The sequence below is a fragment of the Macrosteles quadrilineatus genome, unplaced genomic scaffold (assembly GCF_028750875.1).
Source record: "Macrosteles quadrilineatus isolate MER2022 unplaced genomic scaffold, UCM_ALF_1.0 Scaffold_3__2_contigs__length_128488019, whole genome shotgun sequence".
Classification (NCBI taxonomy): Eukaryota; Metazoa; Arthropoda; class Insecta; order Hemiptera; family Cicadellidae; genus Macrosteles; species Macrosteles quadrilineatus.
In genome coordinates this window covers 1523932-1578762 of record NW_026542596.1, presented here as the reverse complement: position 1 = coordinate 1578762, position 54831 = coordinate 1523932, and the positions used below count along the sequence as shown (strand labels likewise).

The 54831-nt window shown below is 35.7% G+C and overlaps 2 protein-coding genes across 5 annotated transcripts; both read right to left on the bottom strand.

The window, feature by feature from the left end:
- Window positions 1–8749: 8749 nt before the first annotated feature.
- Window positions 8750–11417, bottom strand: LOC128988737 (mucin-21-like). Its single transcript, XM_054410335.1, has 2 exons — window positions 9649–11417; window positions 8750–8908 (listed from the first exon to the last, which is right to left on the bottom strand). Exons 1-2 carry the CDS (start codon window positions 11394–11396, stop codon window positions 8902–8904), a joined length of 1755 nt encoding a protein of 584 aa, XP_054266310.1. The 5' UTR covers window positions 11397–11417; the 3' UTR covers window positions 8750–8901.
- A 5517-nt stretch (window positions 11418–16934) lies between these two features.
- On the bottom strand, window positions 16935–54533 carry LOC128988743 (uncharacterized protein DDB_G0287317-like). Of its 4 annotated transcripts, none has more exons than XM_054410344.1 (2): window positions 54003–54533; window positions 16935–17107 (listed from the first exon to the last, which is right to left on the bottom strand). In XM_054410344.1, the coding sequence occupies exons 1-2, from the start codon at window positions 54488–54490 to the stop codon at window positions 17101–17103; spliced, it is 495 nt and encodes a 164-aa protein (XP_054266319.1). In that variant the 5' UTR covers window positions 54491–54533; the 3' UTR covers window positions 16935–17100. The 4 variants fall into 4 exon arrangements, with proteins under 4 accessions (XP_054266319.1, XP_054266317.1, XP_054266318.1 ...); XM_054410342.1 differs by lacking the exon at window positions 54003–54533 and adding an exon at window positions 30268–30900; XM_054410343.1 differs by lacking the exon at window positions 54003–54533 and adding an exon at window positions 27669–28192.
- Between the last annotated feature and the right edge of the window lie 298 nt (window positions 54534–54831).

Below are 54831 nucleotides of genomic sequence, written 5' to 3'. Positions count from 1 at the left end.
TAGAACCTCTTTAATCCGAACTAATTGGGACCAGGGGTAGTTCTGACTATTGAATAGTTCGGATTACAGAACATATTGTTGTTTTTACATGACAATAGCTTAAATGTGGCTAAAATATATCGTAATTGTTACAGGAAAAGTGAAAAATTCTGTATAAAGTTAAATACAGACTGTATTTAATACAGTAGTAAACATAGTGAATAAACAGTACTGTACATTACAATAGAAACAATTACGGTGCGTATATTAATAAATTCAGTATACAATAAAGAACTAATCTACTGCGTATAGAGTACAGCAATTAGGCGTTCGGACTACGGGGGTTCGGAGGGGTTCTACCACGATTACTAGAAAAATACCCGGTATGGATCATAAACATAAACAAAATGACGTTGTTGGTCCGAATCCTATACTAATAGCATTGAACATATGTTTTAGCAGTTCCATTTAACCAATGTTAAATAATGTTTATTTTCGGGCCAAAAACGTCATTTGTTGATGTTTATGATCCATACCGGTATTTTTGTAGTAATCGTGGGTTCTACTGTACTTGATTTGTTGCTTCATCGTGTTGAACATATAAATAAAACTACTGTAATCAGCTGTTTAAGAACAAACTTTTAACTCTGTGTCAGCTGATGAATATGAAAAATATGGACAAATATTGTAAAAGTTCAAAGCATAACTCTATGCACGTGTCTTAGTTGTTGCATTAATTGACTTTTGATACTGAATTAGATATCCCACCAACATGGACCTACTGGACCCAGCGAGCAAAAGCAAAGTCATTTAGACACGGTTGAAACTACGAAAGCAAAGTGAATGATCCCTCGGGCACTCAGAATGTAACGTTTCCTTAGTCAGATTTTGCATAATGTCCCATTCTTAAATCACCCGATTCTATGTACCGATTTTTTATTTCAAATAAACCCTAATGTGTTCAGATTTATTAAATCACTTTTTGATAACAATTTGTAGAAATTAGAAAACAGGTTTTCCACATACTGCAGTGAATACGGCTGTTTTTAAAACATGCGTTGCCGGCCCAAAGTAGTAATTTTAGTCCCATTGTAAAAAGGTGTTCAGACAAATTTATGACTTGTAGCATTGACTAAGGAAACAAAAGGAGGGTCTTTGTTTCCCTTGTCTGTGCTTGTAGACTCCGATTGTTAGTACCAAAAGTAAGTAAATATAGACTTTAGATCATTGTTGTCCAATAAATTGTAATTTGTTACTTTTAATGGGACAAATTCAAGATGAAGGACGGTTTAGGTCGTTCGTCTTTTATGTGCCATCTACAAATCCTATGACGCTAGACTCTATCCCGAACCTTTTTACACACACTGCAGATGAGCCTAGCTAGAAGATCGAGGCATTATCACATAGCTGAATCCGTTGGTGATAACGGGATTTCAACCCTGGATCTCATGGACAGAATATAGCCACTCCACCGATACACCAGGTCACCCCCACCATTTAGAACAATGGATTAACATTTATAGTATATCATCATTTAGTTTTTTTTTTGCAGTCAAAACATTTCTTGTGATTATTCGAGGTTTGGAAATGGAATGCATTTAATTATTCTACAGCATTCAAATTTTTTCGTCAACTGAGCTCAAGTTTGAACTTTTGAAGTTGTATACTTTTCTAATAGTCACTTACTGTTTTTTATGTTGGAGTGTCAACTGTCAAGGCCAGGCCACTCTACACTTGCCCGTCCCGTCGGGTTTCTGCCCCGGCGGGCAGCTGATGTTGAGGTGCCCCGTGTACTCTGGCACGTCAATGATCTGAGGCCTGGGCGACACGGAGTCTGTCCTACCCAGAGGCAGGTTGAAGAAGTGGCTCTTGTTCTGGTGTCCTATCACATTCAGCACGTACCCGTGTCCTGGAGTAGACAGCACTAGGAGAACTACTAGGAGTGTTCTGCAGCAAGTCTTGGCCATTCTCACCTTAAAATATGGTCAAGAATTATCATAAGACAATGTTTATAGGTTTGATATATTGAACTAGGCCTATCTGATAATTATGAGACAACCAAAAACAATCGAATTGTATACAAAATATTTTCTTTGTAATCCAAAAGATATACCGTATGTGCGTAAATTATCATTTAATTTGTTTATTTAATCCGGTTAAATCCGTTATAATGGCATGATATTCATTAATCCATAATGAATTAATGTAACTAATAAAAAAAAGTGTTTTGAATTTATAATACAATACAGTTAAAGAATTCTGACAATAAATATTGGTTTACAATAAATGTGTACGTGCAATAAGGTAAATTCAATCATTCCTAACAACACACTTGACTAACCTATCCACTAAATTCCAGATTACTAGGTTTAAACACTATAAACCCGAATCGAAGTCAAGGATAACTTAAATACCTGATGAAACCACTGCAGTTTTATCCTCAGAGTCGACACAAATGCACAATAATTATTGGAACATTACCCGAGTACACTAAGCGCACGTTAACGCTGAGGCTTGGAGTTCTGACTAAGATAAACAGAAGGGAGTAGAGAGATGCCCATTACCAGGTAAATAAAGCCGAGCACCACTGAGTCATTGTTTAGCGAGCAAGCAATCCCCGCCTTTAGACTTACACGTCATCAGGTGTGAAAGAGGATCCGGAAATGGTGAGGATCTTCACTCTCTCATTCCAGGAATGAGAAGTATATTCTATACGTCAGGGAAGTATATTATTTATATTAATTACAATTTGAGATGGGTTTATTTCATTGATCCACTGAAGTATAAATGTGTTGTTAAGTGTTCCTAGCGGTCAAAGTTGTAATTTGTAGGACATTGTTTTATTATCTAAAGGTTATTTTTCATAAATGTACTAGCAGTTACCCATCGTAACTGTTGCTTAGGCGTTGCTGCGCTTAACAACTATTATTTTAAATGGTAATTTGTTCTTTACGATGAATAATAAAAGTGTATACCAAAAATAAAAATAGAATATTTTACTTAATTGCCAGTGGATAAACAATGTTCTTGGTTTTTTCATTAGGTGTATTTCGGCACCACGTGAGCACGCAACATACAGCTGTCCATTTGAAAAGCGTGCATTTTCTAAATTTAAACCGACGATAGTCAGGGATTGCCCTAGTGCCTTATAATGGTGATTGCAAAAGCAAGATACAAAGGAAATTGTACTTGCTTAAATTCAGAGGGTAATTCGGATGAAATCATCAGTATTCTTGGGATTAAGACTATTTCTCCTTTAAACTTACCACTGATAATTTTTGCTTCAATCAATTTTGGTGTCATTTTTTATCGTCAGTCTGGTAACGTTGCACGGCTTCGGTGGATTTAAGTTTCGCATTAGTATTGTTAGAGTGCCTTCTTTTAATGACAGTAATGTGGTGGGTTGATGACAAATTGAGAGGCATTTGATATCTGAGTTAGCACGCACGATTATTCTTCACTTAATAATTTATGTTAGATTGTGTGGGTATACAGCAAAAGATAAATATATTAAGGCATTGCCATCCCTTTTATTGTTTATAATACTTTGATAAAGTGTTTTATGTTTACATATTTCACAGTGGAGAATTTAAACGTTGTTGAGTGCCCAGGTGTGCTGCGATTGGAGTTTAATATACAGTATTTGGACTTATTCAAAAGTAAAATAGTTTTCTGTGCTGCACTCTGTGGAAACATTGTGGCACTATTTCAAATCATGACTAATACAGAATATTGCGATTATTCAAATCTACAAAACAGTTGGTGAAAGTAAACACCTGCTTTTAAATTATATTTATTTGTAAACATTGTAGTTTAAAAAGACAGACATTGGCCCACCTAAAACCCTCTGGGGCGGAGCCCTTTTGACGGATCTGCACCAAACTTTACACAAACCACAAACCATCCTTGAAAGATGCCTAATAATGCCTGAAAGTTGCATTACAATCTGTCGAGCACGTGTATACACACATACACACACATACATACATAGTTCCTCTTTTATAGATATAGATGTTATCTGTAGGATTATTGAAAAAAATTTTGTCCAAATGTTTACATTGTATTCTCATAATTTCGATAACTGTGTTTATGGTGTTCGTAAATCTGCCCTTCAGCTGTCCTTTATCATTGGGCATTAAAAAACCTGGCTTATCAACATATGTTCTTCACCAGTAACTAAGCTATAAAATGGGTTTCACACTTCCCTAAGCTCATCGTTCACGCTTATTTCGCTTAAAATAATCCCCATTGCGTCCCCATCTCAATCATCAATTATTGAGATGGGGACGCCACCTAGGTGCGTATTTTACCCAAATATGAGTGAAGGATGAGTGGGAAATGGAGTGATATATTTGTAGCCTTTTTACTGACTTAATAAGATCATTGGTAATAATAAGAGTCTATACTTAAGTAGTTTGAATGACTTTTGGATTTTTTGTTCCTTGTTTTCACTGCCATACAGTTAGTCAAAACCATAAATATTTGGTTTAACTTAGATGCTGTTACAATCATAAGCTTGCTCTTTTATTAATCTTGTTTACTTCAGTATATAAAAAGGAAAGTGTTTATTGATCTCTTAATAAAAGTCATTGCAGATCCAAAAACTTCAAAAAATTAGTTTTTTACTAATCATGATCAAAGATTTCCGCAAACATCCCTCAATGAATATTGCACAATGTCGATATTTCGATTAATATTCCAACATCTCATAAATAAAATAAACCTAACTTAATGCACATTTTACATTTCACTAAAATAGAATTTTAAAATCAATTTTGTTTTTGGAAAGTAATAATAGTATATTTCTTTAGGCATACTAGGGCCTAAAGTGACTCTTTTTGACCAGAGGTCAAGTTTTACGATTGAGGCGAAACCGATTGAGGTCGGAAAATGAGCGAGGGTTAAAAAGTCACTTTTTGCCCGTGTGGTGAACTATATTTTCGTCATATTGCACCATTATTTTAACAAACTATGTTACAAAACGTAATTTAGGGTAACCTCTCAAAACCTTTTCTAACTTGTTTTTAATTTAATTTGCTAATGGATACAAGCAGCTGTTTAGTAAGTAATTTAATCGTTTCGTCTATTACGATTGTGTTACAGTATATTATACCATCGATATGTCAAGCAATCGACAACAATAGGCAAAAATCTTACCTAATAAATCAATCGATAAATAATTTCAATCGATACGATTGCCACAATCGAAATTTACTACTGTTAACAGTAGCAGATTTTTACCCCCTAGAGACTAAAAATTTAGTAAAAATGCTACTTTAGATCCGCAACGCATGCATTAAAAATGGCTGTTTTTGCTGTAGTATGACGAAAAATATTCAATTTATCAAGCATTATTTTTAGAATTAGGACATGGCACAGGCTCAAAACTAAAATTTTACCTCCCGAAAAATATGAATGTAAAATTTAATTCTAATTTTGATTGATTCTTGAGTGGGTCAGTTCTAAAATTAAACTGATCTGTAAAACTTAACCTAACACCTACCTTTAGTAGAGATGCAGGCTCGTGTGGGATCGGAGGTGTAATGAGCTGATAAGATTGATAACAGGTTGAGCAACAATTCGCTGATAACAGCTGGGTTTGTCACTCATATGGTATGTCATCAACCACCATGGTAAAGATGTAGTCTGTGGAATGTCAGCTGTTCTATTCGTAACTCATTACAATGGTCTTCACGGTCACTAAATAGTGGAAGAAGCTTAATCAGTTATTGTCAAACCTAAACACTGATTTGACAAGTGTTTCATCTGATTATGTTTTGAGTTCACAGTAAACTGATTTTTTCCTTTTTATTTCAGAGTATATTTTACAATGTGTACTATACTCTAGAATAATATTACTTTATTGTTTTTGTAGTGTACGCCACAGTTTACCTTTTTTATCATTGTTTCAAGTCAAACTAGTTTAAAATTGATCAAATATGAACCTCTTAGAAAGCAACGAAACTCTATCTACATAAAGCGGACAGAAATGTACTTTATTTTGCTAATCCATAAGAATGCAAAAATTGTGATGGTATGTTTGATACCTCCAACTAGAACAATATTTTCAAAGTTGATACTGAGATTGTGCATTATTATCGTACTGAGAATGCATTGATGGATTGATGATAAAAGGAATCTTACCAAAAATTTCAGTGTTGAAGCTTTATCCTTATTCGTAAGGCTGTACGTTGATTTAATAAAAAAATATATTGGCGATGGTTAAAAACAAACTGCATAACCTTAAATGTTTTTGCAGAAAAAAATACGTAATTGTCAACTAGTAGTGTTATTAGCCTATGAGTTTTAACTATAAATATGAAATTTACACTTTGTCATTTACAATTTAACGCGAGTTGCGTACACTAGGCCTACTTTACCTACGACCGTTTTTTAATTACTGTCAATCTGGATTTAATTACTAACAATCACTACTGATAACTTTTTAGAGAGGTTATGTTTTCGTGTATTAGTGATGCAACGACTTGTTGTATAATCAGCTGATTTCCTGTAATTACGTGTTTGTTAAACTTCGTTAAATATTACATTGCTAGCAGCATTCTTACCTGACATTTTTAAATCGGGTAATCTGCAACTTCCACCAACTTAATTAAGAATACGCGAGTATCAACATGAACAAGTCGGATCAACAATTAAATTGGTCAACTGATCAGCTGATCAGCTGATTAGTTGACGTTCGAAGCATTACAATTTTAATTCTTTTCTCTCAATACTTGAACCTCATTGGTCCGTTACCCGTGTTGATATGACAAAAATTATGCTGATATGAAAGTAAACAGCAGTTAAGTGAAACTTTTCAATTCTAAGAACTGAACTGAAATGGCTACTTTAAAAAACGGTCGTAGGTAAACAATCTTTCTTTATATCTACAGCCAGTCCCAAATCGTTGATTTTTGTTTCTTCTCTTGCCTTATATTCTTTCCTCTCTTTCATTTTAAGTTTTTTATTTTATTTTATTTTAGTACACAGGATAATAGTTTAAATCCTTACGAACTTGTTTTACAGATGGATGTCCCTAAAAATTACACTTACCAATGTTAAAAGGTAAAAGAAACGTCTGATTTTTGCTACACTATTGTGAAATTAACTGTTTTCGTGACATGTTAATGTTTATCACCTGTGAAAATTCATCATTACATTGTTGACTACAGAAAAATAATGTTAACTATCTGTTTTGGATTTTGCCACAGGTAAAAATATTTGTTATTAATTTGGCAACCGTTTCAATTTTCAACAACCAAAACTGTACAACCACAGTAAATATTACTTTAAAGTGAAGGCATAACCTAATAAATGCTATGAGTTGTGTAATGTTTCTAACTGTAATAAAGTAATATTCAATGTATGTTTAGTTGAGATAATAATTAGTCTTTATATTCTAGCGTTAAGTATCGTTCAAAACACGAGTGAAAGTGTCTCTCTAAACATATTCTCGACCAAAAGTGCTCGTTAAATCTCGCACCTAAACAATGATCTCGAATATGTGAATATGACTCACTTCTACTCTTGTTAGAAAATATAATATTTTAAAATCATGTGCACGCGTTATTACAGGTGATGTGTAATTATGTTGGCAATGTTATTTTAGATTCATAAATACTTAATTAGGTCTTGTGAGTGTTATAAATTACAACGTTTAGAAACATAATCCATCTATATGGTCTGTTTTGAATAGGTTTGTCTTAAAAAAATTATAAAAACTGTATTATAAGAAAGACGAAGGACTATAGGAGAAATTCTGCTAAAGAGAACTGTTTTAGGGCCACTTCGTACAATTGGAAGACTTTAATTTGTATTACTTATTGCAAATTGATAATGGTCAGCTGCAACACTTCTACGGAAAGTAAAGAAAAATGTCTAATAACACTTAAAATAGTTTTAGTTTTATTGGACGTATATTTATTAACTTTTGGTAAATTGTAAAACACGTACAATGGTGATCAATATATTATTTTTTACTTCTAATAGAGCGATAAATTCCAAAGCTATGAGATCAGTTTGCAAAACAAACTTTCGGGAAACTCCTACACCACTTATAGCTCTTATCTTATCTACGTATATGTATAAGGACTGATATTTTCGGTGAATGACTTAGTTTGTTATCGATACTATGTTCTTTAGGACCCCTTGAAAGAAATTCCAATCTTATCAAGTCTTCCCACTATAAAAACCATTGTACAGCATAGCTTATGCAGTTCAAAGCACATATTCATACTTTTAAATCACAATTTATCCTTCTATCTTATTATTTAGATAACCTACGAAATTTCAAAAATTAATATAATGAGACTAATTCGTTAATTACAAGGCAAATCGGATTTCGCTATTAACTGTCAACGCTAGGTCCCCTAGTTGCCATAGGCTATTAATTTTTTTTATGAGGTTGGCGGCCTCTTTTAACCTTGCATTTGCCCGTCCACATGGTAGTGACCAGGACCCGAACCCACGACATCGCTGCCTTGGGCCCGAAGTCTGTGACGCTACCAACTGAGCCACCGACTCACAACAGCTGTTGTCTAGTCGGCCTTAGTCACCACTCATCCTACACTCATCCCCATTCATACTTGGCTTAAATACCTACAATTGTATGGTCGCCATTTCAAAGTAAAGTATTAAAGAATAATTTGCTGAATTGAATAATAAATTGTCAGAAGAGCTTGTTCCTAATTATTGTTTCCCATTTCATTATAACTAAGAAAGAAATAATTCACAGCAGAGCGGAGTTATTAGGAAAATGAATTACAAAAAATAAGGTTGTTTTTACCATTTTATCGTTATCAATAATTTGTAAAACTAACAAATAAAAGTTAGGAAGAACCGATCGAGTCGTAATATCAAATGATGGATTAACAAAATATGCCAGCCTGACGTTGGCAGGAAATTTTGCTTGTCTCTCCGTTTTCACTTTCTGAAACCAATAGAAGATTGTTATAAATAGCTAATCATAAAAACTACTGTATATATTCTGATTTAATAGTACCACTTCAGTTTTAGGATGGGTGCCTAGGCCCAAGCCACAGCCATAGCTAAATAACGTTACCTATTGAATTGATGGTTCAGTTAAAAAAACGTAAACTTGTGAAGTTATTCCTTGTGACTTTAGTGAAAGAACTACAGTTTCAGACTCTGGCGGAGTGATAACTGTGTTTAAATTAAATGGAGATATAAAACTATATGAAAATTCTTCAGATTACCTCTCAAATATTACACATAATTCTTGATAGATTTATTTTTAAGATCTTTTATCTTTTTAAGAACTGTGCAATACGGTACAATACTTTAGTGATAAGAGCCGGGGTTTCGCCGCGTAGAGTTAGGGTAGAGCTGAGGATTGTAACAATGGCGTTGTGCTAAGACTGATAAAACTCTACTTATTCATATATATCAGTAGTGCATCCTCAACTATTACTTTATACAATTTTTAATTTAATACGTTCATTTAGAAACACCTAAACAGGTGTGTACCTTGAATTTCACCTTGAGAACAAAAGTAATGACTTAAACATGCGTTCTACAAACCATTCTAGTATTTCACATTCCGATTGATCGCTAAATAAGTTTCTTTCGGGATTTTAGGCTCTATGAGGATCGATAACTACAAACGTCCTCCACCTGACTATAATATCGTACAAATATAGCTTTACTGACCTTTCTAGTTTCCCGCATTTGTTTTTCCTTGCGTTAAACGTCTCACCAGGACCGCACTCTTTTCCACGGGCCTTAATTATGTTTCTTCCATCGTCAACAGCTACTGGAGCAGGGATTGACTTGAATTTCTCCTTCGCTGTCTTGAAATTAGGATCATGTTCTCCAAATATCCTCTCAGGTTCAGGACTAGGGTTCAAAATAGGGTTATCAGGAAAAATAATTATTCCACCGTCAGTATTTCCAGATTGTTTAGCGCCATGTTTTGAAGATGTTTGCTGGTTCCCTCCAATAATGGTTGCTGGGGATTGTCCTGCTCCAGGTTCAATATAGTATTTTGAGGTGGTTGTTGAAAATCCACTGTTGAAAGCATCAGGGTAAGATTGTTCTGGGGCATTTTGTTTAGTGCCATGTTTTGAAGATGTTTGCTGGTTCCCTCCAATAATGGTTGCTGGGGATTGTCCTGCTCCAGGTTCAATATAGTATTTTGAGGTGGTTGTTGAAAATCCACTGTTGAAAGCATCAGGGTAAGATTGTTCTGGGGCATTTTGTTTAGTGCCATGTTTTGAAGATGTATGCTGGTTCCCTCCACTAATGGTTGCTGGCGATTGTCCTGCTCCAGGTTCAATATAGTATTTTGAGGTGGTTGTTGAAAATCCACTGTTGAAAGCATCAGGGTAAGCTTGTTCTGGGGCATTTTGCGAAAGTTTTTCATCGTCGTTAAATGGTGATGACTGACCCTCAGGGTTCGCCGAACCCAAGGGACCCGTGGAGCTCGATGATTGTTGATTCGCGTATGTTCCAGATGATGAGGATTGTTGAGGATTGTAGTTCTCGTTGGCGCCGTAGGAGCTTGTTGTAGTCGATGTTGATTCGTCACCACTATACACCGACTGTTCATCATTATTTTGATATTGAGATCTAGTAGTCGTTGAAGTAACTGAGAGAAACTCATTAAGTGTGACACCTTCGAATGGTTGGTTGTTTTTCTGGTTATCACCCGTTGATTCTTTTTCACGTTCATTTTGATCTAAGTTATAGTTCCTTGGAGTGGTCGATTTAATATTATCACCACTATTAGTGAAAGAAGACTGACCCGTAGATTCTTTTTCACGTTCATTTTGATCGAAGTTATAATTCCTTGGAGTGGTCGATTTAATATTATCACCACTATTAGTGAAAGAAGACTGACCCGTAGATTCTTTTTCACGTTCATTTTGATCGAAGTTATAGTTCCTTGGAGTGGTCGACTTAATATTATCACCACTATTAGTGAAAGAAGACTGACCCGTAGATTCTTTTTCACGTTCATTTTGATCTAAGTTATAGTTCCTTGGAGTGGTCGATTTAATATTATCACCACTATTAGTGAAAGAAGACTGACCATAGTTGTAATTGCTTTCTTCATACCTGTACGTAGTTGTTTGCGGTCCTTTACTATGAAAACCATTGTAATGATCATGATTTTTATATTTCTTGTGAGAACCGACTCCTTGCTCTTCAACTGACTCACTTGAAGATGTGTCCTCGTCAGAGTGGTCACTCTTGATATTCGATACCGCATGTTCCTCAAGTTCGTGGTGGTTTTCATAAGAGGGAAGAATCGGCACAACTGTCGTCGTAGGTTCTGTTGGGTGAAGCACTTCCTTTAACTTCTTAAGCAATTTAAACCCATCACTCCCGGAAACACACAACACTACTATACAAAAACAAACAACACTGAACAATTTCATTTTTAAATAAACTAACATCAATATAGGAATTGTATTAATATGCGGTCAATAGTTTTCACTCCGGTTAACTGTCATGATCGAGACCAAATGGTTTGTTGTACTCGGATTCACTAGATATTTATCAAGGCCAAGCCAAAGATCAAGTTCCAACGACAATGGCCAGAAAAATAAGTAAGATAATCTACGAATCTGTTTTCTCTGAGAAGTTATAAGTTTATACGTCATTATAAGCGAGGGGGATTCCACCAATTTGAAGAAAGCTTATGTATGAGTTTTTTCTATATTAATTTATGTGTGTGTAAATTATGTCTTTATCTCGGCATTTATTTTCTCAATACCTTGAGGAGACATGTTGCTCATACAAAGTGAATATTTCAACCAAGTATTTACATTATCCCAGTCCGTCAGGAAACCATACGTAAATTTGTCTTTCACATGTAAAATTAAAATAATGCAATACGTTTTTGTTTTTTAAGTCATTTGTCACTACTGTAACTCAAGTTTTTATACATTGCAAATCTGAAATGTGATTCTTAATGTTGTAAATTCATTATATTTAAAATTACTTTAATTTGTATTTTCATAACTTTTATTACTTAGTCGTGTAATTTGTATTCAATTATTATTAATGAGAGTACCCCCAGATGCATGCTCACTGGCAAATTACATGCTCACTGAGTTACATGCCAACCATCACCCAACACTTGTTTTCCTTTATTTAACGTTTCAAATGCCTAGAACATACATCGGCAGTCTAAGAATGTATTTTTGCAAGATGAAAGAATACAAAAAATGCCTGGTCTACCAAAAACTCTTATATTACTCTGCCCATCGAAAGCATTTCTCCCTTGCCAGGGTGCATCAATTGGTGATTAAATACAGCCATTAGTTGGTATTGATAAATCATTGACAAAACAAGTTTGCATAAATTAATTTCCATGTTTCCTATTAGTCCAAACCAATTTTAACAAATACTGACTTTCTTTACCCCAGACTGGGGGACTGGTGGTCAATATTTAGTTTTGTTGTTTGACTCCTAAATTAATTGATCAAGGTTAACACAGATTTACATGGTACAAAACAATATTTTGTGCATATATCTATGAGAATAAAAGTCGTTTAACTGAAATCTTTGTTTTTATGGTGATCCACCCTTAGGCGACTCTCATTACCCCAGTCTCCCCTTTTACATTACCTGAGTCCCTTGTACACTTAACCACTTCTAACATTTACGACTGCCCTCTCTGGAGGCTGCATTACTCACCTATACGAAGGAGAACATGTTCTACAAGAGTTGCTGACGACGCCTTCAAAAACAAATAAGTCACAATCCACACTCTCCAGTATCATTCGTAACATCTTCAAAATCATCATTGAACATTTCCTGCGATGTGGAATGCTTTGAACTAGACAACCGATACCGACTCTAGAACTGACCTTATTATTTGCAAGACCTGGTAATGTTCAAAAGTTTTTACATGGAAGAAGTTATTGATGATACACAAAATGAATGTTCAAATGTGAACTCAACACTATAATCCCATGTTTATAGTACTATGAATTTATATATAGACGTTGGCCAACTAAAATGTTCTAAAAAGTTAGTTGCCTGTTCTTAATTTTATGAATTATACTAAAGTGAAAATCTTCAATTTTTTATTTTTTATTTATGTAATCACGTTGTGTTTAACTTCTTGAACCTCTTAAATTATTAATTTCTTAACTTGCAATAATTGTCTAATACATCTACATAGTTTGTTTTTCATTTTAAGCCCCATCAGTTTGCCATATTTTTTGCTGAGCTGTTGCAGAACACACACTTGCTATGTTGGAAGGGAAGATAGACAGGTCTTAAAATAATTCAGTGTTGCCACACACATGTATACTACATATTTTGGTTTCTACTTGCTTAAGGTTTGTAATTTTGTTTTACCGAATGTTGATAATAAATTGTACACTTTTTTCTGGTATTCAAATGTAAAACTGCATACTGATGGTTCAGAAACTGTCAAAGGTATTTTAGTCTTTCTTCATAATACAATAATTTACTGTCCCCAGAGTCCTTTTTGTGACAATAGGACCTTTTTTAGCAAAACCAAAGATTCAAAGATTCAAAGATTTATTTACCATTAAATATTTACAAAATACAATAGGCTTCGTCATGCTTATATCTAGAACAGTGCAAATCACAAATCACATGCAAGTGCAACAAACTTACATAAGAATGACAAACAATATAAATAAGACACCTGATTTGGAAAAATATAAATATGAAAAATATAAATATGAAACCTGATCTGGTCCGGATGGAAGGTACAGCAGTTAGGGGTTTAATAGGGCAGAAGAGGTGTTGAGGTTGGTGTTGTAAAATTCATTAGTGTGGTAAAAAGGATGCAGAATGAGCCAAGACTTCATGACCTGAGTGAATCTTGGAAGGGGAAGGTTTCTGACGGTGACAGGCAGCTTGTTAAAAAAACGTATACCTGAAACAGGAAAAGATTTCAAAGTTTTTTCGAGCCTAGTTCTGGGATAGAACAAATTTCTATTTGACCTTGTATTATGCTCATGAACCTCACCAACGGATGTAAATAAACCATTTCTTTCCTTTATAGCAACAACACAATGAAATATGTATAGACTATATACAGTTAGGACCCCTTTCTCTATGAAAAGAGGCCTGCCATGATCAAGCCAACCAGCACCTGAAATGACTCTAATTGCTTCCTTCTGCAGCAATAAAATTTTACTCACACTTGGACAATGTCCCCATAAGATGATTCCGTAAGTGACATGGCTTTGAAAGAAGGCAAAGAAAGCCTGTCGTACAAAGCTGTTTGGAAGCTCAGTAGCAAGCCTCCTTAACAAACATATAACTCTACTAAGCTTACTACATAGTTGATCAACATGAGCGTCCCAAGACAATTTGGGGTCAATTGTGAACCCTAACAACTTTACTGGTTCACTGATTTCAGAACTGTTGCAAAGACTAAAAACTATTTCCTGGGTCTTAGAATTATTGAGTGAGAGCTTATTATCAATAAACCATTGTGAAGCATCACTAAACAATTCTCTTGTTGAAGTTACAGCTGCCTGCCAACTGGTGTTACTAGATACAAGTGTTGTGTCATCTGCAAAGAGCAGGACACCATCCCCAACTCTGTGGTACAAGTCATTAATTGATACAATGAAAAGAAGTGGCCCCAGTATGGAGCCCTGGGGAACTCCGTGTTTTACATGAACAGGGGTAGACATTCTACCGTCCCAGCTAACAACCTGATGACGATTGTCAAGATATGATTCAATCAATCTGAGTGCACCACCCTCTAGTCCATACTTCTCTAGTTTCTCGAGCAAGATTTTGTGCTGAACGCAATCGAATGCACGGGATAAATCACATAGAATTGCCGAAGCAGATTGCTTGGTTTCAAAAGCATTGATAATTACTTGAACAAACTCTTCGACAGCCATTGAGGTTGATTTCGCTCTGCGAAAACCAAATTGGGCCGGTACTAGAAGGTGTTGCTGCTCAAAATAATTATAGAGCTGACTGAACATAATAGATTCAAAAACTTTGGCTAGTACAGGAATCAAGGATATTGGCCTATAACTAGCTACCTCATTCAAAAGTCCTTTTTTGTAAATGGGCACGGTCCTTGACATTTTAAGTACCTGAGGAAAAACTCCCTCCAAAAAACATGCATTTAATAGATACGTCAAAATTGGGGCAATTACATGTATAACCCGTTTTAACAAATTGGGGGTCAAGTCGTATATATCTTTACTGTCAGATGCTTTAAAACTATGAACAGTATTAACAATATCAAGTGAATTTACATGATTCCACTCAAAGTGAGTAGCTACAGCTGGAATATCATTTGCAATGTCACACAGGTTAAGGTTGGATCTAGGTACATTTTCCAGAATGGAATCCACCGAGTCTACAAAGTATTGATTGAAATCATCTGCTGTAGCAAAGCTGGAATCAGCAGATGGACGTCTTGACCTGTTCCTGTTGATCAGGCTCCAGGCAGCTTTGCAAGGGTTAGATGCTTCAGAGATAAACAGAGCACTCGCATTTATCTTAGCTTCCTTTAGTTTTTTGCGGTAGTCTCTCCTCAGATTACGCAACAAAGGTAATAGATGAAGTTCGGTAGCAGCGAGGTCGCTAACAAGGACAATGAAACCTCTTAGCCTAGCAAGCTCCGGAGTAAACCAGTTCTTTACTTTGGGGGAGTTACTCAATGGTTTATTATGAGGTTTCTTAGGTTTTATGTTCTTGACCTTTTTTGGGAAGTATATTTCAAAAGCTTCTTGAAATTTCTCAAAAAAAAGAGAAAAAGCATCATTTGCTGTTAGAGTCTTTACTACATCAAACCAAGACCCAACATGCGTAGTAAGATAAAGAGAAAAAAGTTCAATTGCATACTCATTGATTTCTCGGTAGGAAACACTTTTAGGAACTAGGCCTATATCTAATTCATGGTTAGACTGTCTATTCAGAAAAGCAGTAAGAAAAATATGCTTGTGATCAGCAATCTGATCATCACTGACCACAACCTCATAGTCCCACTTATTGAGGTTAGTAATAAAAGAGTCTAAAGATGCTTTACCTCTGGTAGGCAAAATCACTGAACTGTAGCAGTTAAAAGTTCTCAAAATATTCAGGAACTCGGGTGATTTATTCTTAGAACTGAGCAGGTCTATGTTGTGGTCAGTACCAATCAAAACAAACATGCCTAAAGTCAATATATAGGTTAGACACTTATCAAGTAGTTCAAAAAACCTACCCACATCACCATTTGGTGATCTGTACATGGCCAACACAATTAGGGAAAGGCCTTGAAACAACACACCTGAAAACTCAGCATGAAAGTCCTCACAGTACTCACCGAGATCAAGTGGTTTACAGAAAGGCTTAAGCCTATGGTCTATGTACACTGCGGAGCCGCCACTACAAGATTGTCTACAGAAGTAACCAGTGACCACTCCGAAGACGATTATTACGTAAACTTTAGTCATGAGAGACGAAAAGATCCTTTAGCCACACACATATTTATACCGACATAGATCAATATAAATGACACACACGTGTACCTTACAGGACACGACATTTTTACAAACAATGTGTAGTGCTATGTGTCATATGAAGGATGGTCTTAGAATAATAGTCCGTCGCTTTACAAGTATTTTTTGTGCAATGCACTCACAGGACTCATCAATTGCCAATACAAACAGTTGACTTCAGATTCCCATTTTAATGCATTATTGGTTTACAGTTACTTGTGCTTTAAAAGTAATCAATTTTATAAACTTCCAATGTTACTCCTTTAATATTATATTCTAATATACACTAACACGATTTATTTTACCATTTGTATGGTTTAAGACTGACAAAGTAGTTTTAATAATTTACTGTTACTTATTGTAAGAAAATACATAATATTTTATCTTATAAATGATTTGTTTTATAACACTATCCATAGCAGTACTTGATGTCACATATTGAGAATCAAGAACAAATTGTTAGTAGAATGTTCTAGGTGAAATCAATAGACATTCAATGTACGTAGTTTTATATTTATGTTTAATAATTATAATTAACTGTTGTCATATTTTGTTGAAAGGTGAATGGAGCTATATGTAATATTAAATGACAGTTTGGCAAGCTGTGCAGGCCTGGAGAGTTGTCAGAAGCTGGTCATGTTGACATGTCTCATCGTCTTCATTTCCTGAAACAGAGAATACTTGGTTAGAATTCACTTTCAGTACTTCAGTGACATTATAGGCTCAAGTATTTTCCAAAGTAACGGTGACATCTGGAGCAGTTGCTCACAGATTACAATGGTGTTTGCAGAAACAAAGACGACAATTGAGTAGTTTTCTCATATACCTGTAAATTTGTGTTATACAATTGTACTAAAACACACCCTAAACAGTGCAATCAAAGGACAGTATGGCAACGGTGTCATGACCAGCTCAACAGCTGAAGTGTGACGTGGACAAAACAGGACAAATAAAAATTATCCCTTTGAATTTCCTGATACAGAACTTTATTAGTATGAATCAGGTGTTTAAACATGTTTTTGTTGGTGTTTACCCGGAGGTAATGTTGAGTTATGGAAGGAAGGTATGGAAGGAAGGTAGTATAAGTTTCGTGGAAATTCGCTTATCGTTGCATTTGGCACTTGTTAGTGCTGCAGGTAAAGAGGCCAAGAAGGCAAAGAATTTGTGCATAACATCTATATTTATGTGACTTTATATGTATGGAAAGTAAATAAAAGAGACTTCTTATAACACTTAAATATATATTTACGCTTATACTTTACTCACAAGACTGTAAATATACAAACAAGGTGGTAAGTGATGATCGATTTCGATTGGACACTCTAATCATCATCAGACCCAATAGGCGAATAACGTTCAAATGTATGCTGGAGTTTAAAAATAAGTACACATTTAAGCGTATATTTTCAAAATAAATCAGGTAATCGTGGGAATATAGTGACTATAATAGTCACGTTATTGTAAACAAGGTATTGGCCACAGTATTTTAAAACACATATTCGGCTGGTTACACCATTTCACCCCTTATCTAAATATAAAAAAAAACCAAACCAAGCGGTAAAATTAAAATATGAATTTAAAAGAAATTATGGATGTGTAATAATTGTATGCAGCATGTCTATATCAAACCACAAACTATAACTGGGTTGTTTATTCTCTTCCGCGTCCCTTCATAGCGATGCACGGTTGTAACAACTAGTGCCTAAATTGCGGAACAAAATTGAATCACAGATTTTATGGACACTAAAAACTATGCAAATATAGTCCCCGTGTTGTTTGTTAAAACGTTACACCATTTTAAGGCCCCTTTTATTCACAGCGGGTACCCGCCGCGGGCAACCGCTGCATCAATGTGTCACCTGCGATCGACCGCTGTCACGTGGTTAGTGTAACAGTGCTGCCAACTCTGTTTTTTTTTTTTTTTTTTTTTTATTTTTTTATGTATTCTCCTTCAATCTAACCGCACAGGTATTTGGTTTACAGCTGAGAACTGTCATCGATTCACTTCAACGGCTGCTATTTAAGCCTAAAATCTAGCCTGAAATCCTTTGTAAAAGTTTCAAATATAGTCCAGTAAAATTAGACATTTTGGTATGCAAAAGGTCGGGTAGTTCTGATTTTTGGATATGTTGTTAGTATTGGGCCCACAACATAAAATCCAAGTTATCCACCTCGAGATGCTGCCGCTCGCCGCGGGGCGCGCCACTTGTTATCGAAATAAAAAAAATATGGCAATTCCTATTGTTTTTCACTCAATCTCGCGAACCGTTGATTTTACCGAAAATTGTATATTATTACATTAAAGAAGAATAAATTTGTGACAGTTTAAGCCCAACAGCAAGTATGTAGCGTAAATAATGGTCAAAATACAGACCATCAAAATAAATAAATTTTCCAAAGACCGATAAAAATTGTGGTTTTTTCAATATTTCCACAATATAGTTGTTTGAAGCAAACACCGTATTGATTTAGAGAGTATGCCAGTTTATTTGCTATTAATAGAAAATAAATGAAAGTATGAATAAAAATACCCCCACCTCAGCAAACCTGCAGACTAAGCTAATTCCATTTGCTTGATTTGATTTTCACAAACCTATTTAAATAACATTAGGTTTAACTGGTGCCTATGTTTGCTGCTACAGGGAGGGTAATATAGTATATAAAATAATAATAGTATGATAAAAAACGAATAAATTTACCCAATTTTATAAAAATGTGTCTATAAATAAGGAAAAAAACAATAATTAAAAATCTTCGCTATTGGAATAACTTGAGGCTTTTTAATTTACATTTTTTTATTTCCTCCGTAACCAATAACTGTAAAAAAAAAACATTTTAATGTACTTAATTATTTGTTTTTAAGCTCTACAACATTCTTTAATGATACAATTGTAAAATTGTATGTTTTGAGGGTTAAAAATGAAAAAAAAAAATATTCTTACCGGCAAAATACCTATAAAGCAATCGTTCCTATGGCCTTATCATGCCAATCATGCTTTGCGAACTCGTTTTAATAAATAAATGTACGTGTGCATGATTCAATGATTTATATAGGCCATTAAGCAAAAGCAATAGGCTAAGTCACTTACAATACAAAGTAAATGATAAATAGTCCATCTCTTGATTCACAAATAAAAGTAATGTTTGTACCAAATTCGACTAAATCGGATGATTTTTGGGAATCATCGTGCTAACGGACGATAATAACTTTTTTTGATACAGTTTAGTAAAATCTTTAGTTTTTTTTTATACAGGGTCTCCAAAAAACTTACCTAGTTTGAAAATTTATTTAATTAATTTACTAGATACAAACTACTGTTCAACGACTGATACCATAGAGAAGGCTATGCTGATACATTAAATGAAAGGTAATAAAATAAAAGTTATTTTAACTCTATCACACCTCAATAAAAACGAGTTCGCGAAGCATGATCATTGAAGTATAAGACAAACCTTAGGAAATTAATTTATGTTTTTAGAAACTTACGCAAAATTCTTAACATTAATGAAATAAAAATGTTATACTATGCATTTGTCCAATCGGTACTTCAATATGGAATTATAGTATGGGGAGGAGCTAGTAGCAATATTTTAAAGCCACTGTTTGTCATACAAAAACTAATTATTAAAATAGCTTTTTTAATTCAACAGGCGTTTCCCTACAAATTTATTATCCAAAAACACTCAATTACTTTCGGTGCGTCAACTTTTTATCAAAACTTTACTTGTATATACCTACTCCAATCAAGATTTGATAGTGACGCCAATCACACATAACTATCCCACCACAAAAGCTGTAAATGTAGGTATGCAGGTACCCCGAGTTTTCAAGTCTGCAAACCTTACCAATGCTTTTTATATTGCGAATTTTTTGTATAGGAATATACCATCAGAGATTAGAGATCTACAGGTATCTCTTTCAGTTTATAAACGTTCGGTAAGCAGTTGGCTGTCGGAGATAGGCCATCGAACAGGCCCTCATAAAGACAATGAAAAGCTCTGGTGGATTGACTCGGGGACGAGGGATAACAGACAAAATGTTGTAACTTGATGGGCGCTTGGGATGATCCGTCCTCATCAAATCCGTAGGAAGTTGATAAATATTATAAAAAATGACGTCAGTTGAACATTAACAGTGAGCAACATGTTGACGTGCGCCATTCTCGCATTGCTAGAGACAACGAAATTGATGAAAAGATTCAATAGTGGTTTCCTCAACACACACCATTTAATATAAATGATATGCTGATTATTAGCAAATTTCCCTTATAGGGAATACGCTATTACAGTAGGTCTCATGGTAAGACCTAGACCCGGGACCGATTTACTTTTTCATTTTGGTATTCCAAGAGGCCAAAAATACTGTTGGTTCAAATTGTTATAACATATATAAATATATATATACCGGGTGTCCGAAAAAGACTCCATAGTTTTAAACATACCTCACGATACTATTGTTCAAATGGATGAGTAATAATCATTTCGTGCTGTTTAGAGTTTACTTCAAAGTTTTAGTTTCATACGTTGACAACGAGTTGCGTACACCTAATTGACCTTGAACATAGTTTTGGTAATAAATTATAATACAAATAATAAAATATTAATGATAAAAATGAGTAAAAATAGCTTGCATGTCTGCAGGGCTACAAATGGTTCGCATATTGAGGTGTGATAGTGTTAAAATAACTTTTATTTGATTACCTTTCATTTAATGTATCAGCATAGCCTTCTCTATGGTATCAGTCGTTGAACAGTAGTTTGTATCTAGTAAATTAATTAAATAAATTTTCAAACTAGGTAAGTTTTTTGGAGACCCTGTATAAAAAAAAACTAAAGATTTTACTAAACTGTATCAAAAAAAGTTATTATCGTCCGTTAGCACGATGATTCCCAAAAATCATCCGATTTAGTCGAATTTGGTACAAACATTACTTTTATTTGTGAATCAAGAGATGGACTATTTATCATTTACTTTGTATTGTAAGTGACTTAGCCTATTGCTTTTGCTTAATGGCCTATATAAATCATTGAATCATGCACACGTACATTTATTTATTAAAACGAGTTCGCAAAGCATGATTGGCATGATAAGGCCATAGGAACGGTTGCTTTATAGGTATTTTGCCGGTAAGAATATTTTTTTTTTTTCATTTTTAACCCTCAAAACATACAATTTTACAATTGTATCATTAAAGAATTTTGTAGAGCTTAAAAACAAATAATTTAGTACATTAAAATGTTTTTTTTTACAGTTATTGGTTACGGAGAAAATAAAAAAATGTAAATTAAAAAGCCTCAAGTTATTCCAATAGCGAAGATTTTTAATTATTGTTTTTTTCCTTGTTTATAGACACATTTTTATAAAATTGGGTAAATTTATTTGTTTTTTATCATACTATTATTATTTTATATACTATATTACCCTCCCTGTAGAGCAAAACCTAGGCACCAGTTAAACCTAACGTTATTAAATAGGTTTGTGAAAATCAAATCAAGCAAATGGAAATTAGCTTAGTCTGCAGGTTTGCTGAGGTGGGGGTATTTTTATTCATACTTTCATTTATTTTCTATTAATAGCAAATAAACTGGCATACTCTCTAAATCAATACGGTGTTTGCTATATTGTGGAAATATTGAAAAAACCACAATTTTTATCGGTCTTTGGAAAATTTATTTATTTTGATGGTCTGTATTTTGACCATTATTTACGCTACATACTTGCTGTTGGGCTTAAACTGTCACAAATTTATTCTTCTTTAATGTAATAATATACAATATTCGGTAAAATCAACGGTTCACGAGATTTAGTGAAAAACAACAGGAATTGCCATATTTTTTATATTTCGATAACAAGTGGCGCGCCCCGTGGCGAGCGGCAGCATCTCGAGGTGGATAACTTGGATTTTATGTTGTGGGCCCAATACTAACAACATATCCAAAAATCAGAACTACCCGACCTTTTGCACAGCAACTCCATATTTTCTGACAGATTTACTGGACTAATAGTGCCAGAGTGGTGTTCAACCTAAATTTTATTCACTGTATTTATGTCCGTAACATGACATGTAACGATGAGAGGTTCAGCTATGTACACGACCTAACAACTATACATAGTAGTAGACAATGCGCATAGCCGAATGACTAGACCACTTGTAGTGAGTGACACTGGTGACTTGGGTTGGTAGCAATGAGAGAGCAACGGCGGGCTCCCGCGTTGAAAACGATTCCATATAACACAATGCATATACGAACCGCTACCCGCCGGCGGTTTCTAAGTGCAAGCGGGTGAGTTTACAAACCTCCGCGGGTACCCGCAACTTCTGAGACCGCTCCTATTTGAATAAAAGCACCCATTTACGGCAATGCATTTATAAAACCGCGGCGTTATTTACAAAAATAGCATAAAACTAAGCTAACCACTAAGAGTTATTTTGAATTCTCGGAATTGTATATTGTACAATTGTTATAAGAATATATGGTATGTGTTTCGCAACAAGTCTAACTAAAGCATATTAAATTGGTTTACATTAACTTAATTTCTTCATTAGAAAATTATTCGGCTGAAATGCCAAAGTTTTGTCGTAGGTCATATTCGTCGTTTGGCTAATTTATCATACTCAGACAATTGGCATGCAATCTACTATAACATTATAAAGGGGTTGGTTGATTTAATTGATTGAATATAAGATAATTATATTCATTTGATATATTGAACTATAAGATATGCCTACATAGAGATTATGGTTAGGTTTTAATGACAATTCAAATCAAACTCACTTTTTTAAATCTCGAAACAATAATTATTAGGCTTAATATTCTTTCAATGTTTCTTCAATTTCTGGAAAACTAAAAGATTTAGTCGTATTGCAAACGTATTTGTATTGAATGTAATTCAAGTTAATTTTACCATACGTGTTGGATAAACTATCTAATATTTCAAACTCTCTGCAAGTAAACCACTCTCATGCAAATGTGCAAGTCAGTTTTGAATAGGCCTATGTAAACAATTAATAATAAAAACAATGTACTCACAAATATATTTCACAAACCTTGCTATTTTTATGCAGATGCCACGAACTCTGTCGCGAGTTTCTCCAGGCTTACAGGTTTTGGAAGGAGCGTATATCATTCGCCTTGTATAGCCTAAGAAATCTATATTTGGTATTTTTGGACTTATTCCATAATCGTCATATATTGATTCCTGTCCTTCGTCAGCTAGATTTTGAGAATCGGGAACACCCGTTGTTCCAGAGGATGAAGATGGTTCAGGAATATGTTTTTCGTTAGTACCAAAATAACTTGGTGTACTTGGTGGTGAATCTTCAATACGAAACCCATTGACAACTGGCTCCTCTAGACCGTTTTTGTTCCAGACGCGTTCTTCTTGTTTGTAAGAAGGGAACATCGGTGCAATCGTAGCTTCTGTTAGGGGAACTATGTTCCTTACACGTCTCACTAAATTGACCCCGTTACTTCCAGGTAGACACAACACTGCATTGCAAACAAACACGAAACTGTAACACTTCATTTTAACAAAAACTGTGGTAACAAGTAACAACCAATAACGTAACTATTATTAACTGGATTGACAGTTATTGACTGCCATAACCGCGACTAAATAACTGGTTTTATTCGCAGTTAATATTTATTTTCAAAGAGGTTAAGTCAAAGATCAAGTTCCAACGATAATGCACAACCCAAGGAGAGATTTGATACATATATTCTGTTATTTATAGTTGGTTTAAATATTTATATTAGGAGAGAACTCTGCCATAGAAGAAAGGGTGGGTTACAAAATCCATGTATCGTTCAAACTGTACATTTTGTGTATAGTTTGTCACTAATAAACGAGGTGCATACGATTCTTCATAATATTAAATTAACGCGATGACAATATAAACTGTATGCAGTAACGTATAAAACCTCTGTATGCAAATTTAAACATGGGCTTGAAACTACATCAGGCTTTTAGAAAACTACCCTTATATTTTTGGCTAAATTTTGTAATATTTTTGCTTTAAAAATTTCTTTAATTGCATTTCCGATTTTATTCTAAATCTAATCATCAAAATTAGGCCAAGGGGACACTCGCCTTTTGTGTTCTTTTAGAACTAGGTCTTAGTTTTTGAATGGACATGTTTTGTTGTTTGAGTTTTATTAACAAACCACTAAAACAAATATTTCTCTTGTCATACAATCGTAAAAACTGTAAAATAACCTATTTTATCAGTGTATTGTAAATAATTTACATTCATGAATCAATATTGTAAAAATTAATACTTTTCTAAGACTTCTTTAAAGAATACTCATCCAACATACATTTTTTAAACACGATTAAAACCATACATAAATGAAGTAGTTTGCATCACTAAACTCAAAAAAGTGTGCGTTGTAAAATGACTTTAGCTACGATTCGGGGTTATCACCTGCCTAAACGTTATGGTTGAAATACTAATCTCACTTCATTCTACACTCATCTTTCACTCAGATCTTGGTTAAAATTCATACCTATGTGGTGATCTCATCCAAAAATGTAATAGGGTAATATACTTCCATTGATAAAACATACATGATACTACTTAACATTTTTGTTAGTGTAATTTCACACCATTAGGGTGTGTAACAATGGACTTTTAAATCAGTGGCAAATGGCATCTGGTTCCAGAGTACTTGAAACCGATTCAGTCGGCACACAATAAGCTAAGTAATATATAATTGCCCAGTCAAGCAGTTTTGAGGGAGGTATATGGAATCGGCACTAATCTTTGATATTTCATTATAATAACAGCTTTACTATTCAACACAGAAAGAAAATCTATAACTTTTCTCGATTTCAATGTTCAGGTATATTATTGTGGTATCAATACGCATATTATGTCCAATATAAAAAATCAAGTAAAAATTCTCACCCTTTTTTTAAAAGTTTTGTCTCGCAAGTCACCGGAACTTCTTCCTGCACTTCCCACTTCTGTCCTTTCCACTGCCCGCACCACACCCCTTGGTCGGTGCTGATATGAACGCTCTCCCTCCGTCCTCTGGCACTGATTCTACAGGAGACGCCGTCGAAGACGTTGCTGAGTTATCCATTCTCATCCACTCTCTAACGTCACTTTCACCATCAAACTCCTCGAACTTGACCGTCGAAGTTGAAGTTCGAGACGATTTGAGGACATCTTCGATCACCTCGTCGTAGACCGGTAGCTCGGTTGTGGTTGTAGTGGTTGTTCCCAGGATTATGTCCTTAACTCGCTGCAGAAGCTTGAGCCCGTCACTTCCACACAAGAGGGACACCACCAAAACCAACTGGAGACGAACGTGCATTTCTCTGTTGTAATAGTTAACACCACTCTGATAGTTGGGGTCTCGCAATCTGGCCTACTTGGACCGAGGTCACTTTTGTTTTCAGATGTAAAGTAGGGCGACTGATAAGTCTTTTTTAAGCTTTAGATGAAACTTATTTGCACACGGCGTTGTTGTGAAATGTCTAAAGGATTGTAGCGCCATATAGATCCGTTTGGTAGAATATACAGGGCGATTATTCTGTTAGAGGCTTTTCGACTTTTAACTGCAAATACCACTGCAAGCGGCCCTTACTCTCAAGAATCTGTAATAACTGTAATTATCGATAAGAAAATTCGGTTAAATCTCAATATTAAGTAATCACGGTAGTTAATATATTTTTAGTACATCTCCACCATGTCATGTTAGCAATAGTGTGCTGATACAGTTTTCAATTTGTAATATATTTATTTGTATCACGATTTGAATATCAAAATGTTAAGGATTATTTCTATGGAGGTGTCCCACAACCACCAACACACAACCAGAACCATTGCTTTATTCACCATGTAAAAACGTCATGATGTCGAAATTTGAATTTTAGATTTGTATAACGTGCGATGTAACATGTGAAGCCATGTTCAATTTCCCCGTGTACAAAGTGACAAGAAAAAGTCTGGAAACGGCTTAATATCTTTTTATCTAAATTCGTTAAAAATTCAAACCTTTCACATTAACTTACATGTATGAAAACTACTTTTTGCAAGCATTACAATTTTTTGTCCTCTACCAGGGGACGACCCATGAGGAGTAGGTACTTAATCTCAAATGCAAGCATAGGTTAGTATGCACATCATTTTAAAGGTCTGGTCAAGTGGAGTTCATTACCGAAAACTAGGTCTCAAAAGGTTCATCCGTTACAATATGGCAGCTGTCCAAAGTTCCTGTGGAATATACCTGAACAGGCCTTAGTATTGGTAAATACTAGTATTCAACATTAGCTTGAAAGCTGAAATTGTAATTTAAACTCAACTTGCTCATTGACTAATACTATTCAATATTTAAAACAAATTTAACCGGGTTTCAGCTTTTCCGGCTTATGTTACTACGAGTTTCGACCAATACTGTACTAAGGCCTGTGCAGGTATATTCCACTAGAACTTTGGACAGCTGCCATTTTGTAACGGATGAACCTTTTGAGACGCGGATTCAGGTAATGAACTCCACTTGACCAGCCCTTTAAAATGATGTGGATACCAACCTATGCTTACATTACAGAATAAGTACCTACTCCTCATGGGTCGTCCCCACCTGGTGGAGGTCAAAAAATGGCAATGCTTGCAAAAAGTAGTTTTCATACATATAATTTGATGTGAAGGATTTGAATTTTCTAACGGATTTAGTTAAAAAGATATTAAGCCGTTTCCAGACTTTTTTGTCACCCTGTATACTTAGAAATATTTTTATGATTCAATTACTCTAATAAGTTTTGAAGTTGTATTTATTTAAACTTAACATTATGCATCAGTTTGGCATTAGCATTAGAATCATTTTTGTAAAGTTATGCCAGTGGCCATGTTTTAAAAGCAACGTTCAAGCAAAATTCGGGCTTAAAGTTAACCACAAACTACGTTGAAGATTGCTTGGTGGAATCAATTTTTACATTAGTCAAATCTCTTACCACCAAATTCTTGCTATAACAGGTTTCATATTAAGAAAGCTTAGCAATTCCGATAGCATCAAAATCTCTGGGAGTCGGTGGTACTAGAAGTATGTTTCACTAAACGCGTTTGGAATTAAGTCGATATCGTTATTTTATTTAAAACATTCCAACAACACAGCAATAATCTTCAAATGTGAAGAAATGTAAAGAAAGTAAACAATGAAGAATGAAACAATGCATAGAAACAGCTACTCTGCTGTTCTATGAGATGAAGACTAAGATACCTGTCAAGCAATGTCTCTGCATTCTCCGTCACTTCTCATCTGACCACTAGGACAGTCCCGGTCTGGGGCGTCCGCCACAACCTTGTCTTCGTCCTCCGTAGTTGCCTCTGAAGACGCGGGTGTCGTGGTCGTAGTTGTGACGTCACCAGTCGAGAGTTGCGTCATCACTTGACTATCAGAAATAATTCCGGTGCTAGTCTGTGGTCTCTGAGTACTTTCGGTCAAAACACTTTCGTCACGGAAAAACTCGGAGTATTCCGGATATCCGGGAAACCTGAATTGATTTAAGAACCTCTGATTGAATTTCGGGCCATACTTCAATTCATCGGCGATCGTGAACTTCCTCGGTAGTGGAGGGTATGCCTTCGGACTCTGGAAGTGGCCGTGGCCGAAACTACCCGAGTGGTAACCGAAATGTCCTGAATGGTAACCGTAACCGGGGTAAAAGTATTGCGACACTGTGTCGTAAACTTGTAAAAGGAGCACTAACAGTAGAACTTTATACTTCATGGCAACCGCGAGAATGTTACTTGCCGATTGGCGACGAAAGTAGAGTTTGATAATCAATAATTAGAACGGACAAGCCTTGGTCAACTTTCTGACGAGGTCGACCTGTCACAGAATACGGTAAAAGGGAATTAGTAGACCAGAAGTGGGAGAACATAAGTGCGGACATTAAACACAGATGTACGTTAATCAGTCTTATATGTAATAAAACATAACTTGAAGGCCCTAAAACCTTTGTAGGTTGTTTGTTGTTTAGTGAGTCGGTGGCTCAGTCGGTAGCGTAGCGGATTTCGGGCCCAAGGCAGCGATGTCGTGGGTTCGGATCCTGGTCACTGCCACTAAAATTTATCAGTACAGTTTACCTTTGTACTGCACCGGCTCACTCCTTGCTTTGCTGTAAACGATCCACCCACGGGCGCTAGTCTATGTGGACGGGCAAATGCAAGGTTAAAAGAGGCCGCCAACCTCTTAAAAAAATTTGCAATAAATGGTGTTACAGAATATAATACTCTTACGAATATACTGAAAAGATAAAATAGATATGTTGCATAAATGTGACCCTAACAAGCTATATAATAATTAGTTTGTTTCAATTACTCACTATTGTCATAGATGAAGTCTATTGTACTTTAAAAACTTAAATAAAATTACAATTTACGTAGGTACACCATTATAACATGCATTTTGGATTCATGTGAGGACTCCCATTATTTCCATATAAAAATGCTATTTCATTATTCATTCGCTGCTTTTATAGTTTCGCATACAACTCTTTTACTAAAGGAACATTCAACTGGTCTTAGTGAGTTGCACTACTATTCAAGGGATCACAATCTATTTTACTCCCAAACTTATTTCACATTAAAAGGCGCTGAAAAAAACATTACCTAAGAAAGACGAACCAAACTCTTCAATTTCAGTGAATATGTTAGGGGTTGGACCCGTTACCTCTCGCAAATAAAGTTAGAGGCGCTTACCATTAAACAAGCAAGACCACACGTATTGATATGTTGAAGTAGGAACTAGGGTACCCTTGCATACTCCATTGTTGCTAATTTGCCCTTTCGGACAGTCCAGGACAAGACATGAGCTAAGCCGTAAGATATCGGAGATTACTTCATCGAGTCCAGATTCAACAAATGTAGGTGCATCAGTTGAAGTTGGTTCCTTTTTTGTTATGTTTGTCGCTTGTCCAATGAACAGACACCACTTTCAACACCAAAGCCGTCATTTTACCCTGCCTTCATCAAAAACCAGTTCCTCGACGTTCCTCCCCCCACTGTACTTGACCTTGCGTAGGTAAATTACATTTGTTTTACGAGAATGAGATATTCATTATTCTCCTAGATTGGTTAATTGATTAGCATGTATGTTATAAATATGTTCAAGCATCACTGGACTGAAACGTAGAATTGAAGGTCTTTGTTTAAGAGTTTGCTGAACTCAGTAAGTAATTGTCCTATACACTGCATCTGTTTATCCATGTATTAATCTCTTATGTTACTTAACTCTATCTATCTAACTGAAAAACTGCATGCAATCACTCAAAATGTATTTTTGTTTTAAGGGCTGTCCCCACATAAAAAAGAAAAGGGGAAAGATAAACATTTTATCTAGTTTTAAACATTCCAATATTAATATGGCAATACAGTTTAGTCAATCGGATTCGGCGGAACAAGTAACAGCAACGAAGTAACTAAAAATTAGGGAGTTAATTGGCGAATGGCAAATATAAAAGGTCACTTCGATTAAACCAATACCGATTCTGAATTTAATTGCCATTTGTCATTAGGCCATAAATTGAATATCTTATTATTAAAGTTTGACATTAGATAGAAACAAAACCAGATGTGGTATTTTACACTTAGCTAACACTGAAAATAAAGACGGAATCGTTGAAACACTAATAAAATAAAGAGTTTTAGGTATTATAATTGATTAAGAGGATCATTGATATAATTAAAACAAAATTGTCTTATGTAAAAATCTGGTTTCAATCGCCATATTGGTTTAACCAGAAAATACAAACATTCAATAAGTAATGCAACAATAAGAACTGTATGGCTACTAAACGTATAATAGTAAGCAATACCTGTATATAAATCAATCCCTAGATTCTTCTGTTTTTCTATTCGTCTTTTTTTGGTGGGTACGAATCCTCTTTAGCGGGATCTAACGTTGCAAAAATCTCCTCCAATAGTTGATCAACTTCAGCATCACTGATAGTCGTAGCCTCTATTGAAGTAGGTTTTGTGACTGCTTGAGTTTGTTTGATTTTTTCTAAAGAATCATTTGCCTCTTGTTTATCCCAAGTTGGTTGGTAATCCTTTTCTCCGATCGCTTCTTCTTTCTCGCCAGTTTGTTCAGTCTCCTCCTGTGGCATTTCTTGGACTTTATCCGGCTTTGGCTTCACAAAATCCACTTCTGAATTCTCTTTGTTTCCTAGTAATGTCTGAATTCGCTTTTTGGTTTCATTCTTGATTTTCTCTCTGGTCTCCGCGAGGCCGGAGATGATTCCGCCCACGACTTGTTGTGCGGTTTGTTGGCCTTGAGTGAAGATTGTCAGAGGTCCCTTCGGTGGATTGTCTGCCTGGGGAGACGACGTTGGGAGCAAACCAGCGAAGAAACCTTGTGGTATCGCTTGTACGATGCACGCACACCACAATAACACAACACTCAACGCCAAACACTTCATTTCGTCCCGCACTCTCCACACTTCTGTGCGGACGTTGAGGAAAGAACCAGTTTGGAGATTTTCCTCCCTCCACTGACCTTGACAAGGTCATACGATATGTTTGTTGCACGACATTGATTATCCTCTACAAATTCCACTTTGATTAGCTTATAGAAGGAGACATGATTTTTTCGCTTCCTGGTCTTTGAATAAATAAATCGTTTATATTTTCCGTATGTGTTTTGGCTGGTCGTTTTGTCAATCTTCTTCATTAGGAAAAAGTGGATTCGTCGCGGTGAGATGTTTTCCATAATAAACACGTTACAGTTTGGATAAAGCCTCTTTGTTATTTTATTGTATATGTAAGTAGAAGTTTGTTGTTGTTTCGAAATGATCAAGGGGAATCAAGGGAATGAAGATTTGACTTTACCTAATGTAATAACGTGTCTATAATAGAAACAGAAAATAAATTGTGTATAAGCATATCTACGGATACATAGGGAAGACATGTGTCTTCAACCAAATGTTTTGGTGATAAAACCCAAAACTACCTGCGGTGAATAGTCTACCCAGGATCGGCTGGGACGGTGACGTCGTCCTGTAATCCAGCTACAAGGAGGTCACGAATTGTGGATATTTAAAGGCATACACTGTGGATGCGATACTCTCTGGTTATCGTGGATTAACGTCCGCACTACAACTATCCGCAGTACCATCCTGATAATTATAAAACATTTTTAATCACAAGGAAAAATGTGGTTCAGATACCACTATAAACTGTAGGTCCCTTAGTTACCATTGGCTGTATGGGCTGTTAATTAACAGCCGTGTCTAAGGAACATGTCGGCCTTAGTCACTAACAAGACTACAAGATCACGGCACTCATCCTACACACATCTCCATCCATACTTGGCTTAAAGTACCTACATTGGTATGGTCACCATTTCATAAGAAAGTATTAAATTATTAAGTTTGTTGTCATTATTTAACACATATTTATTAATTTCATTTGCTTCGTCTTTGTTTATCTCCATTAAAAAAACCTTGATAGTTGATAAAATAAAGACAACGAAATATATACAGAAAATCAAAACAAATGGATGAAATTACAATAACATGTTTTATTTAGAGCGTGGGGTAAAAAATTGAGAGACTGTACATTATATACTTAGAAACATGGGAATTGTTTTGTATAGCTCATTTAAAACAGTTTTTATTGGAAAAATACAAAAAAGATTGCTGTAACAACATTTTATATCAAACTATCTTAACTATTTCCACGTGCTCTCCATGGTTTGCCCACCACGTTTGTAGTCTGATTTTTACCTCAGACCATGTTTTTCTTAGCATTGCTGGAACGAGTTATACTTTCAATACAAAATAACCTCTCTAACTCTTATTTTTTTTAACACCCACACTCTGTCCTTGACATAGCCTCAGAAAAATTTCTAAATTTGTAATGTCTCGAGAACGTAGAGGCCAAAGAACTGGACCATCCTGTCCAATCCAACGACTAGGAAACTATAGTTTGGCCGCTTAGAAAACGACCTGCGCGCTAATGCTAAACCAATGCTGGAGGAGGTCGCTTTCTAAGCGGCCGAACTATAGCTTACTACTTACTTAACTTATGGCCAGTTTAATGTTTGATTATTAAAAATGCCATAGGTACACAGCTAATGTAGAAAGGCCGATTGTTGGCCAGCTGACAATACCACAGCACAAGGCATTGGGATGAAAACACAACTTACACTCACAGTTCATGTAATTTTTACAGCCTTGATATAACATCTTTCATTAATACCTACTAACATCCTTATAATACGTGAAGGTGATTTCTACGAAACACTACTCCTCCGTTAATAATGGACCAATTCACCAATTCCTGTAATAAAAGTCCTCGGACTTTGCCCATCAGGCTATCAAAATCCCAGTGTATTTCTTTATTATGAAGAAAATATTTTGTGTACTCAAACAGACGAATAATTTGTATTAATTACAGCTGTTTATAGTAAACACATGATACACACAAGAGCGTTAGTTTTCAGAGTGAGTTCGTTTTCAGTTTCGATAACTGGATTGATTACATTTTCTTTCAGTTTACTCTTTTAAGTCATCATCATGACTGTTATTCGTTTTGAAATAACGCCTGCAATAGTTTGCAATTGCTCGAATTCGAGAAACAGGTGCACTAGTTTTTATAATTATTGTTTTGAAGTTACTGTGTAAAACTGTTTTGAATTTTCTATTTTATGAAACAATTCCCATGTTTCTAAGTTGCTTCGTTATATGGTAATTTAATCTTAAAATTGGTCCAATAATTTATGACTACCCTGTATTTTTTGTCGAGTTTTCAACCACTGGACGAAATCTAGTCTGTGTTATTATCTACATCTATACTTATTTAATACGCAAGCAAGTTTTTTGTGACAATTACTCCTCCAAAACTACTGAACTGATTGACATGTTTTTGGTGTCATTGGAAAGAGCGTAACGTGAAGTTGTGCAGGAAACTTTCTTTTTAGGGAAATAATGAGAGAGTGAAGCCATGGAGCCCTTTAAAGTTTCGTATTTCTCCATAAGATTTGGAAACAAAAATTGTTATGAAACTCCAGCTGTTGTCACAAATCAAAAGTGAGAAGAAGAGCATATGATAATTGTAAACAGTCAATAAGTTTGCTAATTTAACAGTTTGCGCTGACTTGGTTGAAATTCGTTTTAACATAACGCCTGTAATACTTAGCAATTGCTCGAATTCGAGCAACAGGGACACTAGTATTTTAATATTACTGCACTTATTAATAAATTTGGGGCAATTAGGTGTCATGTATACACTCAATGCCTGTGTATACTCAATGGGGCTTATTTATTTCATAGATTAAAAACATGAAATCTATCCATGTAAAATCAATTTTCTGTCTGTAAAAACTGCGTATTTAGACTTAAATCAAACACTTTCTAAAAAGATGCATGGTACTGCATGGACTGTAAAGTTAGTTAAAATCTCATCTATTAATTTACCAAAGATCATAATAAATTGCAATACCTGGTAAAAGGAAGTTAAAATCTCTCCCTGCATTTTCCCTCAGAATCTCTTTGATATCCCTCTTCACACTTTAAAGTGGGTGCGGTGAAAATTGACGTTATAGAACCTTGGACATTACAATCATCAGAGTTGCAGTCTGTTGAGGAATCAGTTGTTGGATCTGGTTCCGAAGAGCCTTCATCATCTTGACAATCAACCACACACAGCAGCAAAAGAGGCAACAGAACACTGACGCAAATGACTCCCTTCATAGCGAACACTGATGAGAGAACTACCGTAAGGCCGGAAGGTGCAAATAACCCAACAACAGGATGTAATGTAATTGTTGATGGCCTGATATCACATAAGGATAACATCCCAAAAAATTAATTTACTCATATCTAAAATATGACATTGTAGAATTAATTTCCGTATTTGTATTTGTATCTGTATCTGTTAATCTTCAAGAGTTGTATAGCTATCTCAATTATGTTATGATTGGATTGGTTGTGATCAACACAAACTAAATTATTCATGTCTTCTGGAATAATTTACATCGTGCTGTGCCTCGTGGTCGTCTAATTTTCTAGGTCTAATTTTTTGTGGAAACAAATGTAGTTTAAATTGGTTTTATTTACATTTATTTACATTTACTTTATTTTTTCAATGGCTGCACATGTAAAGCCGAAAATAACTTTTTCCATTTAATTTCAAATAACAACACTGCACCTACCTGCTGACGAAATGAGAGTAATCAGATGTGTCTAGTTCAACGATCACTTAATGTGATCGATGGTCTAGTTACACTGTAGTTATCTGGAAAACTTATAGGGGAACATCGATACCTTCTGCCTTCTCGCCCTAGACTTAAAATCATAGATTAGTTTGTTCTTCTAAGCCAGTCTCTAGCCAGTAGAAATGTTTCTAACATTCAATTTTTTTATTATTTTAAATTGAATTCCCGTATCACCTATCTTGATGGATTCAATTAGTTCAAAGTATACCAAATAAACTTTAGGCGAGTATGACGTTGCTATACATGTATTTATAATGTTGATGGCAATAAATGGATTTGATTTGAAGAATGCATTAAAATACCCCCACTGCAGCACACCTGACAAATAAGCGAATTTCAATTTGCCTAAATTGATTTTAAATGAATCTATAAACTTAAAATTTATTTTTAACGAGGACCTAGGTTAGCTGCTACAAGGAAACTAATAAAGTGTGTGTTTTTTGTTTTTTTTTTTATATATCAATAGCTTAGTATAAAATGAACAAATCCGCTAAGTTTGATCAAAATATATCTATAAACAAGCCAACTACAACATTTTTACAATATTCTCCTAAGAATTCCCTATAATATTCTCCTATAATAATGACATTGGTGGGAATTGTAAATGGACATGGAATTTTTTTTTAATTTTCTCCTTAACCACACTTGTACAAAAACACTTTGATATACTAAATTATTTGTTTTTTAAGCTCTTTAAAAGGTCTGGAGAAAATTTTATAAATTTTGTTTTTAAGGGTCAAAATTGGAAAAACCCCATTCCTATGGTCCGATCATGCTGGTTCGCGAACTCATTCAAGTTTATCCCGCGTTACACCTTCAAACGAAATTTTATCAAAATTGGACGAAAATTATTTAAGTTATCGTCTGGATGGACACAAACACATATACATATTCATATATAAAAATTTGAACGAATGGTGTTTTTGGCCTCTGGGGACATCAACATGAAAAAGTAAATCGGTCGCAGGCCTAGGTCTTACCGTGAGACATACGGTAATAGCTTCTTTCCTATAGGGAAATTTGCTAAAACTACAATTCATAACATAATTTAATACCTATTATACCATATTTATTATATAATATTATATATTTAATCCTATTAACCTATTATATTTAACCTATTATATTATATCTTGATTATATATTTAATATAAGTCGGACTTTAAAAGTGAGAAAATGTGCGGTTCATACACGCGACTCAGGTTGTTCTTTTGTAATGTGAAGTACCTCTACAGACCATCAACGCATAGATTAAAACAGTCATTTCGTCTCCAGTACACCAAAGATATATTATATAACTGTATAAACATTTGGATACACAAAAATAGGCCATTACTTTACGAACGCTATTTATTCTTGTAACTTACACTTTGCAAACCGTTGAGAACTCCTAGACTTCTCTGGAAAATCAGGAAATACGTTCGTCAAAATCCTTTCGGCCTGTTGACCTCTCTACACTCCCTGTCGGTGAAGTCGTACTCAAACCCCGGAGGACATTGTATCGGAGGAGAGTTAGCTACAAACCTCTGGGAGAAAGATCTTTTCGGCCTGTTGACCTCTCTACACTCCCTTTCGGTGAAGTCGTACTCAAACCCCGGAGGACATTGTATCGGAGGAGAGTTAGCTACAAACCTCTTGGAGTCCCGAGCAGGAGCGCTGTTTGGGACACTCAAATTCTCTTCATAGTCCTGAGCAAAAACGCACACAGCTACGAGGAGCACAAGTGAAACAAAAACTGACTTCATCGTACAAGTCGATGTGAAAGTCAAAGACAGAATGAGAGCTTCATTGTTGACTTTTTATTTAAAGCGTTCAACAAGAATGCTCAACGATTATAAATTTTGATTTAGATATTTTGTTACAATTCTTTTGGAACGAACACAAAGCGGTAATTTACTTATTGTAAATAATTGTATGAACAGACAATGCTTTGTCAAACTAAATTAGGCGTTTTACTACAAACCGAGGCACACAGTAGGAGTTTTATTGTCCGTGAAATCATTCTTAAGCAGTCAATTAAGTTTTTCTTAAAGAAGAATGACATGGAATAAATTATAACTTGGTGCTCACTAAATTCTCGAGCGCAAAAATTATTTGCTTTATGATTTAAAACGAACTCATACTTTATCGTGCGTATCAAATGGTTGTTTTCATTTTAAATCGGAAACAAAACTAATAATATCTTAACGGGGATTAAAAACACTCCAAAAGTGCAAAACATGATATACCTAGATTTAGGCCTAAGTAGTTTTTAGCGAATTATTTTAAACATAAAGAAGCTGTAAAGAAACGAGGTTTGACGGTACCTACTTTTAATCAACGGGCTGAAGGATTAGTTAAAAGACGTTACCGTTAGCAGATGTCGTGGTCACATCATATTTCATTTAAATTCCACACTGAAAATAGTAGTTAAATAGTATTTTTTATAAAATAAACTGGTTGTCATATTGCTCAACTTTTTTTTAGAAACCCGTTTTATTAAAGACTAAATCCTTTAAATTTTGTATTTAAAGAAAAATATTTGTGTTTTGCCAAAGCTGTAATAAAATAAGTATATGCCTACCTATCTTACTTTACAAAACAGTTAAACAAAATTTTAAATTTTTCCTTAAAGCATTTGGGAATAAGCCAAACACAGTTAACTAATATACTTATTGAATTACAAAAACAAATATTTTAATAACTGTATGAAATAACCATAAAAAATATTATGAGAAAAATTAAGGTGATGCGATACTTCTATTACGACAAAAAAGCTACTCAATACTCACTGACTACAAAGTTCATATGTTACGTAAAAAAGAAAGGGGTGTATTTATTATTATGTTTACTAAATTCTCCATTATAATTACACTTTATAAAGCATGTATTAGTAAGTGTTATTGTAGGTTACGTCTAGGAGGCACTGACGACGCCCAATGTAGACTCTTGCCATTTAAAAAAAATTCGTTACTTGTATTTATTTGCACCCACATTTATAGTAATTTATATTTCACTATTGTATATATAGATAATACTAACCATACAATACTGTATTGTGTACGTGCTATAAACTGTTAAAATTGGCCAAATACAGACAAACCGATTTACACACGACTTACTAAACTAAATTAATCAGAAAATTTCATAGATATGCAATGGCTACTATGAGAGGTTTTCCAAGTGCCATTCAATTACCATTTTGTCATAAATCTTTGGATACACAACTGCAAGGATTCCTAACTATTAATTTATGGAGAGTAGGGTCGTCATTACATAAGAAAGTATTAAAGTAATGAAGATAAGAGATTATGATTAAAATGTACTACCCTCAGCCCATAGACATATAGAATAAATATAGACTGTCAAAGGAAGGTTCCGGAGCCCACCGCTAGGAGTGCCGTGTAGTTACGGCGCACACCGCTGCAGGCGAGGAGCAGGAGCCATATGCAAATGCAACCAGCAGACGCTGCAGCGGTGTTCGCCGTAACTACACGGCAAACCTAGCGGTGGATACCAGGACTTATGCTAATCACAGCACAGCTGACGGTCTATATTTATTCTATTTGTCTATGCCTCAACTTTCTGTAACCATAGACTAAAAAGTAACTTTAATACCGTAAATTCGCGTGGACAATTCACTTCCTAGAACGCTAAACTCCAGCCCGGAACCGTTTCACATTACTTAAGGCTAGACCTAGGCTTAGAGGGTCGTGGCATTATCACATAGATGAAAACACAGAGAGTTTTGCAGAATACGAACCAGAGATCTCGGTGACGGAAGTATTGTGCTCCACAACTATACCAACTTGTTCACTCTCCCAGGGACTACATTGATAAGATGACAAGTAAACAAGACTACAATTTTGGATGAAAAGCTGGTTTCCCGTCTCGAACTACCAATGCATGGTTTATAATACCAAAACATAACCACTAGCCTATTATTTTATGTGACTAAGATCAAGCATGTTTATATCCGCATGTATTAAGCCAAAGGGGAAGATTTATCAAATTAAAATGTGTTTTGGATAGATAACATTTTCACCAAATAAAACTCTCAGAGTATACTAATGATCCTCAGATACCCTTATTCTCTAATACAAGCAAATTCTGTTTGTCTGTCTGTCTCTAATATATCTCTGGAAATCCAGCGAAAAGATTGTTATTACATTTTGGAATTAGGGACTTGTAGCCTTAAAAACGTGATTGTTGTAGACAGCCACTACCTCAAGAAAATTCGTGTTTTTCAATGCAACTCATTTGAAAATAATAAAAAAAATTTCATTTGCCTTACGTGTTGCCAAGTAATTATGTTGGTTGAACAAAATAACAAGTAAAGAGTAAAAAAAACACTTTTAACATGTGTTTATAACAAGCCATCCCCAGTATACTATCAAATTATAAAAGCAAGGCCCCACTAGAAAAACAGGCCATGCTGCAACGCGGGCAGTGTAACACTACGTCACAGTGGTGGATAGTTGTACTAAACTCTCACTGTTAAAATCTGACAAACAGCCAGCTTATTTACCTAAAACATATGGGATATGACAGTGAATCTATCAACAACTATCCACTATTGTGACGTCACGGATCCTGCAGCATGGCCTGTTTTTCCAGTGGGGCCTTAATAAAATACAGAACAAAGTGATAAACAATAGTTGTATGTAACTATTGAGCAAAGATGACATGGAAGGTAACTGGATTTAAGGGGAAATAGAGCAAGTGTTGATGAGTGTTTCGCGTTGGTGACGTTTGAGTGCACTGGCGTCAACTCAACGTTTGGTTAGATTTTACAATCATTGTTATGTGACACTCTTTTTACATAATGTTTACAGCTGTATTCAGTTGAAAAAGCATAGATAAAAAGGAATATGTTTTATCTATGATAAAATTATCATAAAGTTAGTTGTAAAACATTAATCTTTATAGTAAACAATATACGCTTGAATTGGACTCTTGTGGCTTCAGCTAAACCATCATGCAAGAGTATTTTAGAAAGTATGCTCATGTTGAAGTTTTCCCTTTATATTGCTTTTATAATAGAAATAAACTATACCGAGCTATGGCTCGGTCCCCCGGTACTATTAAATACCTAGTATGTATAGTTTTCAAATAGTTGTTTAATTAAGAGCCAGTTAAAATTAAAAATGTGTATTAATATGTACCTGTAATGTTCTACACCGCCTTTCTACACTCGCCATTACTACGTCGTTGGAATCCCTTCTTGCATGCTCGCGTAGGAAATACTGGCAGTTTATAACTAGCTCCTGACAGATAGGAAGGGTCGTGACCAGTTATGAGATCAGACGATACTGTATATTCTGATGCGCATATTAATAAAAGAGCGAACAAAACTGAAACTATGTTCATCTTGATCTGAGGATGACGACCGACTGAGTCTGCTAGCACTCACTCTGTGATGCAGATTGTAAAAACTGGACGCCAAGGTAGGCAGGGGGCAGTGTTTCCACTTGACGGAAAATAATATTCCACGCAGGGTCATGAAATATCCCACATTATCCCACATTCAGTCACGATTTATCCCACAAAATATCCCCCACTTTTTCGCTATTTTTCTTAGCTATTGCAACCGCGTTCGTATCGACAAATAATCTTATAAACTAAATTAATAACTTTCTTGAAAAGCGTAACAAAACAATTCACTCAAAAAGTAATTTGATTTGAGATAGAAATAAATTGAGATTTCCCATCACCTCTCTAAGGGAAATTCCTTACTTGTATGTAATGAATAAATAAATGGAAGACGAAGATTGTTTTCAAAACCTATGGTTACAATAAGTGAGGACAGCGTATAGTATTTTAAAAAGTAAGGGAACACTATATTTATGATTCCTTTAAAAATACCTTTTAACGTTTAATGAAAAATAAACATCAACTGATGAAGATGAACAGATAAACAGAACAGCGAAGCCGAAACCGGCTGCTACTGCTAGTTTGTTGTTTGAATCTTTGTTTCTTTTAGTTTCAAGATCAAGCTGCCAACTGACCAAACTCATCTTCTCGTTAGTGCAGTTATGCAGTATGCTCCGTCTGAGATCAGGTAAAGAGGTAATACTTATAACCTAATAGCCATTGACTATACACAGAATATGGTACTCAAACCATTCTCAAACTTAACTGACAAAGAGCAAGGGAAAAAAATCATAAGCGAAAGATACGCACAATGCACACGAACGTATATTTTATTAAAAAAATAGAACATTATGTCAAATTCAGGAAACATCCCACATTATCCCACAATCCCACATTATCCCACAAGCAGCCAAATTATCCCATATTTGGGATAAAATCCCACAAGTGGAAACACTGGCAGGGGGCTAAAGATGAAGTTGTGCCTGTGTGTGTTTGTGTGCGTGTGTGTATGGAGCTACAATTGTGGTCAAGTTTTAATGAAACTTTGTTGTTGGATTTTTAATTATGTTTACCTATAATATCCATAAAATGTTAGGAAAATCTTATTTAAATTGAAAAGGTATATTAATATTTTTAATTTGTAGTATTTGCTTTATATCACAATTTTCAACTATATTGATCAAAAGCTAAATGTTTTTACATCAATAATTACTTCTCGCAATAGAACGGTACCGGGCACATGCGGTTTTAGGGACAGTCAAATACATTGTGATGTTGCTCGGGGCCCAGTCTCCAGCGAGAATTGAATGTGATTGGATTGATATGAAACTGTTACACCAGGGCGCGTATGTTAAGATTAAGTTCGACGACCTCTTTGGAGTGATTCCATGTTCCTTTTAGCCTTCGCCTGAAGATGACCACTTTGTCGGGTTGAAACCGGTCGCCACCCAACGCTGACATTGATCACTTGACCGATTAAAGGTATTTTAACCTCTAGTAATAATTAAAATTGTGATCAGGAGGCAAAAAAACAACAAAAAATGAAATAAGTATCTTAAGCTGCGTCTAGGGGCACTCTCATTTTGTTATTAGTAACGAATAAAGTTATCTTGCTTGGATAAATTACTGTTCCTGTTATTTCCTATACTTCTACATTTGCGGCTAGTCTCAAATTTGAATCCATCCTCGCACTTCAGAACAGGCGCTACCACTACATGGTCATATAAGATTAAGCCGAGACCTAACGAAGTGAAGTTAATCTATGGGGCCAAACAGGGGTAAAGTGACGTTCCCGACATTGTTGTGACGTCATCGAAGTCTATAGATTCTGCCGCGGAAGATCAAACAAAACTACAACTAAGTTCATCTTGGACTGAGGATGATGGCTTGTGGGAAGTGGTAGTCTCCTGTATGGTTAGTACCTGTATGATCCAAGAATACAATTGGCTGACGATGTGGTTATCTTCAAGTTATTATTGGCTTATAGTCTCCTTGCTTATTAGCACTTCTTTGTATTATAAGAAGGACGTTTCGGTTGTTTTGCTTCAATCATAATTTATGACAACCGCAATCAGTTTCAATAACACAAAATATAGCATGGGTAACAATGTTTTAGTTTAGACCTTTCGAAATTCACGAATTCTCACTCATATGTCAATGGTTAGCAAGCACTTCATTTGGAAAATGTTCATAACTCTGTTTAAAATATGTCACGTGAACATAGCTATTTTTAAGCACACGATGAGCATCAACAAACGAGAAAACCTTACTTGTTATCGTATCCAGGTATGAAACGCTCATTAATTCGATTATCAATTGGTATAGTAAATGCTCATGAACAAGAGAGTTTATAATTGGCGTGACGTGATTTATTATAGAAAGGTTATAATTTTATGAATAAATAAAAGATGAGATTTAAACCATATATTAATCCTCATTATATTCTTAACACTGACATTATGTGTCAAACATGTTAAAAGTCGAAGAGTAAGTGGGGATATATATTATACATATATTATATTTATATACATTATATATATCAAAATTAACAGGAAATATGGACCCAACATGTCTAAACTTCATAACTCATAAGTGTGGAGATAGGAATTTTTTCAATGTTCATTATCTAATTATGACGATGTATTCAGATTTTTTAAGAATATGTAAATGAAACCAAATAAATATTGTGACAGATTAATGAGTTGCATTTCAGAGGCCTTCATTATTTTACGTACGATCATTTCCGGAGGGAAGAAGGGCCAAGAATATCTTGTCACCTACCATTCCTCCAGCGTATCTTTCAATTTGTTCCAAAATCTGATTTTGTCTCTAAATTTTCAAAAACCATAATAAATACAACGACTCTTTTCTACAGACCGGGATATTACTTCTTTGTGGAAAATATTTCGCACTCATTCAAAAAGCTTTTTCAGAAAATGTTTATATATTTAAAAAGGTTTAAAATATTGTAAACCTCTCTGTACATAGTTAAAATTATCTAATTTGTAATATGTTTGGCGAAATAAATGATATTTTCATTTGATTTGATTGGATATTCCTTAACTGTTTAGTTCGTTATTGAAAATATTGCTGTTCCCTGAGACATTGTAGAAACTTTCAGATCAAAGATCAATAGAGATTACTTATTCTTTATACATTATGTTCAGTTTATTGCTAAGTATATTAAAAAAGATCAAATCTGTAATAAGATTGTGCTTATAACTGTTATTTACTGAGAATTGTGTTGTGTTATTTTTATGGGTCCAAGGCATAATTAATTTAACATTCGGTAAACCCTATATAGATTCGCAAGAATATTTTCGTTTAAATTGGCTAAAGTAAGTTGAATATATAAGTTAAGTTAAGAATATATAAGAGTATATCACTCATTCTTGTCCCAAAAGAGATAGGGATTTTTTTAATGCTAACAACAAATTACAAACGTTATCTTAAACTACAATAAATATCTTCAGTAATCCGGAAGAATTTAACTGCAGGTATCTGCAGGTGCATCTGTCAGCATTAGTAACAATGTATATAGAATAATGTAGAAGGGGTTAAATTGTCTAATTTATTTGTGTAAAGAAGAGTACCATTAGCCAGAAGTTTTCTTGAAGATAGATTTTTATACATTATTTCGCAAACTTGGAAACACGTGTAAAACGTTTAGTGTAATCATTGTATAATTCATTCCAATAAAGGACTTCGTTGTTCTTGAAGTCATCAGGACTGAAGTCACGGTGAAGTAGACGTAGTGTCCGTGGCTGAGCTCCTGGAGAGGTAGGTGAGGTTTCCATGGCCACAGTTTCAAGCGAAATAGTGGAAGTATCCGTAGGTGAACGTCCAGGGAAAATATATGAAATTTCAGGGGACATATGTGAAGAGTCCGGGGATGAAGTTCCGGGGAAAGTAGGTTAAGTATCCAAATATGATGTAAGAGAGGAGGTTGGTGTTTTAGGGGCAGTAGGTGATGTCACCGGTTGTGAAGTACTGACATAAGTGGGTGTAGTATCCGAGGACGTAGCACTAGAAGAAATAGTTGACGAACCTGCGGCTGAAGTACTAGGATATGTGGTTGAAGTTTCTGGGTGTGAAGTATCCAGAGAAGTGATTGTAGTACTTAGGGACATAGCACGAGAAGAATTAGATAAAGTTTCTAAAGGTCAAGTCCTAGGAGAAGTAGTTGGAGTTTCGGGAGGTAAAGTTTCCAGAGAAATGGGTGTAGTATCCGCGGGAAAAGTATCAGAAGAAGAAGCTGTTGATGACTCTGGGTATGAAGTACCAGGAGAAGTAGTTGAAATTTCAGGAAGTGAAGTACCCAGAGAAATATGTGTAGTATCCGGGGACGCAGCACCAGAAGAAGTAGTTGAAATTTCTGGAGGTAAAGAACTGGAGAGTTTCGTTGACGATTCATTGACATCCAAATTTATCAAGTTCCTTTACTTAACGACACTTTGTTAAACCTATCATCAACTAAATGAGCTCCACCCGAAATGCGAGGAATCACTGGTTCCCTAAATTATTCAGCATTTTTAATTAACATCTTGCCCGGAGGTTTAACCATCGGGGTTGTTACATTCAAATCCAGAATTAATTCCGCTTTGCAAAAGCATACAAAGATCGACAGAAGGAAAAAGATAACCATCATGCTGCCGAGACCAAGAAACACAGAGTAGTATTAAGATTGGAGCAGGAAATCGATGGAGTTTCAAAGGCAAACCATCTTGATCTGCCGCCAAGAACTATCCTCAGTACTATCCTGATAATAAGACAAATTCGTTAATACCGTGGCAAAAATGTGGTTCAGATTTTTTACCTTAAACTGTAGTAGTTGTCATTAGCTGTATGAGCTATTAATTAACAGCTGTGTCTAAGAAATATGTCGGCCTTAGTCACTAACATGACTACAAGATCTGCCACTCATCCTACCCTTATCTCCATTCATGCTTGGCTTAAAATACCTACTTTGTATGGTCGCCATTTCAATGAAAAGTAAGTAATAAACAACAGGCGCTACAGCTCAAGGTGATATAAGAAACAGTTTAGAGCTAACAAAATGAAGTATTTTGGTGTCAAACAAAGAAAATGTATCTTCAGTCAACAACCCTATTGTGACGTCGTTGATATCACGAGATTCTGACAAGCGATAAGAAGAGCGAACAAAAGGGAAACTAAGTTTACCTTGGACTGATGATGACGGCTGGCACGAATTTGTACTAAAATGATAGTGCAATAATTTGACTTCAATGAAGGTAAGCGGCTGACAGTGACGTCACACTCGTGGATAAATCAAAGTATTTCATTGGTTTTGGTAACCAAAAGATGTTGCATAACATACCTTATACAAAAAATGGCTGTTAAATTTAAAACTAAAAAGTTTTTGTAAGTAATCCATTTGGCATTCACGATATTGTGACATGGCTACCTCCTTTTACACCCAGTATGAGCACCAACAAATGACAGTAAAGAGTGTTATCACATTCAGCATAAGTTGGCATAGTTTATTGTCATGAACCGACGAGTTTATAATTGGCGTAAAGTGATTTGTGAGGGGTTATAGTTTTTTAAATGAATAAACTACGATGTTCAAACTAGTTGATAATCTTAGTATAGTCCTTGTAAAAGTCCAAATACCAGCATTAACCCTGAAGTCGGTTTGATTATTACTCCAGTCATTATAGGGTTTTAGGTGGAGATAATTCCCTAAACGGGTAAACGTTACATATGTGTAGTACTAGTACCCAGTTTCAATATATCAAAATCAACATTCGTGCATGCTGTGCCACTGCCGCCATCTTGGATAATGGTGGCCGAGTTTCACTTTTATGAACATATTTCACAAACTGTTGGAAATACAGAGATTTTGTTCAAATAAAAGTAAAAGAACACAAATTGATACATCTTTTTTGTTATGACAATATTTTGCCCTATCTCTAACGGTTATTAAAAAAAAAAAAAACTTTACTTAATATTAAATTAAAATTTCTCACACAAGTCTTATAGAGAATAAGTAAACTGTTGTAGTTGGCTTGTTTATGTGCACTAGAGTAAGTGTGAAGGTTATATTATTTTGTAACCTAGGTTCCCTGGGTTGTATTATGAAAACAAGTAATTGTGGTTTAAGTAATATGCATTTGTTTGTATTATGAAACCATTGGTATTATGAGTTCATATCTTACAAATGACTCCAATTTAACGACCTTATGTTTGGTTTTTAGTATAACATAACATAAATAATGTTTGCCAGTTTTCCTACCACTGCTTGGGACTGATCACATATGGATCATTCCCGCTCACTCAATCAGCTGATTTCACAGATGTCGTTTCTACACCAATCACAGCCGTGGATTCGTTACGTTAGTTAATAACTGGTAAGCGAATAACATAAGATTAAAAAAGCAAATCTAAAATTTATATCTAAAATTTAAATCTGTGTGTTATTATTAGTGTTAGTTAATGTGGTAAGAAAATCTTGTGTGTATTACGAGCGCAAACAGTCATTGCCGCTCTTGAAATACCATTTTTTCTACAGTTCTCGAGTGCCAATAACGCACTTTGTGCTCTTAAAACACAAGCCATTCCCTAGTCTGTTTAACCTATACTTACAAAAATAAATTAAATAATCTTTTATGTCTGCCATCAACTATCACAAGATGACTTATTAAGTGGTGGAACTATGATTCACTAAAATTATTAGCACTTTTTATTAGGGACTCATTTCAACCATGTACTATTATTTACTATTCTATTACTAATATATACTATCTACTATAATATGGACTATGTCAAAACAAAATTATAAGAGCAGATTTTATAGATGGATTGTCTACTTAGTACATTAGGACAATGGTCTCAATATCTAACCGTAAGAGCAGCCACTCTGTTTTTTGCAAGATCCACTTTCATACGTAAAATATACGTTAATATTAGCTATTTTATTTTATATTAGTTTGGGGCAAGCTAAAAACATAGCTCGCGAGTTATAAGTACCACTTATTTATGTAAACAAAATGTCATTCCCTTCTGCACTACATTAATTATCTTATCAAACTTAATGTTTAAGGTCATCAACATGACAGTGTCTGTAGACGAATCACTTATTCAAAGTTCATATTGACCAAAAGTTAATAACTATTTGGAAGTCTGGACAAAAGTTGTTGCTTCATTTTGGGTTAACACATAGTATGAAGTGAAGAAATAAACCATTAAAATCTGTTTTATTCTCATTGAACATTGAATAGTGATCGTACTGAATCTACCCCTTTTTTAATGCTAAGCATCCTTTTTCGAACATCTTATCTACACATTCTAGTATAATATCCCACTTAACTTCCTCGTTAACACACTTATCTTTGTTGTATACTCGTATATAGGTCTTGCCTACTAAGTCCGTTCTAACTTTTCTCGATCCGTTTCCGCTAGGGACGAAGCTGTTCAATGCGCCAGTAAAGGTGTAGAAACCCTCATCCACATCTTCATCTTCGGGATCAACAGCACGAACCATCACAACCACTAACACAGTGAACGAAACACAAAGCAAAACTGACCTCATTGTGTTTGTATAATTAAACTATACTCGATGTTCGTTTTAATTTATACCCTTCTTATCATTATTTAAAAGGCTGTATTATGATTTACTACCAATTTACGAAATTGAACAATTAGTTATAGTTCGGTAAATAATAAATCTTTGTTGTACATAACAGTATTTAAAATTTTACTATGTGATAACTCTTCATTAATTTTATATACAGAACTACGATTATTCACTGTCAGCTGAAAAGTTTCCAGATATGTGAAATTAATTGCGTTTTCCTATGTCAATTTGTTTTGGTTGAGTGAGTTTTTTTTGTTTTTTTTGTTGAGTGGAAGTTATTTCACAATACGCAAACAAACATAGATAATCAAAACTTTTGCTTCCTACTATATTAATGTGACCTGGTAATATATTAAATTAAATTACAGTTTTAATTTGAACATATTAAATGTATATAGATCGAAATTGTGGACGTCTTCGGGGTGTAGTGTGAGGAACTAGAAGTAACCTACATAAATAATCATGTACAGTACTGTATAGTGACCGGGTTTATGTTCTAGTTTTAGTAATACATCTTGTTGGCGATCCCAAAACAAACTCAATTTAATATATATAAACAAGTGATTATTTTACCTTTATCTGTCCAGCGATTCATTTATCACCTCATAGGTGGATGACGATGCCTCTATATAATTGTCAAGAATAACAAATTTCTCTTATATTGAGGTAGCTAAAGCATTAAACAAGCACACAACCATCATAAGAGTACGTTTATAAACACGAATGTAAATTAAAAATTCGACAAATACTGCGGCTACACGTATGCATGCTTGCTTGAAATATCCAGACTGCAGTTTGGTTGGAGGGTTGACTACTGGGTAGAATTAGAGTGAAATACCATTATTTGGTTGTTAAAGGATTCTAGTCCATAGACCTACCATCAAATATATCTGTAAAGTTTAAAAATAACTGTAAGGTAAAATAGATACTGAATGGTAATATTTTGAGTTTGCGATTTTTCACCGTTCATAGTTAGCTGTGTATACACATCACTGCCAAGTGTTGGTACGTTACAAACTACTGCGTATCGTTGTTGTTAACTAACCATATGATGACTCTTGGACACAAGTGTTTAATGAATACTATTACACCAATTGAGGAAATGCGCCGCTCTTTACTACTGAACGATAAAATCTTTGCTTGCACAACTGTCTTGCTAAGCCGTGTCTGACAAATGTTTTGCAATACTTGCATACTGTGACACTGTCGTGCCTACCTACTTAAATGTTAGTAGTAGTATGACAGTAGCTGAGTGAATGTCAATTTCTCTGACTGTTATGAAGTGTCAGGTCATCAGTATCAGTATCTACCGTCTCTTCAGAAGTTGGTTGAATGTAATGGTTTCGATTAGTCATAGAAGTGGTCAAACTTCCTCCGTTGACAATCAACACAGCAAATAACACAAACACTCCCACGTACAGCACAAACCTTGATGGCGTACACCCTATACAGTATAACCCACGTACAGCACAAACCTTGATGGCGTACACCCTATACAGTATAACCCACGTACAGCACAAACGTTGATGGCGTACACCCTATGTTACACCCACTTTTGGCGAATTGTGGATATTTATAGGGATGCACTGTGGATGCGATGCTCCCTGGTGTGGATTAACGTCCGCACTAGTGAGTACTACGACTATCCGCAGTATTATCCTGATAATTAGACCAATTCGTAAATTACAAGGAAAAATGTGGTTCGGATTCCACTATAAACTGTAGGTCCCTTAGTTGCCATTAGCTGTATAGGCTATTAATTAACAGCTGTGTCTAAGGAACATGTCGGCCTTAGTCACTAACAAGACTACAAGATCGCGCCACTCATCCTACACTCATCCTTCACTCATATTTGGGTTAAAATACGCACATAGTGGCGTCCCCATCTTAAATAATTGAATTGAATTGAATATACAGTATAACCCACGTACAGCACAAACCTTGATGGCGTACACCCTATACAGTATGACCCACGTACAGCACAAACCTTGATGGCGTACACCCTATACAGTATAACCCACGTACAGCACAAACCTTGATGGCGTACTCCCTATACAGTATAACCCACGTATAGCACAAACCATGATGGCGTACACCCTATACAGTATAACCCACGTACAGCACAAACCTTGATGGCGTACACCCTATACAGTATGACCCACGTACAGCACAAACCTTGATGGCGTACACCCTATACAGTATAACCCACGTACAGCACAAACCTTGATGGCGTACACCCTATACAGTATAACCCACGTACAGCACAAACCTTGATGGTGTACACCCTATACAGTGTAGCCCACGTACAGCACAAACCTTGATGGTGTACACCCTATACAGTATAGCCCACGTACAGCACAAACCTTGATGGCGTACACCCTATACAGTATAACCCACGTACAGCACAAACCTTGATGGTGTACACCCTATACAGTGTAGCCCACGTACAGCACAAACCTTGATGGTGTACACCCTATACAGTATAGCCCACGTACAGCACAAACCTTGATGGCGTACACCCTATACAGTATACACATCATGCCGACTAGAGACATGAAACGCTCCCACGTACAGCACAAACCTTGATGGCGTACACCCTATACAGTATACACTTCATGCCGAATAGAGATATGAAACGTGACCAGGTACAGCACAAACCTTGATGGCGTACACCCTATACAGTATACACATCATGCCGACTAGAGATATGAAACGTGACCAGGTACAGCACACACCTTGATGGCGTACACCCTATACAGTATACACATCCTGCCAAATAGAGATATGAAACGCTCCCACGTACAGCACAAACCTTGATGGCGTACACCCTTTACAGTATACACATCATGCCGACTAGAGACATGAAACGCTCCCACGTACAGCACAAACCTTGATGGCGTACACCCTATACAGTATACACTTCATGCCAACTAGAGATATGAAACGTGACCAGGTACAGCACAAACCTTGATGGCGTACACCCTATACAGTATACACATCATGCCGACTAGAGATATGAAACGTGACCAGGTACAGCACACACCTTGATGGCGTACACCCTATACAGTATACACATCCTGCCAAATAGAGATATGAAACGCTCCCACGTACAGCACAAACCTTGATGGCGTACACCCTATACAGTATACACATCATGCCGACTAGAGACATGAAACGCTCCCACGTACATCACAAACCTTGATGGCGTACACCCTATACAGTATACACTTCATGCCGACTAGAGATATGAAACGTGACCAGGTACAGCACAAACCTTGATGGCGTACACCCTATACAGTATACACATCATGCCGACTAGAGATATGAAACGTGATTAGGTACAGCACAAACCTTGATGGCGTACACCCTATACAGTATACACATCATGCCGACTAGAGATATGAAACGTGATTAGGTACATCACAAACCTTGATGGCGTACACCCTATACAGTATACACATCATGCCGACTAGAGACATGAAACGCTCCCACGTACATCACAAACCTTGATGGCGTACACCCTATACAGTATACACTTCATGCCGACTAGAGATATGAAACGTGATTAGGTACAGCACAAACCTTGATGGCGTACACCCTATACAGTATACACATCATGCCGACTAGAGATATGAAACGTGACCAGGTACAGCACACACCTTGATGGCGTACACCCTATACAGTATACACATCATGCCGACTAGAGATATGAAACGTGACCAGGTACAGCACACACCTTGATGGCGTACACCCTATACAGTATACACATCATGCCGACTAGAGATATGAAACGCTCCCACGTACAGCACAAACCTTGATGGCGTACACCCTATACAGTATACACATCATGCCGACTAGAGATATGAAACGTGACCAGGTAAGATCATGGATTAAATGTCGGTTTACCGAGTATTTATGAAAAATATCTTACAAATCTCCTCGTGTTCAGGCTGTTACAAGCGACACTTATTTATTTACAGTTTAAAATTTAAATAATTTCCTCTTTCATCCAGCCGGATTACTTGGCTCACTTGCCAATGCACGAAGAACTAGCACGTCGCATACGAATCTTATAAGCTACATTCATTTCAAACACTGAGATTTTTTACTTCATATTTCAAAGTCCAAGTGTATATGATTGTGGCGACTAGCGCCACGTCTGGGGGAAGTGCCTGCTCGCTGGGAGCATATATACTTCCGGTCTGCTGTGGGTCCAAGCCCTGGTAGCTCAGCTACCTGTAGACGTCAACGTCGTTCCTGGGGGTTATTCGTTGATCTGGGGGCGGAGCTGCGGAACATCCTCAGCGACCAGGTCCCTGATATGTTCCCACGGAGAAACATCCGCCATCTCTTCAAGTCTCGCTCGAAGGCCGTCGACGAAGTCTCGGAGAGTTGTCACTGCTGTGGAGTCCCTGATGACGGAGTTCCTCACGTACCAGGGTGAATCTGTCGCCTGCCGAAGAGCCTTGCTCTGGACGACGAGCAGCCTCCGTAAATTCCAGAGTAAAATTAGGTTGTTCAAATCTATCCTACACCAGTAAACCCTACAAAATATACCCTATTGATATATATATATATATATTGATATCATTCTCAACATGTAGGTACAACATGTTAACTCAATGTTGGAAATTCAAATAAATTTACCTCATTTTAGACACTGTCCCGGCATGTCCCGTTTTTCCGCCCTTGGCCTGGGCCACAACCACGGACAGGAGCGTTGGCGAGGATCACGTTGGGAGCGATTCCAACAGGATCTACTTTTATTTTCTGCGGACAAGAGGGGCAGTCTGCATCTGACGTCACTGTTTCAAACGTTGTGTTGTCGGGGTAATCGACTTCTTCCTCAGTGGTGTAAACAGTCGAGGTTGCTGTAGTCGCTCTGACAGGGTAAACTGTCGTATTGCCGGAACATTTCACCAAACCAACACACGCGAGTAAGATAGACAGCGAACACTTCACGGCCATGGCAAAACTGGTCAAGATGACTTCTACAAGCCGGCTCCGCAAATACTCATATAAACGAGCAATTTGGCTTCCCTCCCAAGCCTCAAGGCCGGTTGTTGATTTAAATCCTCATCATGCAACTCGAAGAGTATTACTAGTTTGACATGATGAACGTTCTAATTATCATGCAACTCAGATCTAAAATAGAGTTCTTCCTATATTTTTCTATATTGTGATGACGAAATGAGACTAACATTATCACAGAAAAGTCTATAGAGTTGAAATTTAACAATGTTTGCTATTGTTGAACAAAACCCATATTGCAATTAACTGCAATACATTATTTAATTCGTAATTGTCGATATTACCGTTCGTTTTTGGTATTCTGAAAGGATTACGAATAAAAGTAGATTGAATTATTTTGTATCTATTTAATTGTTATATATAAAAAAGGATAAAATGTATGAGTACACGTTGTAGCTATAAATTATTCAGGAATTTTACGGTTTTTTACAACTTTGGAAAAACATAATATATAGGTTTGCAAGATTAGTATGGTTTTCACACGGTATGTATATGGTGTAATTCTATATTGTTTTGAAAAGTCTAGAATTACTTTACTTGTGTCTGTTCCAAAACAACAAACGATTAATTGTGAACACTTTAAAATATAGCAAAAGTACTTAATATTTTGCCATGACCAATTGTTTTATATCCTCAGTACACCGAAAGCGTTAGCAGTAAGTATTTTAGCTGTATTAGTTTTAGTATTAGAGTTTTACGCTATATTATAGTAGAGGGTTCTAGAACTTTAGTATCTGTAGCAGGAAGTTAGGTAAATGGTTATATTGCATATTTAAAATTTTATATAGTAGAGGGTGACACCCACGAGGAAATATACTGTTGTCTCCTACTTTTAAGAAAAAGACTGATTAATTACTAAATTTCTTTAGCAATCGACTTTAGAAACTAGGCAATTTTTAAATTTTTTTGTAGTCTTCAAAAGTTTTACCGAAACCCGCTTTTTATCTACAAAATCTTACTGCAACGCCTCTTTGAAATGCTAAGAGAATCTAGCAAGATAATCAATGCGGTCACTTGAAAATTGACTTTCATATTTACTCTGCATAATTTACTTTCAAACGTGTTGGATATGGTTCATTTTAATTCATATTTATTTGATTCAACAAGTTGTTAATCTAGTATAGTTTTAAGCCGCAAGTAAGGGAGGGAGTAGGTCTATTTAATAGTGATAGAGCGCGGAACTTTGGTCCCGGAGGCCCCGTGTTGAAATATCGCCAATCACCAATGCGTTATCGAAGTAATATTGACGCCACCTCTATGCCTAGCCTAGTTATATGAAATCATGTGAACTTCGTGTGAAATAATCCCGGGCTAAGTGTATTAAAGATTCCACCAGTGAGCTTGTATCGACTTACCTAAAGAGTTCTCTGCATCTGCCTTTACTGTCTCGCCGGCCAGAGTCACATTCTCTGACAGGAGCGTCGGCCACTGTCCGACCTCCGTCGTCTCCCACTGGCACGGGCGCCTTCTTGTCTGGTGTTGTCCCAGGGGAAGCAGAAGAAGAAGAGCTGGATGTATCCGTGGGCGAAGATCTAGAAGCTTCTGAAGACGATTCACCAACTACCGTATCCGTCGAAGTTTCTGTACTCGGAGACTCTTCTTTCAGCCTATCAGCCACTGAATCACCCTGACTCTGAGTCTGAATGTCATTCGTTTCTACTTTACTGTTCCCACTGAAAATGCTTGTGATCACTTTCCCCCCGAATTGTTCAGCATTGTTAACGAGCTTCCCGAATATATTGTCTGGGGGTTTTACCGTAGAGGTTGTCCCTGTCACACCCGATAAGAATCCCGCTTTGCAAGAGCACACAGAGATCAACAGAATGTAAAAGGTAGGTGTCATGATGCTGAGTGTACGAACTCGAGAGTGATAGCGAATAGTAGGAGGATATTCGCGGAGTTTCCAAGGTCAACCTCTCGGTAAATCAAGAGGCAATCTTGTGGAAACCGCATTGATTATACAGCTGGATCTGCTTGGAATTAAAAAAACCTACTTCCTGCATAACCCTTTTGTACATAGTGTGAATCTTCAGCACACGCGAAAAAAAAACTACCTTTCAGTGTATTAGTCTAAAGGTAATATAATAAAAGTTTGTACTAAGTTTCGTCTCAAGCCCATCTTTATCTTTTTCATGTAGAGGCACATGTCTTAGTGAACCCTTTACATGATAATAACTTATGATT

Excerpts from the sequence above, each read along its gene's own strand:
- LOC128988743 (XM_054410342.1), bottom strand. The coding sequence starts at position 30,870 with ATGAAGTGTTTGGCGTTGAGTGTTGTGTTATTGTGGTGTGCGTGCATC.
- LOC128988737 (XM_054410335.1), bottom strand. The coding sequence starts at position 11,396 with ATGTTAGTTTATTTAAAAATGAAATTGTTCAGTGTTGTTTGTTTTTGT.